We start from the raw sequence: 72,089 nt of genomic DNA on the forward strand, positions 1-72,089 counted from the left end.
CAATATGCCGCACTAAGTTTTCATTGCCCTGCCAATCCTGCCAACGCTGTGCGGCACACACTGGCACAGGATTGACAATGATGGCAAGAGCATTGGCTACAGCAGCAGCAGCAGTCCCAGTACCAGCAACAAGAGCAGCAATGTGCACAATTCAATATTGGCATGCTCTGCGGATTTGAAGGCATGCTTCGCAATTTTCCTGCAATACTATTTTATAGGTGTGTGACTATTACCTCATGTACTACAATTGGTACATGACTTGATAATGGCCGGCTGACATGGTACAATAACCTTTTTTTGGTTCCTTACAATCTGTATCACAATTTGTGGGTTCAGCAACGTGCACAATGACACCAGTGTGGACAACACAGCTACTACAACTGAGCAGACAGCAACATCTACACATGACGCAAAGCCGCAACTGGCCAAGGATCAAGCAGCAAAGCTTTTGACTTCTTGTAGAAGAGAGCAGGATTCTGTGAAGACAAAATCAGTGTGCTAGCAAAGTACCTGGCATCGTAGGAATTCATCGGTTTCCGTGGCAACAGGCAAGTTGAAGCATTGCCGATCGTTGAACTGCGGCGTGTTGGAGTTGTTCACCGTCTTAGTGCTGTGTTCCGGCATAGTCCACAGCTTGTAGACAACGTATGCAGATGGCTGTTGACCTGATTACAAAATGCATGGTGTATGTACAGGACTTAGTGGAGATATGCACACACATGTATACGTGGTGGCAGTAAACCCTGTCAGATAGTGACACATCGTAGGGTTATTCTGCAGCGGACCTGAAACCCAGCGAGAATATTACAAAACCACACAAGTAACTCTAGCAATTCGTGAATTCTAGTCGTAAATGCACGCACAATGCTATCATAATTATTCGGAGACCATAGTTCCCTTTCACCGGTACATACTACGAGAGCACTGGTACTACAGTATTACCTGCGGGGGCGTCGGACACTGTACTGTCACTACGGCATTGACCGTACCACTTTTTGCCCCAGGTACCCCGTGAATCAATAAAATACTTGTACACTGATCCGGACTTTTACATTTTCAACCTTTTCGGCTCGGCCATCCCTGCCCCACGAGTAAAGTGTACTTCAGATGGTTGACCGTATCACACTAAAATACCTTCCGACACCCCTGACCTGTGTTGAGGGTAGTTCATATTGGACTGCGAACGGTGTACCGTGAAGCTAGGAGCAACCGAAACCACCGGGACACTCATGAGTCATGACGGCGTCAGGTGTGAACACCGGGACACTCATGAGTCATGACGGCGTTAGATGTGAACACCGAGAATGGGAACGCAACCCATACAGTACTGTAAGTCGACAAATTTTCGGCCCATTCAATTTTCGGCCTCCCAGGGCTAAAACCCATTTCGGCCTCCCAGGGCTAAAGCCCATTTCGGCCCATTCGAATTTCGGCCTCCCAGAGCTAAAACCCATTTCGGCCCATTCGAATTTCGGCCTCCCAGGTAGGCCTCAGCGGCTAATGCTAGCATTAAAAGTAGCATTAAAGGCCTTTTTTGGAAACTAGCATTGCTCTAGCATTGCAAGCAGGTTTTATGGGGTAAAAAGCATTAAAAGGGGCCTGGGGGCTAAAAACCTTTCCAAGGCATACGCTGCAATGACCCATATGGTAATGTTTGCACCAATTATGGAGTCTGGGCCTCTTCTGGCACACAGCAAGTGCACAACAGGATTCAAGGGTACATATGCCATACAGTAACAAAATGGGTACTCTTGGTCCGGCCACAGTCAAAATACCGTTTACCGCTAGCGTTATCGTCTCAATGCTAAGGCCACTTAAGGGTGCCTATTTGGAAGCGCCAAACCTACGCTACACACATGCCGTGATCCACGCGACTTGGCATTCTTGCGTCACAAGGCACGTGATTTCACCGTGCATCTTGCAATAAGATTCAAAAACTGCGCTCAGGCCTTCAGTCACTTTTGCCTCAACAGTCGCACAAAAAATTATTGGTGGCGCAAGGAGAAGCTTGTCGTTTGGAGTGACAAGTGATCACCGCTGCTTTTCCTTGTCAGAGTCAACACTACACTTTGTTCTGCGGCCTTGGGAGTAGTGTTGGAGTAGAAATTGCTGAGGAGACGTCGCGGAGTGGCGAGCTTTCCTGCGCAGGTATGACTTTGGCCGTATTTCAGCATGGTCGAGTGGAAAAATTCAAAAAAGTTTATTTCAAGAAAACCCCAAAGGGTGCACCCTTAGCAAGCCTCAACACTGACAGACCGCCTGGAAGTGGAGCTCATGCTCCAGTACAACCGTGGTCGGCTCGGCCATGAGCTGTGAGTTCCCAAGCCGTAATGGGACACGAAGATAGTTGCCAGACATTGTCCACCGTGTATCGACTACTAGTATCGCATTTCTATCTTTAATTTACCATGGTGCCCTGTTTCATCTGATCGTGTCTACAATGAAATTAGACACAAGACCATCCGAAAAAGTATTTCTGTACACCATTTTCTTTCCTTTTTATTGGTGCTGAAACTAGCATTAATGCTGCAAACGAGCACTCAACCTAGCATTAGCAACCAAAATAACTAGCATTGCCAAAAGCATTTTTGCCCAAAAAAACTAGCATTAGCCGCTGAGGCCTACTCCCAGGGCTAAAACCCATTTCGGCCCATTCGAATTTCGGCCTCCCAGGGCTAAAACCCATTTCGGCCCATTCGAATTTCGGCCTCCCAGGGCTAAAACCCATTTCGGCCCATTCGAATTTCGGCCTCCCAGGGCTAAAACCCATTTCGGCCGCATCAAATTTTCGGCCTGTACTGCTGCCGCCTGTATACACTGTCACACTGAACTTTGCAAAACAAAATATTGACCGCATCAAATTTTCGGCCAAACATGACCAGGCCGAAGATAGCCGAAAATAAATAAATACGTGCCGAATATTTGTTTACTTACAGTATTATGCACATCACATTAAAAATCTTCAATTTCACGTTCTGACTGAGAACAGTGCAAGTCACCATACATCATAGTCTGCAGCATTGGACTGCACACAATCCACTTACCAGCTTTCCCCGAGAGAAGACCGGAACAAGACACAACAACGACCTCCAGCTGATTGTCGACCAGCAGCTGCAGTGATGACGGCTCAATGGGTATATCCTCTAGAGCGCCATCTGAAGGCAACACGTCACCACCGACATCAGCTGGTTGCTCAGCTGCCTGATTGGCCAAAACATATCCCAGTGCCTTCATACGCTCCTGCAGCACGGATATCGAATACAGTGAAACCTGTAACTAAAGACCACCGTGACTAGCGACCAGCCTGTGACTAAAGACCACCGTGACTAGCGACCAGCCTGTAACTAAAGACCACCGTGACTAGCGACTATCCTGTAACTAAAGACCACCGTGACTAGCGACCAGCCTGTAACTAAAGACCACCGTGACTAGCGACTATCCTGTAACTAAAGACCACCGTGACTAGCGACCAGCCTGTAACTAAAGACCACCGTGACTAGCGACCAGCCTGTAACTAAAGACCACCGTGACTAGCGACTATCCTGTAACTAAAGACCACCGTGACTAGCGACCAGCCTGTAACTAAAGACCACCGTGACTAGCGACCAGCCTGTAACTAAAGACCACCGTGACTAGCGACCAGCCTGTAACTAAAGACCACCGTGACTAGCGACCAGCCTGTAACTAAAGACCACCGTGACTAGCGACCAGCCTGGTACTAAAGACCACCGTGACTAGCGACCAGCCTGGTACTAAAGACCACCGTGACTAGCGACCAGCCTGCAACTAAAGACCACCGTGACTAACGACTATCCTGTAACTAAAGACCACCGTGACTAGCGACCAGCCTGTAACTAAAGACCACCGTGACTAGCGACCAGCCTGTAACTAAAGACCACCGTGACTAGCGACCAGCCTGTAACTAAAGACCACCGTGACTAGCGACCAGCCTGTAACTGAAGACCACCGTGACTAGCGACCAGCCTGCTATTACAGTAAACCTGTAACTAAAGACCACCGTGACTAGCGACCAGCATGGTACTACAGACCACTTTGCCAGGCGCGGACGGTCTCACATTCCATATACGGTAGTGCGGTGCAAACCTCTGACTAAGGACCACCTGCCACTAAAGACCGCTTTCTCCGGCCCCAAGGGGTGGTCGTTAGTTACAGGTTTTACTGTAGATCAATAAGAAGATAGAGGCTAGACCAGGCCTGGCGGAACTGGCCCGGTTAATCAGGCCCTGGCCGAACCAGCTTTTGACCACCAACACGTGAGATTGTCTCGTGCACCCACCATATCATGCACACTGTGTGAAGGGCTATAGGGTGGCCAGCACCCACTATATCATGCACACTGTGTGAAGGGCTATGTTATGCACACTCTGTGAAGGGCTATGTTATGCACACTCTGTGAAGGGCTATGTTATGGCCAGACCATTTAAAACTGCTTGCGCCAGTGCCGTGGACTGGTGCACACACACAATGATGGTGCACACACACAATGATGGTGCACACACACAATGATGGTGCACACACACAATGATGGTGCACACACACAATGATGGTGCACACACACAATGATGGTGCACACACACAATGATGGTGCACACACACAATGATGGTGCACACACACAATGATGGTGCACACACACAATGATGGTGCACACACACAATGATGGTGCACACACACAATGATGGTGCACACACACAATGATGGTGCACACACAATGACTTTTCAAGAGTACTTTAGCCTAGAAAGAGCATGACATCCCTGATCCTGTGGTGACCTCTATACAAACCCTGATCCAGTGGCGACGTATTTACAATCCCTGATCTAGTGGTGACCTCTATACAATCCCTGATCTAGCGGTGACCTCTATACAATCCCTGATCTAGTGGTGACCTCTTTACAATCCCTGATCTAGTGGTGACCTCTATACAATCCCTGATCTAGCGGTGACCTCTATACAATCCCTGATCCAGTGGTGACCTCTATACAATCCCTGATCCAGTGGTGACCTCTATACAATCCCTGATCCAGTGGTGACCTCTTTACAATCCCTGATCTAGTGGTGACCTCTATACAATCCCTGATCTAGCGGTGACCTCTATACAATCCCTGATCTGGTGGTGACCTCTTTACAATCCCTGATCTAGTGGTGACCTCTTTACGATCCCTGATCTAGCGGTGACCTCTATACAATCCCTGATCCAGTGGTGACCTCTATACAATCCCTGATCCAGTGGTGACCTCTATACAATCCCTGATCTAGTGGTGACCTCTTTACAATCCCTGATCTAGTGGTGACCTCTTTACAATCACCTGGATCTGTCCAGAATTTCACATAACCAGGGTGTAAGAAGGTAGTCGAGGGTCACTGGGTGCAATCAGCTATCTGTGGTAAGCCTTCGAGGCCCTCCCTATAAAATTCTTGGAATTTACAATACAACCAAAATCATCAGAAGGCAAGCCAAGGAAAAAATTATAACATCGAAAAATGTCGATCGCATAACTTGTGCCCACATTTTTTCCATGTTAAAATCATCATTATTCATTACATCATCCATGAGAGTGCTGAGGCAAAAAGTGGTACCATATTGACTGTAGCGTGTCCCCCTAGCAGGTGATGCCATCCAGAATGCCCCCGCCCCCTCCCATACCACACTATGACTCACTCTGTACAGTCACAATGCCCCCCCCCCATACCACACAATAACTCACTCTGTACAGTTGCAATGCTTGATCCACAGGACTGTGTAGCCGCGTCCATAGCTTCACTGTTGCCATGGGCAACCCGGTGTAAGGTTCATCGCCTGTATGCATATAATTTTATGCGTGCGTGTGCGTGTGTGCGTGCGTGCATGCGTGTGCATGCGTGCGTGGGTGGGTGCGCATGCGTGTGTGTGTGTGTGTGTGTGTGTGTGTGTGTGTGTGTGTGTGTGTGTGTGTGTGTGTGTGTGTGTGTGTGTGTGTGTGTGTGTGTGTGTGTGTGTGTGTGTAACACAAATACAGGTTACATACAGGACTCTTTTACGGGCAAATTAACACAATGGTTTAAAATGCAATAAATCATACACCGGAGAAGAAATCAGAAAAATGCCTTTTGCAAAATAAAGGTTTTCAAACCCAAATGAAAAATAACTTCAAATCAATTTACACAAGTACAGGTTACATACATAGTCACCAGTAGACAGTGGATTTCCATTTTCCAATGCACGTTTTGCTGAACTAAAGCCTGGCACTTCAGATCACATGACCATGAGTCACCTACCGGTGTAGGCCAGCTTGGGACATTCACTGGCAAGTGGTATTATACGGGTACAATCATGTGCTAAAACAATAAAGCAATTCCACCCGGCTCCACCACATATGCCCTCTGGCCGACCTTATCCCATCAGCATCAGGCACTTTGAAGTGTAGTAGTCAACACCTGCTATCAGAACTTCACTTATCCAAGCATTTCAATTCTCCAAACTGGCCTCAAGGACCGTGAGTTGTATGGGCATCGAAGCTGAAAACATCTCACTCCTGCTCGCCTTTTCCTCACTTGCCCGCGGTGAAACTGTGCATGCAATCCAGTGCAGGTTTAACACTGCCACATACCAGTACTTGCTCAACTGTGGGAGATTGAGTACAGTCGTGGCCATCTGTAACCTTCAGATGCCTCGGCCTGTTGGGCTTCAAACGACTACAGAGCAACTGAAATTCAGTTTCCTCAGGGTCTGTAGACGCCACTGTAGACTATTCATCTCTCACCTGAGCGGCAGTCATACACCTCTACCCAAAACGGTCTCGATCATTTGGGGTAGGGGTGTATGATTGTATGAGAGATCAAACTTAGTTACCCGGTATCTAAATTATCCATAAATCCAAAAAGGGCTAGTCACCGGGAAGCCATGTTTTCACAGCCCCTGCTCGTCATGATGTTTTTTTCGGATAACCAAACACAAAACGGTCTCAAATGCAGTACATATTGCTGCGGTCCTTACCAATGGTTATGGATTGTAACCCTCCAACCAGGTCCATGTACATGTAGACAATGGCATGCCGGGGAATGACATGCTGGAGAATGGCATGCTGGGGAATGACATGCTGGAGAATGGCATGCTGGGGAATGACATGCTGGAGAATGACATGTTGGGGAATGACATGTTGGGGAATGACATGCTGGGGAATGACATGTTGGGGAAAGACATGCTGGAGAATGACATGCTGGAGAATGACATGCTGTGGAAGGACATCCTGGGGAAGGGCACTGATGTTGGAGAACGACATGCCACATTATGACATGTTGGAGAATGGCATGCCAGTTCTGGACATTTTTCTCCCTCCCATTCTTGTTGTACGTAGCTCTGCCCTTGGACATCAAGCACTCTATTGGACAGTCTGGATCTTTCTATTTCACTCTATACGCACTGTTCAAAAAATGTCATAATTATGCTCTTAAAGTTAGCGCCCGACCCTATACACATTGAATTGAAAGAGAATACGGGTACACACGCATACAACCAGCCAAAACCCACCAATCAGCGTGACGGTACCATGGAGACGATCTTGTTTAGTCTCCGAAAGCAGGTCTCTGAGATGGAAATGGCCGGCCGCAATGGTAGACCATGATGCACCTGATGCTCCGTGAAAGCATACCCTGCATGGGACCTGGAAGAGCATAGAGAGATAGAGACATGACCGTCTACACATCGAAAACAATTCATCACTTTCAGTGGAAACGGACGACATGGTCAGCAAGCAGGCCCGGCGGAACCGGTCCGGTTGGTCAGGCCATGGCCGGATCAATTTTTTGGCCATCAACATGTGTGTTACTGGTGAGGAGGTGATGTGTACCCACTATATCATACACAAACTGTATGAAAGTCATGTGTATACCCTCCATATCATACACAAACTGTATGAAAGTCATGTGACTACCCTCCATATCATGCCCAAACTGTATGAAAGTCATGTGACTACCCTCCATATCATACACAAACTGTATGAAAGTCATGTGACTACCCTCCATATCATACACAAACTGTATGAAAGGCTAGAGTACCAGGGTATGGCCGGACCAATCAACACTGCTTCCGCCGGTCCTGGCAATACCCATAGTTCAAAGATGGGAGGGAGGCATTCTCACAGGAATAAGAAAACAGCTGAGATTTGACCTTCGGTGCCTAGCTGTATGCTCAATGTGGTAGCCATGGCAACTGAACGTACCGTTCTGAGAGAATGTATAAGGAAGTCATCCATTGTGACGGTGTAACACGTCGTGAAGTTGAAATCCATCAACCTGCCCCGCAGTGTTGAGAAGAACACACACAACATACCCTATCACTAATGCCAGTCCGGCACTTCCATACTACACCCATTAGCCTGCTCCCCTCCCCGCCCCCCGAAAATCACGGTTCGCTCGAGACTCAGCTAGACTGACCCTGCCCAATGGTGAGAAAATACACAAAACATACTATCATGCCAGCTCACATCCCGGCATGCAGTGACATGCACATGTACCTGCCCAGTGCTCATGACTAGAAGAATGTACACAGCACACAGCATACTTTCATCCCGGTTACCCGCTCCCATCATGCTAACAGATGTTCTCCGCCCTAATGCAAGTTGATAGTACAGGCTATCTAGTGACATGCTGCCAGCCTGCAATCCTTGGCTGGGCACAAGTTGGTATGTTCCAGACTATAAGCCACACGTTCAGTGTCTCGCAATTCACCCACGAAAAGTCAGTGCAGTTTATTAGCCACTGCGACGGTCGACTGAACTGTGAAATACATGGCAGATGTCTGCATTTCGTAGCAAAATAATCTGTGTACGACTGACACTCTGGCATATACGGTACTGCAAGACCAGGTGTTCTAACGATTCTTTCAATATCGTTAACTCGTTAGAATTAAATGTCCGTTAACATTACTGGTCTTACATTAATCTACACCCTTCTACTCCCTCTTGCTCGTGTGCCTGATGGATCTGTATACCTCGTTGCTTTATAGACTTTATCTTGCCAACACAGGCTTAACCCGACTGAGCACATGACTGGTTCATCTACATGTTTTAGTTTCCATGAGAACCGTGCCAAGCTTACCCACTCGTTGCCATGGTGCTGGTAACCGTGAGTTCAAAATCCAAGAAGTCCAGGGAGAGGAAGGATAGTGGTGGAATGGAGCTGCCAAACGCTTCACGTCCGTCTTCACTTAACTCAAACTGTGTTTACCATGCACACATGCACACATGTACACCACGCATACAACACACGCACGCGCATACGTACACACATATATGCACACATCCACATCCACATACATACACACACGCACACACACACACGCACACGCACACGCGCGCGCGCGCGCGCGCGCGCACACACACGCACACACACACACACACACACACACACACACACACACACGCGCGCGCGTTTATTCATAAATATGCCAGTAAAATCCTCCTGATGAGATGGCAACGAAAACGTTCAAGGATACATAACCTTGATAATGGTGTGTGTGCGTGTGTTGAATGCACTCTGACTCGCTTTAATTATTGCGCTGAAGTTATAGTATGATAATCATACTATAACTTCAGCGCAATAACAGATATCATCCATTGCAGGTAGAATGTGGTCACTGCAACCATTTTCGGACCAATGTACGATCCCTGATTTAGGCTGTACCAATCAACCTGAAATGCCTATGGACCATCAGACTCAATTCCTGCCCGCACCAAAAGCACATACGCTCACCTCTCCGAGGTGAATCTGCAGGCGATTTTGCCCCGGCTGCAAAGCCAGCGTTTCAGCAACATCCTGCAACCACCGGCAACAGTACAGGAATAACAGCAGTAGCTCAGTCACCATGGCAACCACCAGGTTAAAGGGGAAGTTAAGGCAAAAATTAAAATTTCACCAGTTGTAGTCTTCGGGGTGCTGAGTCGAATGGTCTTGGTCCGAGGAAGCTGAGACGCTCCCTTCCTACTTGAATCCCAATCAAACTCGCGCACTTCCACCGAAACCGGGTGACTGCGCCCTACTAGATGGGGATTTGTATGCAAAATGCCACTAAAAGCGCCATTTCGTTCTTATAAAAGCACGGATGACCGCGATTGGCCCATATGTTGTAGTCTTTTGGACGCTGAGTCAACTGGTTTTGGTCCGAAAAGGCTGCGATGCAGCGTTCCTCCTTTATTCCCAATCGAACATGGTTGAACAAGCGGTCACGTGCTCCTGGGTGCCCAAATCACGTGGTCACCACGCCAGCAGGCGAGAACTTTCACACCAAGGTTCAACTCGAGTTCAACTCGAGTGACAGGACTGCACCCAAAAAAGGTCAAACAGGCTAGTAAGTTGTACCCTGCAGGCACGGTGACCAGGTGACTGGCGTACGCAGGAGCACGTGACCGCTTGTTCAACCATGTTCGATTGGGAATAAAGGAGGAACGCTGCATCGCAGCCTTTTCGGACCAAAACCAATCGACTCAGCGTCCAAAAGACTACAACATATGGGCCAATCGCGGTCATCCAGCTTTTATAAGAACGAAATGGCGCTTTTAGTGACATTTTGCATACAAATCCCCATCTAGTAGGGCGCAGTCACCCAGTTTCGGTGGAAATGCGCGAGTTCGATTGGGATTCAAGTAGGAAGGGAGCGTCTCAGCTTCCTCGGACCACGACCATTCGACTCAGCACCCCGAAGACTACAACTGGTGAAATTTTAATTTTTGCCTTAACTTCCCCTTTAACACATTTGAGTGACAGAGATCAGAATATGGCAGCCATGATGTCATGATGATGTCACTACTATGATATCTAACACTATCACTAGATGATGTCCATGATAGAAAGATAACAGTGCTGTCCAGTGGTATGTGGACAGACTTGCTCAAGAGCTACGCACGCCGTGATCCGGCACGGTGGACATGCAAACACAGTTACTAGTAGGTTGTTATCCAGCTACAGGCCAGAGGACGTCAACTGACGACTGTTTGGGTGTCGTTGCCGTGGGACACGGAATGTAGGTCCGTCACAAGTAGTATTTCACAGTCCCGCATCACTATACTGTGCGTATAGATGATGGGTATAGCACGCAGGAATGCCGCTTACTACACGCATATCAGTGTCCATCAACTCAAACACTCAACACAGCATCTTCACTGCATAGGTCACTAAATGTGGTGAACCGGCAATTCTTGTGACATGCCCCAGACCACGCCACCACTCCCCTTATTCATGGCTCACACATGACGGGTTTACGTGGATCTAGCAAAAAAAAGTTTTTTAATGTGCAGCAAAGGGACTGTGTGGAGGGTTTGAGATGAGGGACCCTGACGTGTGAATGGCTGCAATGGAGTCTGCGCGTACTGTTGGGAAACCTTTACTGCACACATGTCGCAAGTATCTTCACCGGACCGTTTCCAACTTACGTCTTCAGCTGGATGTGCCGAGACCTTAAGCTGCTTAGTTCCATACGCCATATCGTGGAGCTGCTGCTCAAGACGTTTTATCCGCGTTCGTAGTCTGGCCACGGAGTCCTTGTGTTCCTTTGTGTTCTCTTCACTCTCTGCCTCGACGTCGGCCAAGCGCTTTTCAATGAGGTCCCGTTCGGCTTCGACGTCGGAGGTGATCTTCAGCTGCAGTCGGAGAAGATGGCGATTCTTTTCCAGCTCTTGTCTCGTCTGTGTGTAGACTGTCTCCAAGCGATGAAGATCACTCTCCGCACGTTCTATGCAGTGACGGCACAGAACAGGACAGAAGCCAGCGTTACAGCTAACTATTCAGGGGCGTCGGAAGGTATTTTAGTGTGGTACGGTCAGCCATCTGAAGTACAATTTACTCCTGGGGGAGGGATGGCTAAGCCAAAAATTTTGGAAATTTAGAGCCCAAATCAGTGCATTATATTGATTCACAGGGTACTTGGGGCAAATAGTGGTACGGTCAACACCGTAGTGACCGTACCGTGTGCGACGCCTCTGCTATTGCACAGGTGGGAGAGGGGGGGAGGGGGGGGGGGGAGGGGGGGGGAGGGATGTGCTTCAATCGCTATACAGCAAGAGGATTGACTGTTGGAGGAAGGAACAGATGGTTTCAACTAATGAATACATGGATGGATGAATGACACGGCAGATATTGAGTCAGCTCTAATACATACACTCTGTGTGTCGATTACTATGTCAAGAACAGTATCCACGGCAAGTGCAGGGGAAATGATCGGTAAGGGATTGGTCATAAGTCTTTTTTTCACTACAACCAATGGCATTGCTATACTATAGTGATGATTGACCCTGGTCTATCCCATTCTCGAAACCTGCAAGTCCAAAGACAAATTAAACTCCACAGTAAACCTAGAAAACTAGATCTGACAAATTACTTTGATAGAAGTGCACATGATGCCAGACCCGACTTTTACACCATTCACTGGTTTAAAAGTGATTTGATTTGATTTCGAACGAAGGATCCTAGGAACAATTGCAGATGCAGCATATCGAACACATGATCAAAGCTACACATACTTGCGATACCATCGTGATTTTGTTTTCTTGACCTCACATGCATGTTTCAGGGGCACAGGGGGATTCCCCCCATAACTTACTCTTTGCAGCAGCCAGAGCACCGACCTCGTCAGAAACATGCAGGGCACTCATATTCCTGCCATCGCTCAGTTTACTTTCCTATCGCATCAACACAGGTGATAAACACGCACACATATCAACATACACGCACGTACGCACACACGCACACACGCACGCACGTATCAACATAGCCAGAGCAACACAGGTGATCAGCAGAGGCAGATCAATTTGGGCAGACTACCCATATTCACCAACACAGGCAGAGCCACACATATTCACCAACATAGGCAGAGCCACACATATTCACCAACACAGGCAGAGCCACACATATTCCCAACCCGAGAGCACATCAAAGAGAGCAGCAGCAGCATACTAGTTATGGAGAGAACAATACCATGGCAGAGAGCATATCACCCAAAGAGTTGCGGCTGACCATGCAGCACATACCTAGTACAATGGCACAATGTCGGGCATGTTGGGAATATGCTGGGGAAACACCGTAGTGGGAATACTCATGAGAATGTTAACATCACTCAGCAGCCTGAACAGCAAGCAGCATGTAAACCAGTACATGTACTTGTGCTATGAGTACACATGTACATGTAGTACCTTGATAAAGGCCAGCGCTTCCTCCAACTCGGTGAAGTTCACAGAACTTTGCTGCAAGACGGCAAGAGTGGGAAAAAACACAGGGTGGAAGAGGAGGTCACATTGGACTATGCAACACAGGGCGGGGCCATACACCTGCCCTTTGATGGCCAGCAGAACTTAGCGACGTGGTCAGGCGGCTCAAGCGGTTGGAATGCATGCAAGTTCGAAAATGGCTCATTCCGAGCCGTGTCACAGGAAGCGTTCCACCCACTACCATCCAGTGTCACGGCAACATAACACATATACAACGGAACGCCTTACAATGTCACCAACGAAGATTGATATATGAATTTTACACCAGCTTAGTTAGCACGACACCAGCTTGGTTAGCACGACACCAGCTTGGTTAGCACGACACCAGCTTGACTGAAAATGCATCAGCAACACAACATCTTCACAATAGAAAAATTACATCGGGCCAAAACAAACACAGCATGATGGTGACAGAACGCCCGATATTCCAAGAAATGACTCAAAAAATAGGGCTTGAAGGCAATGACGTCAGAAGTCGTCAGAAGTCAAAATCTAACGACAATTATCGACTTTCGGATCCACTCTGCCCACAGCGAAGTATGGGATGTGGTGGGTGGACTCCTCTCATCACACGAACGTGTAGTTTTCTGTACCAAGCATGGGTCGTGACCGAGAGGGCCCAGTCTAGTCACTATTGGTGGATGTGTCAATATGCTGTGAAGGAAAGTCACCCAAACGTGTATGGATCCATGCAAATACAGTGCTGGCAACTGAAATCCGACCCCCTGAGCGGTGGGTTCACATTCTTTGCACACCGCTCAGGGGGTCGGATTTCAGTTGCCAGCACTGTATCATAATGTTGCGTGTTAACACGAGAAAGGAACAAACCGGTGTTCTTCTCACTACCCAAGCAAAGCAAATATGAAGTAGCAATACGGCCAGCGCGAAGTATGGTGTATGCGTTACGGGCTCAAGCTCCGATGTGTGCTGCAGCCGCATATGGCTGGTTGGCTGGCGAGTTCAGGTGAGTTCCGGCGTACGCATGTTACATGCCACCACAGCATGCATGTACGTGTTACTTGACATGCATCAATGAATAGCGTGGGATCTGCGGGCTCTTTGGAAGCTGCTGGAGCGCGTGTGAAGTGGTGGCTTGTGCAATGTGTTAACCTACATTACCGCAAGCTCTAATGTGCTATTAAAGCCGGGCATATTCCTGTAGAAGCCGATGTCAGGGCTAGGCTTCTATTCACATCAGGCTTCTATTCATGCCAGGTGTTTCTATGCATGTCAGCACTAAAACCAGGCTTATGTGCCGGTAGTGTATCTTGATAATCAGGCTGGTATTCAAAACAGGCTTCTATATGAGATAGGCTTTAATACAAGACACTACGGAACTGGGTCCACAGGTTAGCGGTGCCATGGCTGTGACTACGGAACTGGGTCCACAGGTTAGCGGTGCCATGGCTATGACTACGGAACTGGGTCCAAAGGTTAGCGGTGCCATGGCTATGACTACGGAACTGGGTCCACAGGTTAGCGGTGCCATGGCTATGACTACGGAACTGGGTCCACAGGTTAGCGTTGCCATGGCTATGACTACGGAACTGGGTCCACAGGTTAGCGTTGCCATGGCTGTGACGTAGCACTTTAAAGCCCTGAATAGATTGAGCATATCATGAAGTCTGAAGAAAACGTTGAACGAGCTCTGCTGGGATGATGACTCCACCATAGCTCAGTGGTTAGAGCATCGCAAGCTACAAGCGAGGGTCCCTGGTTCGAGTCCTGGTGGTGACAGTCAATTTTTTCTTCAGACTTTTCCCGTTCGTGTCTTTCCCTTAAACTAGTCAAGAGCATATCATGAATACTAGTACTTGGCTCAGCACTGTGTTATCCACTCCAACCAGGCCATTGGATCAGTAGTAACTCGTACACATACCGTGGAGAAGAATTCCATCTTTTCACTCAATTTCTCGTGCTCTTCTTTCAGCGTGAAGTACTTGAGGTTTGTGGCACGCATTTCCTTATCCGCAGCCGATAGCTGTTCTGTCAGGATGCACACACACACAAACACACACATGTACACACACACACACACACACACACACACATGTACACACACAAACACAAACACACACATGCGCACACATACAAACAATTACCAGTTACACCGCGGAAAACAATAGCTTGGGGAGAGGAATGAACCAGCATTACCAATAAGAATACCAAGGTGCATGGCAGACAATGGCCACAACAGACACGGACTACTCTGACAAAATCGTACAAAACGGATCTTCAAAGCTAGATCATTATTTAGACCAAGCAAACAGCACACAGCACACAGCACACAGCAAACAGCACACAGCACACACCAAACGAAGAGCAAACTACTAGAGTACTGTTGGCATGACAACAGTCAACAGAGTAACCAACACTCTTCACCATAGATATAGTATCACGCAGGCAGTAAGGCTTCACTGAGTATACGACATGCATGGGTACTGGCAACAGGGTTAACAAGTGGACAACGTCACCAGTAGTACACCAGTAGTACCTTTTGCTGTGGCAAGCTGCTCAAGAAGATCACTCTTCTCTTGTAGCAGCTGCTTCTTGCCGGACTCCAGAAGATCCATTCGATCCTGTCCACATGCACAGCACACGCACGCCCGCATCCACACACACACACACACACACACACACACACACACACACACACATACAAACACACACACACACACACGCATGCATGTAACCTCGAGCGTTTTAAGTCTGCCGATTCCCTATTCTCTTCAGACTGAATTCTATAAGGAGAACATGACCTTGCCAGCATAGCTTAGACAGCTGTCCCGGGGCACTATTTAAGATGGAGAGTTTGTTCTGTGTACCGTTAGACGCTGCATCTGCCGCTAGAGCTTACCGGGTGTTAGCGGCCGTCGTGAGCTCCGTTCGGGAACGAACACGATAATTTACTTTTTTTACTTACAAATCCAGGCATTGTTTAGTTGTGTCATGCGTAGTGCAGAGGTCCGCACTGGAATATAGTGTGCCTAGCAGTAGAAGTATATCGATATTATGCGCCTAGCAGGACTAGGAAGTTACATATATGAAGTGGTTAGCAGTAGCAGCACATACACAACCACTGACCTGCAGAAGCTGTAGCTGAGCCTTGTGCTGTCTTTCTTGTTTCATATCAAACGACCTGAGAAAACGACAATGTGTGTTCGTGTGTGTTTGTATATGTGTGTGTGTGTGTGTGTGTGTGTGTGTGTGTGTGTGTGTGTGTGTGTGTGTGTGTGTGTGTGTGTGTGTGTGTGTGCGTGTGTGTGTGTGGGGGGGGGGGGGTGGGTGTACATGTGTGTGTAAGAGAGACATACAGACAGACAGACAAAGTGCGGGACGGATGAACAAACAAAACAGATCCTGTCGGCTTTGCTAATGTGAGACTCAAGCAACTGTTATCTTGCTTCCCCGGCTCAGGCAGCTGTCTATCAATCAGACAGTGTCATCATCATACACATACACACACTGTCAGTCGTTAACAAACCTAAACAAATAAACCTGGTTGTACAAAACTTACGATGAAAGCAGTGTGTCATTGGTTTCTTGTAAAAGCTTCTTTTCTGCGCGGAGGTCATCCACCATTTCCTGCAGCTGCAAACAACAAAGATAACGGTACTTCTGTATCTCGTTATCGTTATCTTTTCCTCTAGCCCTCTCGCTTAGGATGAGCTTTCTTTTTTATGGCAGCTTAAGCGAAGGCTAAATACCTGCTTTATGCAGGTTGATGCCAACGCGAACAAGCAAAAGAATAAATAATAATAATAATAATGCAATGAATATAACTAAATGCGCACTCATATCACAACCATGGGGACGAATCATGTATTCCAGAACGTTTTCTTGTCACAATTATCAATGGAATTCGTGACTAAAGAGAATGATGAAACTACAATAGGATTTATACACTTGCAGTGGAACAGCGAGGATACAAGCATAGTAAGAAAAATATAGCACAAACCTTGGAACAATTTGCACAGGTAATAAATTATAGGTGAGGTGAGAAATGATAGGAAATTCAGCAAGTGCAGTGTGACAATGGACATGCATGTGCAAGTGTGTGTGAGTGCGAATTTACTGGCCCTGAATAGCGTAAGTGCGGTGACATTTTCTTTGAAGTTGACATTTTCTTTGCAGTTGAAAGTTCTAGAAGCAGTCTACATTCGCATTCGTGATCCAAATCTTTGTAAACAAAAAGAAAATGTCACCGCACTTACGCTATTCCAGTAAATTCGCACTCACACACACTTGCACATGCATGTCCATTGTCACACTGCACTTGCTGAATTTCCTATCATTTCTCACCTCACCTATAATTTATTACCTGTGCAAATTGTTCCAAGGTTTGTGCTATATTTTTCTTACTATGCTTGTATCCTCGCTGTTCCACTGCAAGTGTATAAATCCTATTGTAGTTTCATCATTCTCTTTAGTCACGAATTCCATTGATAATTGTGACAAGAAAACGTTCTGGAATACATGATTCGTCCCCATGGTTGTGATATGAGTGCGCATTTAGTTATATTCATTGCATTATTAAGATTATTGTCTCCACGTCGCCTTTTTAATAATAATAAACTTGTGATATGCCAGTACTGCTGCTGATATCTGATACTATGCACATCACTACATTACTAGTACTTTGCAGACATGGTGCCATGGTGACATGGTGCCATGGTGACATGGTGCCCTTCAGCAATCACAATATACATGTACTGTCATAGAAAAAGGCCTGCACACAGAAATCGCTCTCCTTTGCAACATATTATAAGAGCCCATTTCCCCGATTTGACATTAGAATGATTTTTAATGATGCTGGTTGAGTACACGTGAAACTTGAGTAAAATGATAATAATTATTAATATCCGTGTAGACGAGGACTCCTGGAGTCAATCTGCACCAATGGATCATCTTACTGGTAAGTAGCTTTGAGAACTGACCGAATGCAATGGACCCTTGAACATTACCTCTGTGATAGCAGCATTTGTCAACTTCTGGCCAGCTAACGCTGAGCGTAATTCTTGACATTTGCCTTCCTCCTGGAAGTACACAAATCGACATACGGACATTCGGCATACAATGTACACAAGGCACAACAAGTGTGTGTGTGTGTGTGTGTGTGTGTGTGTGTGTGTGTGTGTGTGGGCGCGCGCGCGCGCGTGCGTGCGTGCGTGTTTGTGTTTTGCTTTCTCAGGCAGTCACACTGCCATGCATCCATCCCCAACCGTGACACAAGCCTGCTTACTTGCAGTCGTCCCAGTTCACCGTTACCAAGTACAACAACAATACATGTACAGCCATGGTCCAGTCCAGTCCTCACTAGTACTTACACACCATTCTGTTGCTACTCCGAGTTTCATGACCATCTTAGTGAATCTTCAGGCACCATACCTGACTCAGTATATACCATGACTCAGTCGTAACTTAGAGACATGCATGACTAGTGTTGCCAACTATTCCTTGGCTAACAACATGTCTGAGGATGCCAGTACGTATGATGACAATACGTAGGATGACAATACGTAGGATGACAATGCGAAGGATAACGATACATAGGATGACAATGCGTAGGATGACAATATGCAGGATGACAATGTGTATGAGGACAATGCGTAGGATGATAATGTGCAGGATGACAATGTGCAGGATGACAATGTGCATGTGCATATCACTACTAACCACCTGGCAACGTTCTTGCAAGTCTGACAGTTCAGATAGGACGCTGGAGTGGTTCACTTTCAGCTTTTCCACTTGCTAAAACGGAGACAGAATGAGCACACCAATCACGCTCACATACAAGAGAGGTTATTTCTTTATTAAGCTGCACGCTATTTTTGATGTGACGTGAAACTTCTGCTCGCGCTATTTGGCTCGCGCGTTTGGAAAACAACGCACGCGACCTGCAGCTCAAGTCAAAATTTGAGTTTTAAGCCAAATTTGACGTGAAATTGCGCGTCACCTCCACAATAACGTGCAGCTTAATAACCTCTCTGTTAACTCTCCTAACAAGTAAACTCAGCAGCACCATACTCCATAGCTGAGCTGAATTGTACAAAAGTCAACAGCTGCAGGGTGCTGGTCCAGCGCGTGCACCAGACTCAGTATCAAAGTCAAGGAAATAGCATTTTAATGGATCATGAAAAGCTGTAGTGGCACAGGAAGCATCCAGCAATGGTCACTGAGCAATATTGTGAAAGGTATACGATCAAACCATACTAGGTTTTGTGCTTGTCCTGGAGAAAGCCCGTTCACTGCAGATTATCACGAATTCTTTACCTGTTCGGCTGTCAAGTATTTCGTCTGCAATGCCTCAAGCTGCGCACACTTCTCTCTGACTTCCCGCTGCAGCTTTATAAGGGACACGTCATCCGAGATGTTCTTCCTGCGGCGCATGTAATGTAAACAGCATGGAACAGAGTGATGACAAGGCAAGCATGGCCAGCAATCGAGGACATCTGAGAGTTGTAATTTTTGTACTCCTCCGAGGTGTGATTTTTGGCGTGCTGGGCCCAGGGAGCCCTACACATACGTGTATGTGTAGGGCTCCCTGGCTGGGCCAAGCACAAGGAAGCCATCTGCAAAAAAACTGCAGAAAATGGTTGTTGTTTGATCCTTTGGTGTAATCTTTGTTTCTAGTCGAAGCTAGTTGCTGTTTGGAGCAGAAACGCTGAAATTGACTATTTTCTGCATGTACTCATACATGTACTCATGTACTCAGGCATGCAGTCTCACTCGTATTTTAGCTCTTTTTCTGGAATGGATGCTGCTCTGCGCCCCTTGGTGAACATTTCCTGCGCTCGTGGAGCAGCTGAAAAGGACCACTGGTATGTCTGGTTCCTGGTTTGAAAGTGGAGAGTCGACTTTTGGGCCTTGAAAAAGGAGTAGAGAGCGATAGAGGTACGTCTGTTGCTTATTTTTGAGAGCTCCTCGTACATTTTTGATCGTGATAGAAATTCTCAGACCAAAGTCAGACCAAAGTCAGCGCGATGATGGTCGTACAGTTTTCTTGTGGATTTTTTAGTTGTTTCATCTCGTATCTATGTCAGTATCGTGATGGTGAAGTGGAGAGGGTGATTTTCTTCCTCTAGGCTTCGTTCGGCCGACTTTGCTTCGTCCTCGTTGAAAAGTGATCCTGAAAAAAAGGTCGATTCGAAAAATTATGTTGATTTTCAATGTACGTGATGACATGCGATTGCTGGCTATGAGGACTTTCCCCAACAAGCTTAAGCAGCAGAATCAAAGTCCCAGGAAGGGTGAGGGACTGTCCCCAACATTGCAACAGCATAGATAATAGTAACAGCGATGGAGAGAGACTGTCCTCAGCAAGCTTAACAGCAAGGGCAAGGGACTGTCCCCAACCATCTTATAATCGACATGAAGTGCCAGCGATGGTGAGGTACTGTCCCCAACAGCTTTGGTAGTATGAATCGTAGTGACAGCAAGGGCAAGGGACTGTCCCCCACAGCTTTAGCAGCATCAAGTACCAGCGATGGTGAGGAACTATCCCCAACAGCTTAGGCACTATGAATCAGAGTGATTGAGATGGTGAGGGACTGTCCCTAGACTGCATCACAATGTGATGAATCGTGCTGGCATGCAACAGAGATTTCTCACCGTCCACCGCCCGCATCCAGCTAGGAGATATTTCAAGAAACGAAGCCATGATAGCATTTCCAAAGGAAATACAATTGGAGTGAGGTCACGCCAGAGATTATGTTAACAACAGAGGAATAAGATGTTGATGACTCACTCATGACTCGCCAACGACTCGTCGACAACTCACCGACAACTCACTGACGATTCACTCATGACACACCAACGACTCGTGGCTACCCACCTACTAATCCAAAAGTATAAGTGTGACATTAATCGAATGTTGTGGAAACGGTGTTGTAGTGGTACACATAGGGAATCAGCTGTGGTCTTCTTGAGTATGCACTGCAGCATAAGTACAATACTGTTGGTCACCAAATAACTGGGGGGTTAGTCTCTTAGCCTAGACCGTTCCTATTCTCATGTACTACAGTCTATGCACAGTTGAGTCACCGTGTATACACTGGCGTGCTGTGCTTGGTGAAATTCTAGCCTGGTCGTTTTTTTGGCACTCCGTTCTTCGTCGTCCAACAGCCCTGCACTATGGTGACCAGCCAGTATGCAGTGTACCATGCATGTCCGTCCAACACTAAACTGTCATCGTGAACAAGCTGATAGTGTGGCTTACCTCTGTGTGTGGACAAGAGACTGCCGTAATTTCTCCATGTCTTCGCTATACTTGGCATGCTGTAATTTCATCTGCGCATTCGAGTACATACACACATACACACATACACACACACATTCACGTAGTAGAGGTTATCCAGGCAAACCTCAGACAAGGGTCAGACATGCATTATGTCATACATACTTGGGGAATGGCTATGTCTTTCTGGATCTAAGCCGCCAATTTTTCGTTCAGCATATTGACTTTGGTCCTTTCTCTTTTGTATATTGACTTAAAAAAATTTACTGCGTACACCATTGCTTTTCTCAAAGTGCGAAGACTCCACTGTAGCTATCCACTATATCCATACATCTTCACAACACTCTCCAAACGGTCTCTGGGCTACACCAATCACTAAAAGAAAAATATCTAATCATTCATATTCACCATTGCTTTGTGTGTGAACATGGATACTCTGTACTTTAGAGTGGTTTGAATGCTACTCGCCTTTTCGACCGTGGTCTCTTGCTCAGCCGCCCTTAGCTGTTTCTGCTGCTCAAGCTCTTCCTCCAGCTCAAGGATGACTTCCTGTAGCTCAGTGGTACGTTGTCGCTCCTCTTCCAGCAAGCTATGCCCATACCTGCTCCACAGCACACATGTACCGCATACATGTACATTGTACCCAATGCTGTAGACCGCGAGCAAGCTGTTTCGGTCATAAAGGCCTCGTCAGTACAGCTACGAGCTAAGTAGGCCGAGCTACCAGCAATGGTGCAAAGGAGGCACCCCAGACATTGAGATGGCTCGTCGCTACATGTACAGTGTATATAGCGACACAACGGGGGTATGGCAGATAGTGTTAGAGTACACATTGTTAGCAAGCAAGTAAGTAAAGTAAAGATAGCACATACACGTTACCACCGTAGGCTATACACTTGTGTTGAGAAACACAACCAGCTCGGAGACGTTTCGCTCGTGCCAGGCACCACCATTCCTGATTATACCCGGGTGGCAGATGCAGTGTAATAAACGGCGAGAGAGAGAGAGAGAGAGAGAGAGAGAGAGAGAGAGAGAGAGAGAGAGAGAGAGAGAGAGAGAGAGAGAGAGAGAGAGAGAGAGAGAGAGAGAGAGAGAGAGAGAGAGAGAGAGAGAGAGAGAGAGAGAGAGAGAGAGAGAGAGAGAGAGAGAGAGAGAGAGAGAGAGAGAGAGAGAGAGAGAGAGAGAGAGAGAGAGAGAGAGAGAGAGAGAGAGAGAGAGAGAGAGAGAGAGAGAGAGAGAGAGAGAGAGAGAGAGAGAGAGAGAGAGAGAGAGAGAGAGAGAAAGAGAGAGAGAGAGAGAGAGAGAGAGAGAGAGAGAGAGAGAGAGAAAGAGAGAGAGAGAGAGAGAGAGAGAGAGAGAGAGAGAGAGAGAGAGAGAGAGAGAGAGAGAGAGAGAGAGAGAGAGAGAGGTGGCAGGTAGCGTGTACTGTGCTAACACATGCAGCGATGCATGCGTGAACCATTTTACATGCAATGAACTGCGCCAACACCCACGGTCAACTGGGTACTCAATACTCGGAGTGAGAGTAACATAGATCCAGCTAACAAGGTTCGTGACTTATCGAGCATAGGTCGGGAGACTTACCACCTTGTTGTTAGCAAGGCCGTTTTAATTTATTTGTTAGCAATTGTTTCCGGAGACAGCAGCTTGAAGAAAACAAAAAGGAGGGCTAATCTCGCTGCATGCATTTGCTGCTATTTGTCAGCATATTAAACCTGGGTACAGGTCAGTACCTTGGCTGAGGGTATTATTTCTCCTTTATTCACTTCTTTCGAAGGCGATAAGCCAGACCCACCGGGAAATATTTCCATGGGTGGGACAGCAAAAAGAAAGTGAAAAAACAAAAACAAAATAAATAAATAAATAAAACCTAAAAACCAAAGGGACAAGAACTAGTTGAAGGAAGAGGAAGAAAGGAAAGAAACTCAATCCGAACTCCAACATCAAAACAATAATAAAGAATTTGCAGCGACAGGCAAAATACATCAACCAATGAAGGGAGTAGTAACAAAGGAAATATCAGTCTTTATCAGTCGTTATTCAAGTCTCTTAGCTATTGAACATGCAAACGCAGCAGAGGTGCATCTACATGTTAAGGATAGTTCTCAGTATTTTAATCGAACCTTGTATAGCCTCCTGTTGCACAATAGCCAGGTCTCCTCCCTGCACAGTCCGAAGGCATTGAGGAGTCTCCCCCACCAAGCCTTATTATTATTATTATTATTATTGCCCTATCAAAAAGGCCTCGTCAGTACAGCTACGAGCTAAGTAGGCCGAGCTACCAGCAATGGCGCTATTTTTATTATCAAATTTTTGATAGGGCAATCCCCACAGGCCTAAGGTACAGTACTGTGTAGGTACAAACTGTTGCTATATTCGTTAGGGGCACGAAATAACTAAACTTTGTACCAAACTAGAGTTTTTCTGAACATTCGGGGTGATAAGACCTCGAGAATAAAGATAATAAGTAACAAGCCTGCCGATGGAGTGATCTAACGAAAGATTTCGTGAACGAAAATTTGTACTAAGTCTTATACAGTAGTCTGCAAGCATGTCACTAACCTGGGTACCATGGCTGGTGGAGGCGAGTGTTGAACTCCAGCTGATGATACTGCTACTTTGCCTGCCCTGGGTGAAGAATACAGCACAGTAATAAGTTGCGAGTTTGTTTTGTTTGTTTGTTTGCTTGCTTGTTTCTATTTTCGCTTCACCAGATACACGGGCACTTCTGCCAGCCCGTCTAACCTTGATTGTGGCTAGAGTGTTGATGAAAGATGAAGAATAAGTAAAAGAAAGCTCACTATGCATTGTATGGGAGAAATGAGTTGACCATGCAGTGATGATATTATTGTGGTTGAAGAAATGGGTTAATGATACATGACGAACAATCACATGCTGATGTGGGAGTGGGTCACTAGAGAAGACTGGGTAGCTAAGGAAGAGTGGGTAGCTAAGGAAGAATGGCTCGCTAGGGAAGAGTGGGTAGCTAGGGAAGAAGGGGTAACTAGGGAAGAGTGGGTAGCAAGGGAAGAGTGGGTAGCTAGGGAAGAGTGGGTAACTAGGGAAGAGTGGGTAGCTAGGGAAGAGTTGGTCGCTAAGGAAAAATGGCTCGCTAGAGAAGAGTGGGTAGCTAGGGAAGAGTTGGTAGCTAGGGAAAAATGGCTTGCTAGGGAAGAGTGGGTAGCTAGGGAAGAGTGGGTAACTAGTAAGAAGACCTTGAGTCTGTGGGGATTGCCCTATCAAAATATGAATAAATAATAATAATAATAACTAGGGAAGAGTGGGTAGCTAGGGAAGAGTGGGTCGCTAGGGAAGAGTGGGTAGCTAGGGAAGAGTGGGTAGCTAAGGAAGAGTGGGTCGCTAGGGAAGAGTGGGTAGCTAGGGAAGAGTGGGTAGCTAGGGAAGAGTGGGTCGCTAGGGAAGAGTGGGTAGCTAGGGAAGAGTGGGTAGCTAGTGAAGAGTGGGTAACTAGGGAAGAGTGGGTCGCTAGGGAAGAGTGGGTCGCTAGGGGTTGGGGTAAGTTACTTGAATCCGTTCGAAAAATAGCACCGGGTAACTTGTGACCCCGGCTGTGAGTCACGTCGATTACTTTTTCAAGGGGTACACACTGATTTGGCAGGCTGCAGCTAGTGTAGGTACGAGTGAACAGAGTGCGCAGTATAATCATGTAAGAGTTGTGCCAGGTACGGGTGTGCCAGGCTGGTTCGAAAACGACAGTTTGAAAACGGTGTGCCCAGTAGATTGAACCATCAACATTACATGGTGATGGTCAGAAAGCTGTGTAATACCCACCTGTCATGTGACTCAGCCCTGTGTCTGCCATGCTGAGGACGGGAAATCCCCTACAGTAGACACACATACAATCATGTACATGCAGTACTGTGGACGGTCTCATCATGATTACTACAAATACAACACACCATCAGTCGAAACAAGAGTTCCCATTTCTAAGAGCAGTCCGACGTCATCAGCTCATGTATACATGTAGCAAGATGTAAAGTTGGTCGGAGCAACCATACGGGCTTTGCAAAATATTTTCTAGCGGATTCCGTTATGGGCCCTAAGTATAACGTTACAGCAGCGTGAGTCGGCAGACTTGCTAATGGGAGCTAAGTGTATACCATGAGTTGGCAGTTTCACTTGTGCTAGTGCCTTGCTAACACGGTTACTGACAGATACACATACACACATACACATACACATACACATACACGCCGTACATACCGTGTCAATGCGGGCCGCCACATTACGATACGGTCCCGTCTTCTGCTTGGAGTCTGCCAACTCCTGACGGCAGACCTGCAGCTAAACAGCACAGATAGCAGAAGAGAAACACGGGGATTTCACAATGTGACGATGGACCCGCTACATTGATCCAGCAGGGCGGGACATTGACGTATCATTCAAACATTCAAACACTGGATAGAAAGCTTGGAGAATGAGTGTAATTGTTTCACGGTGAGCATAAATAAGGACGGTGAGCATCAGGGATCGTCGCAAAAAAAATTGTCGGCCCTGAAACGAACATGGTTCATTTGGGGGGGGGGGGGAGGGGGTGTGAGCTAAAATCTCAAGTCGACTGACCCTGTTCATACATATGTACATGCATGTGATCTTCGTCGTCCAGCATAGCAAGCTGCGTTCGTTTCGGAGGGCGGGGAGGGGTCCGAGTACAAAATGAACCATGTTCCAGGGACGACTAAAAACGTTTGCGACGACCCTAACCGAGGATTAGACTTGTGACTAGCATATTCAGTTATTCACCTTTCTGGAAACCGAGACATTCTTCTGTTTTAGTTCCTGGACCTGGCGTCTCAAGTCCTCCACCAGTTCTCGACTATCCACGTCAATACCAGACACTAGCACACCAAACAGAAACCAAAGAACAAATAGATAGACTTCTCGGATGGAGGGCCAAGGATTAATTTATAGCAAAGAAAAGGACCAAGGAAGTACAAGTCACGCTGTAATGTCCACTAATACCACCGGTTACTTGACGATCACCTCATGAGATAACATTACACGACACTGACCGACAGTACTGGCGTTCTACAACTAACTTGTTACCTGCAGTTCCTTGGTCCTTTCCTTTCCTGCGAATAACAATACTTTAGCTAAACGACCCAGTGGAAAAAGGACCCGCAGACTTAAACATGACTAACACCAGGAGTACATAACCCCCAAGAGTGTGCAACTGCCTGCACAACCTCTATGCTGCGCTGCGACAGCAGAACTTCACATCACGTGACATGGTTCAAAAGGTTATGCTGGCTAACAGTGCAAAGTGACCACAAGAGAGTTGTACCCAAAGCTGGGTTGCGTACAACCCTGTATCAATCATGCACAGGGTGCAAATAATGTGTACGGGTTCATCACGTGATGTGAAGTTCTGCCGCCACAGACCCCATAGCTGGAGTTGCACACTCTTGGGGGTTATGTACTCTTGCTAATACAAGCAGCATGTCAGTTGTATTCACTACTACACACCGTGTCTGTGCATGACTGCATGGTCACATGCAGACTTCAAAATCTGAAGAAATATCGATGAAGCGGCGCATCGGGAGGAGTGCAAATCCTCAGGATGCCACCTGTACAGAGAGAACATGGTTGTGTGGACCACTGGTTACCTTTCTTCTCCTTCTTGAAGTCATCTGTCAGGCGAATCAACTTTGTTGCCATGCTGCACGGGTGGTAGAGTCATGAAACCCAGAATCAGAACAACAGCTACAGTAAACCTGTGACTAAAGACCACCCCTTGGGGCAGAAAAAGCGGTCTTTAGTGGCAGGTGGTCCTCAGTTAGAGGTTTGCACCGCACAACCATAATACGGATGTGAGACCGCCCGTACCTGGCGAAGTGGTCTGCAGTACCAGGCTGGTCGCTAGTCATGGTGGTCTGCAGTACCAGGCTGGTCGCTAGTCACGGTGGTCTGTAGTACCAGGCTGGTCGCTAGTCACGGTGGTCTTTAGTTACAGGTTTTACTGTAGGTCAGGGTGTCAATCCGACAGTGTGCGGCTAACAATAGATTACGCTAACATTGCTCTATTCCACGTGCATGTACACGTGCATGTGTGTGTGTGTGTGTGTGTGTGTGTGTGTGTGTGTGTGTGTGTGTGTGTGTATGTGTATACGAGTGTGCAAAACTTTGATCTCTCACTGAATACCTACTCCGACAATATTGCAATACTATAATGGAATGTAAAGTAGCGGCATTAGACACACATGATTGGAGCAAGAAAACGGTCAACGTTTACTCCGGAGATACAAGAATCTTCCCTGAGGAGAGAGAGAGAGAGAGAGAGAGAGAGAGAGAGAGAGAGAGAGAGAGGGTGGGTGGGGGGGGGGGGGGGGGAGAGGGGGAGGGGCATGCCAACAGGCACATACCATGGACATACCGGCAGGAAAGTAGACAAGACACGTCGCAGGCTGACATGCAGACACACATGTTACAGGCAGACATGTCAGTTGCAGGTGCTTACCGCTTCATCTTTTCTTCCTGTGTCTTGTTGAGCTTTTTTGTTTCCTGCACGCATCACAGAGCCCGCATCACACGCATCAATCGATTACCTTCTGGACAATGACATCATTTGCAAAACGTGTTGCAGAACGTCTATATCTAAAGTACTCCACTGTCTTGGCTGACATCGCTATCTACCCCCATGTACTGACATCGCCATGTACCTCCCCGTACTTTTTTGCTGGTGTTTGCACTATGATGGTTTGTGCCCATCTTGTGAAAAACAAAAAATACAAAAAACAATTGAAAATTATGTACCTGGTGTGTTTCCTTCAAACGTAGATACTTGTCCTCCAGCTCCTCCCTACTCAGCAATGTCACATGTCCACGGCCCAGCACCACTGCACCGCCTGCTGCTGGTGCACCCACAGCAGCTGCAGCAGCAGTACGATCGCCTTCAGTCAACACACAGAAAAATTCACAAATAAAGTCAACACCACAAGCATTGCAATACTGTAAAAGCAGCCGTATTCTAGCAAAAAATGCCCAGGCCAAAAATAGGCAAAAATACAAATCAGACAAATATTTGTTGCCTTACAGTATAGCTTGGATTGTAAAAGCAAAACACATAGCAACAACACATAGCAACAACACATAGCAACAACACATAGCAAAAAAACAAACTTGAAGACTTCACACTGACAGTGTAAAGACGAATGATAACAACTAGCCTGCCGAACTGTACTTCATGGCTTGGTAAGCCACAACAGTTAGCTGGTACCACTTCACACAATGTTAATGCACCCAGTCCAAGTGCGACTAGCAGCACTGACACGCATCATAGATTTACACCACTAGTAATGCTATCCTGTATGATGCCCCCCTGGTAATGCTATCATGTATGATGCCCCCCCCCTGGTAATGCTATCATGTATGATGGATCTCCCCCCCCACTGGTAATGCTATCATGTATGATGGATCCCCCCGTTTTGGTGATCTAGCTACAGCTCAGGTGGCAGAGGAATTCTAGAAAGCCTTAATTTGAAAGGCACTAGACCATGCACTGTATCGTGTAGTGTATGTGAAAGGAAACCTTGTAACCTACTTCTACATTACACCAAGAGTACATAACCCCCCAGAGTGTGCAACTCCACTATGGGTGCTGTCCCGACAGAATTTCAAGTTGACGTCATTTTGATGATGCAATGCGCACTGTACACGGATTATCAGACGAATCCGGAACCTGTGGTTGACCGAAGCCGATCGATCCTGTACAAATTATTGCAAAGAATAACGTGTGATGCGTTGACACCCGTACACATGTTGTAAATCACTGGTGCAAGGACCATTGCGTCATAAATAATGACGTCAACTTGAAATTCTGTCGGGACAGCAGGGTATGTGGGAGTTGCACACTCTGGGGGGTTATGTACTCTTGATTACACCTGAAACCAGGTACTGGCTGGTCCCTGATACCGAAATCCTAGTACACCAAGGCTCAGTAAAATCACATGTTCTACAGCATTCCAGTTGCGTGCACTCTTGGGATGGCTGATCTTGGCGGCGGCAGCAGTGGATACGTGTGCCACCACCTATTCTGGTTAACAGAACACCCCAGAGTCACATGACCACCCATTGCAAACGATTACTCAGTCTGTACACCTACTGTCTTCACGGGTTTGAGGGAAAGATGCAAATGGGACCTAATTTCTTTTTCTTCTTTTTGTCTTTGTTTGAAGTTGCGCTTTATTCTTGGAAAGAATTTGTTGACCCGTTATGAATTTACCTGTGACAAACACGTTATTAACCCTGCATAACACTAGAGAGGTTTAGTCCCACGTAATCCGTATGTACTTTACGTGTGTGTACCACGTGATACTCAGTGACCCATGTATAGCTGTTTTCCGATTCACGACATACCGTGTATGGAGGCTCACCCACGTTACGCCAGAATGTGAGTGGAAGTCAGAATGGAACGCATTGTGCAAGCTGCGAGGGTGATCCGAGCTGAAAAAGTTTTGGAAGGGCGAAAGAGAAACATTCGATAAGCTTCGAAGCTTCGTCTTTGCTAAGTTCGGGCCTTTCGTTTCATGCTTTGTTTGTTCTATGTAACTAAACACAACATTGTATGAACGTATTACCCACGTTCCCGTATCCGTTACGTGTAACTAAACCTCCCTATTGACTCGCAGCGTGTTTACCTTGATTGCAGTCCATTGTCACTGCTCAGACCCTCCACTGAGACGCTGTGCGTGCAGCTAGGTGAATTCCGTGCTAGAGGTTATGCAGTGGGACTGGATGCCTGTATTGTGCTGTTCCATGTACACACGCACGCGCACACAGCTGTCTCCTCCTAGCTGGAACTGCAGAACTGCTCACATTCTGCTCCGCACGGTACACTGGATCAGCGCTGCCGCCAGGCTGACACCTCGATCAAACTCGTCCAGCAGCAAAGCACGAGCAAAACAGTTGCAATTGTTTACAATTTTCAAACTACTGGCAAATTAATTGGCGCCGGGAAGTACTAGCGAGCTAGCTAAATATGCAAGACTCATGACGAAAAGACGCGTGAATGTGCAGGTCAAACTAGCAGCGTGCATAGAAGAAGAAACATTATAGTTTGGCTTGCTCTGCAGCATGCAACAAACGCCCATGTAAAAGCATTTCGCCTTTGAAAGGACATGTTCATCATGTAGCGCCCGAGCGACCCTAGGATTTACATTTTCAAACCTGTTCTGGCTTTTGTTTTGTGTCATTGCCAAACGCTCTATTAATTTACGTCGCCATAGTTACGACCGTCCTCTACAAGGCGAAGGACTAAAGGGACCGTCACTTAATTTTTGCCGACTACCCGCCAAAAAAATCTTTTCGTTTCACGTGCCAGACACGTCCGCGAGCGCGTACGACTCGCGCTCGCCCGGCCGCGCTACCTTTCACGTCAAGCAATCTGTTCACGCCACATGGCTGGATTGGATAGCGCGTACATGCAGACATGATTGAAGACTTGCAAAATCAATTTTTTTACAAGTCAAGGCGCTAGGCCTAGGCAGTACTAATGGCTAATGCCAAAGGCTAATGCCCAGGCAGCTGACTTTATTTTCGGAGAAACACTACTCATTGTAGTAAAAAGTAACAATGAATAGCGACATCATCTAGGAAGGATCGCTACCCTAACGCAAAGGAAAGGCCTTGTGCGGCTGCTCTACGAAGTGTTGAAGAAAGACTCATCAAAATTAGTTGGTGGACGAATAACTCGCTGGCGCCGGAAAACTTGGCCCCCAACGATGGTGTTTGGTGAATCATCAAGCATAATGTCTTGTAGCAGTGTTCACCGAGGAAGGAGAACGCTCTAGCCGCTGCTGTTGTCCGTTTCATCCACGTTGGGCGTTAGCTGCACCGCGCCTATTGCGTTTTAGTATTCCATGGACACACATTAGCATTCAGAGCGATTGTGGAGCCACAATTTACTTCACACAGCGTTGTATTGTCCACGAGCGCAAACTTCATTATCAGCAGTAACTGTTACTCTTCATCCTACATGTAGACTTGGAGTATACACGGCCTTGTCACGACAGCGACAGCTCTACAGAGTGTTCAAGTGAGAAACATTAATTTCTATTGTTGGTGGACGAATAAATGGCTGGTTCCAAAAAAACGCGGCCTGCACCGATGGTATTTGGTGGATCATCAAACAGGGTGACCAGCAGTGTTCACCGAGGAAAGAGAATGCACTCGCCACCACTCCGATTCATCCAAGTGGGCGTTAGCTGCGCCGCGCCTATTGTGTTTTAGTATTCCATGGACGCACACTAGCGTTCTCAGCGATTGTGGAGCCACAACATATCTTCATGCGGCGTTGCACTGTCCAAGAGCAGAAACGTCAGCAGTGACCCATCATCATACATGTAGATTTGGAGTATACACACCATGCGCCAATGGGCCTTGGCACAACAGCGGCAGCTCTACGGAGTGTTCAAGTGAGAAACATTTGTTTCGACTTTGGTGGACGAACAAATCGTCGGTGCCGAAAAACGTGGCCTGCGCCGATGGTGTTTGAACCATCGAGGGCTCCGGAAGCAGCAGCTGAGCCAGATCAGCCAGTCTTGCCAACTCTCAGTTGCCGGACTCCGTGCTGCAGCGAGCAGCACTGGCACCAGCTGGAAATATTTTTCCGCCGATACCCGTTACTTCCAGTTCTGTCAAGGGCATAACTGGAATCCATTGCCAGGTGATGACTTTTTACTTTGTGTTATTTTGCTGCCGAGTTGTTCAGAACTTTTCAGCCCCGATCTGTCCATGTCGGCCATCCGCAAACTTCATGTGGAAGTTGGCTTTACCTACACGTCGGGCCCAATGACTCTCCTCGCAAGGTTCCTGTCGGGCATCAACAGGTCATCATCGACACAGCGTCATCGCCTGCTGATAACCACTCAACTTCTCAGGGAGATTAGCCGGCATGTTGCCTTTCCACGGATGTGGCACCCTCATGACAAGGCCATGCTAAGGGCAAACTGACTGCTTTATTTTAGCTTTACATTACCGCAGTCAGTCCAGCACAATACGCCAATCGTATTTCACTATTACTCGCTTGTCATAATTGGGGATATGGGCTGCTCCGCCCTATATCCCTGATATGCCAACTAGACGAAAAGTGTGTTCTGAGCCTGTATCGCGTATAATAGGCTCATCGTAAAACAAATAATAAGTCTTAAAAATCAGGGTTCACGTGACACTCGGGTTCCAGCCAAGTTTTCCGCATCCGCAGGAACGCTACCCCCCCCCCCCCCCCCCCCCCCCCCCTCTTGAATCATAGCATAGTGGACTCTGCAATGAACAGATTTATATGAAACTCCCTGCAGATTTACTACGGTCATCTCTGGTGACTGGTCTTGGGGCACCGTGGAAGCTGTGACTGGTTGCCAAGTTTTGTTTTGTGACTGATCATGGGGCATTTGTGACTACTTCGAAGCACAGCTCTGATTGATCACAAAGTCTTACTGTTGTGAATATTTATATCGATTGAGAAGTCAAGCAGCCACGGGGCGCTGGCCTTGCAGCTGTGAGTATGCATACGGTACATATTCACATGACTCTATCGTATGCTGGACACTGCTGGTCCATTGTTGCAGTGTGTAAGTGAACTGCAGAACCTATTCCGTGATGAAATGCCAGCACACCTGCCCCACCATTGCTCCGGCACTGATCAACAGCTACCGCAGCCCGACTCGGCTGTTTGTGGATGGTGAATGTCTCCTGTCTTGTGAAGGCACCACGCAGGGAGATCCACTAGCCATGGCTATGTATGCCCTGGCAACCGTTCCTCTCATCCAGGAAGTGTCTCAGAGCGGAGCACTCCAGTCGTGGTATGCAGACGACTCCACTGCCGCTTCCACCATTCGAAAGCTGCATCACTGGTGGTTACTGCTTAAGCAACGAGGCCCAGCATATGGGTACTTCCCCAATGATGCCAAGTCGGTTCTTGTTGTGAAGCCGGAGCATCTTCAGGAAGCAGAATCCCTGTTTGCTGACACGGCAGTCCAGATTCGCACGGATGGCTGGCGGCATCTCGGTGCGGTACTTGGGTCTCCCGAATTCTGCAAGCAATATGTCACAGAGAAGGTAGAGACATGGGCGCTAGAGGTTGGACGACTGGCTGACTTCGCCACCACTCAGCCACAAGCGGCATACGCTGCTTTTATTCATGGCCTCCGCCACAAGTGGTCGTTTGTGGCCCGGACGGTCCCAGGCATCAGCGGACTGCTAGACCCGCTGGAGCACTCCATCCGACAGCGGTTCATCCCTGCTCTAACCAGTCGCCCCGCACCTGGTGACGAAGAGCGCGCCATACTGTCCCTCCCGTGTCGAGAAGGTGGTCTTGGTCTCATTGACCCGAGGTCTTTGACGGACCAATACAATATGTCTGTCGTTGTCACCAACATCCTCGTGAGCCGGATACTGGACCAAGATACCAACATGGACGAAGTGCCCACCACCATCCATGCTGCCAAGCTAACTGCAGCAGCAGCAACCAGGAGAGCCGCTCGAGACCAAGCCAGTCAGCTCTTGGCCACATGTGATGCGCCCACCCAGCGAACCCTGGGGATGGCGGCCGAGAAAGGAGCGTCCAACTGGCTCACTTGCCGGCCCCTGAAGCAGTTCGGATTTGTCCTCCACAAAGGCGCCTTCAGAGACGCACTCTGTCTGCGGTTCGGCTGGGTCCCTCCCCGCCTGCCATCCACTTGTGTGTGTGGCAAGGCATTTAACACCAGCCATGCTCTTTCGTGCCCAACTGGTGGATACCCGGCTCTCCGCCATAACACGATCCGCGACCTGACAGCCGACCTACTGCGTGAAGTGGCAACGGATGTGAAGATAGAACCTCCTCTGCAGCCCCTGGAGGGTGAAAGGCTCCGGTATCGCTCTGCCATCTTGGAAGATGGTGCTCGTCTTGATGTGGCGGCATCTGGTGTCTGGGGAAGTCGTTTTGAGCGCACGTTCTGTGATGTTCGGGGTTTTAACCCTCATGCGCGCTCGAACACTTCCTCAACTCCCGCGTCCACCTATGCCAAGCCCGAACAGCAGAAGAGAAGGGCCTACGAAGAACGCGTCAGGGAGGTGGAGCATGCTTCCTTTCTCCCACTGGTATTCAGTGCATCTGGTGGGTGCGGCAAGGTAGCCCACGCTTTCCTGAAGCGTCTTGGCCATATGGTTTCGGAGAAGCGGCATGAACCCTACTCCTCCGTCATGTCCTGGATCCGCTCTCTTGTCTCCTTTGCTTTGGTTCGATCCTGCAACATGAGCCTCCGTGGTCACCGTGCTTCTCCCTACCGCAGTCGTTTGGATGCTGCCACTCCTGTTGTGCTGGCAGTCAACGACTGTCAGTTGCGTGACTGAGACTCTTGCGGAGTAGCCGTGTCTAGCCACACTTTTTATTATCCGATGATCTTGTTTTGTTTGCTATGACTCCGTGATTTTCTGTTGGTTACTGCGAGTCTTTCGGAAAGTAAAAAAAAAAAAAAAAAAAAAAAAATTCCGTGATGAAACACCTACTCTTGAAAGACTGAATGTTTGAGCTAATAGTCTTTTACTTCACTCTCATGCTGCTCATATAATTATACCATACGCCAGAAGACCCTAAGTTAGTTCTAAGATTTTGTGACCATGTGGTACTTTCACTCTACAGCCAAGTCAACCTCTTCGTCAACACACAGGGTTTTCCTCAGACACAAGCGAATGGTTTACTCCACTCTGGAGAAGAACACAGTTTGCTCTCTCGAACACCAACCGCAGATAACTACGGAATGCAGGAAGTGCAACAACTGCTAGAATATTGAACTGTCGTCCACACAAAACAAATAAAGACAACTGAAAACCAAAACACATGCAACTGCCAACATGCATGTAACAGCGACTGCAAGCCAGAACTACAGACTCCGCGCAGGGAGGAACAGGGGAAACAGAGGTAACGCTTTCGACTCCGAGAGCTTCGATTAGCAGCGGACAAAACAATCCATCAACCTTGCGTGTCACCTTGCGCTACCGCAAACGAACACCTATGGATGCACAGTGCAGCACAGACTCAGTGCATGCACGGTGTAATAACTGTAGTACATGTAAACCGACAACAGTCACCTTGCACCCTATGCAGTAAGTTACATAGGCGGTGCCAACAAAAGAGCAGGGTTCATGTATCGTGCACACTCCAATGGCACAGCAGAAAATGTTCTCACCAATAGCCACTGCTAGCTGTTTTGTCATCTTGCTGTGCCAAATGATGCTGTATAGACGCGCCAAGCAGAAATGGACTGCTTATGAGCGTGAACAGGCTGGATGGGGTGACTGATGGACTGTCGGAGTTGGCGAACCACAGAAATCGTGTCGCATCTCTGTATGCTGGGTTGGCACTGATTTGTAAAATGGCCTTCTCAGTATCGCAGGTCATGACGATTGGTGGCAGGCAAAATCGTAGAACAATGATGAATTGCCTAATGGCTAGGTCGTTGTTAGTAAGATTGCCTGAATCCTGGATGTCAACACAGTCTAGGTCCCACAGATCTGGGATGGTGCAGGAGTCGGAAGTTGCATCAGTTTGAGAAACGATAGCTGGCATGGCTGCTCATCGGCGTAGCTGAGTGCTTGGAGTGACGTGTTCGGCCAGTCACCACAAAACCGACTGTGGTAGGCAGAAACTGTAGTCCTGGCGGAAGTCCTCTGGTGCTCCCCGTCAAGACTCCCAGAGGAAATCTGCACCGATCAAGACGACTGACTATCTTACGGTCAATGGTGATACTGGTTGATGCTGCACTAGCTGCTGTTGCGCTAGATGCTGGTACCTCGTCAGCCACAGGCTGGTCAGCTACCATGTTGGTACTGCTGTAAGATTTCTGTTGAGATTCAGGGCAGATCGTGACATGATGGTGACTCTGATTGGTGACCCATGCGAGAACACACATTACACTTGCGGGTGGCCTTGCACTGAGTTGACCGGTGCCCTGTGCGCAAACACACAAAGCAACGCTTCTGTTCAATCAGTTATTCTTTCCGCTGTGCTACTGTTGTGTATTTCGCGCAGCTCTTGTCCAGGTGAGATCCGCCGCAGAATGCACACCCTCTCATACTGCTGGCATTCCAGTTAACATCAGACCGCTTCCTTCTGGTGAACTTGCATGCGCCTGTCACCAGTGCACCTGCAGAATAGTGAGTGACATCTTCTGCTGTAGTACCGCCTGTGTTTGTGCGGCGCAGAAAGGCGTCTTGCATGATAACATAACGCTTCAGTGCTGTTCTGAAGTCATTCAGTTTCCATTGTGTCCCTGCATCTGAAAAGCCTCGCGATTCGTCCAGTTGAATCAGCGTTCGGCATGATCCGTATCTTGGTCACAGCACCGTGTGACGATCTGGTGACATCAGACGGATATAATACACAAGAGACAATTGTGATATTTCTACGTTGTGTTTACTTCAGATACATAATCTAAATAAAAGGGGGGTTGTCAACCGACAACCGCTCTATTTAGTTGCTTTTCACTCTTTAGATGAAAATTCTTTTATTAATTATGACGAAAAATTATGCGGTTGTCAGTTGACAACCACCCTTTAATTTACACTGCAGTTGCGTGATGTCCACCACTTTCTATACATAATCTAAGAGTACTAAAACAGCCACTGACTTCCAACTACCAAGGGAAAGCAAGCCCAAGCGCAGGAGAACCGTGCGCGCGCGGGTACGTGACATATAATATCGTAGTAGAGCTGGCAGGCAAGGCATGATCAGGGGTTCAGGCCCTGCCTGTAAACGCTCTGATTGGCTCAAACCCTGGCAACAATCACGTGACATGTCTGAAAGTACAAGTAGTTGCGATTTATGCTGAAGTTCAAACTGACGGAACACGTGCAGCGCTACACCATGAACCGTGTGGAAACAAAAATAAGTAGAGGAGACACGGGATAACAGACATGAACTCAGGGTCAAACTGATAACTGTGAAACGTGAATGCATGCAGTATATGGAGACAAAACAAAGTCACAGAATTCAGTACGTAACAAGTACTACACACTAACCTCGTACATGAGAATGCCACGACACCATTTGAATTAGCTCTTACACCCCGCTTATGTTTCAGTCAGTAAGAGTACACATGCGTACTTACGTTGACTCTATTTTATCTGACTTGTCCAACACCATCGTTGTGAGCCTTCGGCACTTGGGAATACACAGGACAGATAAGATAGCAGCAAGAGCATCTCCCCGCTCTGTGAACACAGCTCAGACGCCATGCTTCATGATTGTGTGCCCATGGAATACAAGGACACAATAGACTTGGTGCAGCTAACGAAATGGATGAACGGTCGACGGCCTGAGTGTTCTCCTTCCTCAATCAACACTGACAGTCACCACATACCATGCTTGATGTTTCAAGCACCATCGGCGCAGGCCACGTTTTTCGGCACCGACGATTTGTTCGTCCACCAAAAGTACCGACGATTTGTTCGTCCACCAAAAGTCGAAACAAATGTTTATCACTTGAACACTCCGTAGAGCTGCCGCTGTTGTGCCAAGGCCCATTGGTGCATGGTGTGTATACTCCAAATCTACATGTATGATGATGGGTCACTGCTGACGTTTCTGCTCTTGGACAGTGCAACGCCGCAAGTGGATGGCAGGCGGGGAGGGACCCAGCCGAACCGCAGACAGAGTGCGTCTCTGAAGGCGCCTTTGTGGAGGACAAATCCGAACTGCTTCAGGGGCCGGCAAGTGAGCCAGTTGGACGCTCCTTTCTCGGCCGCCATCCCCAGGGTTCGCTGGGTGGGCGCATCACATGTGGCCAAGAGCTGACTGGCTTGGTCTCGAGCGGCTCTCCTGGTTGCTGCTGCTGCAGTTAGCTTGGCAGCATGGATGGTGGTGGGCACTTCGTCCATGTTGGTATCTTGGTCCAGTATCCGGCTCACGAGGATGTTGGTGACAACGACAGACATATTGTATTGGTCCGTCAAAGACCTCGGGTCAATGAGACCAAGACCACCTTCTCGACACGGGAGGGACAGTATGGCGCGCTCTTCGTCACCAGGTGCGGGGCGACTGGTTAGAGCAGGGATGAACCGCTGTCGGATGGAGTGCTCCAGCGGGTCTAGCAGTCCGCTGATGCCTGGGACCGTCCGGGCCACAAACGACCACTTGTGGCGGAGGCCATGAATAAAAGCAGCGTATGCCGCTTGTGGCTGAGTGGTGGCGAAGTCAGCCAGTCGTCCAACCTCTAGCGCCCATGTCTCTACCTTCTCTGTGACATATTGCTTGCAGAATTCGGGAGACCCAAGTACCGCACCGAGATGCCGCCAGCCATCCGTGCGAATCTGGACTGCCGTGTCAGCAAACAGGGATTCTGCTTCCTGAAGATGCTCCGGCTTCACAACAAGAACCGACTTGGCATCATTGGGGAAGTACCCATATGCTGGGCCTCGTTGCTTAAGCAGTAACCACCAGTGATGCAGCTTTCGAATGGTGGAAGCGGCAGTGGAGTCGTCTGCATACCACGACTGGAGTGCTCCGCTCTGAGACACTTCCTGGATGAGAGGAACGGTTGCCAGGGCATACATAGCCATGGCTAGTGGATCTCCCTGCGTGGTGCCTTCACAAGACAGGAGACATTCACCATCCACAAACAGCCGAGTCGGGCTGCGGTAGCTGTTGATCAGTGCCGGAGCAATGGTGGGGCAGGTGTGCTGGCATTTCATCACGGAATAGGTTCTGCAGTTCACTTACACACTGCAACAATGGACCAGCAGTGTCCAGCATACGATAGAGTCATGTGAATATGTACCGTATGCATACTCACAGCTGCAAGGCCAGCGCCCCGTGGCTGCTTGACTTCTCAATCGATATAAATATTCACAACAGTAAGACTTTGTGATCAATCAGAGCTGTGCTTCGAAGTAGTCACAAATGCCCCATGATCAGTCACAAAACAAAACTTGGCAACCAGTCACAGCTTCCACGGTGCCCCAAGACCAGTCACCAGAGATGACCGTAGTAAATCTGCAGGGAGTTTCATATAAATCTGTTCATTGCAGAGTCCACTATGCTATGATTCAAGAGGGGGGGGGGGGGGGGGGGGGGGTAGCGTTCCTGCGGATGCGGAAAACTTGGCTGGAACCCGAGTGTCACGTGAACCCTGATTTTTAAGACTTATTATTTGTTTTACGATGAGCCTATTATACGCGATACAGGCTCAGAACACACTTTTCGTCTAGTTGGCATATCAGGGATATAGGGCGGAGCAGCCCATATCCCCAATTATGACAAGCGAGTAATAGTGAAATACGATTGGCGTATTGTGCTGGACTGACTGCGGTAATGTAAAGCTAAAATAAAGCAGTCAGTTTGCCCTTAGCATGGCCTTGTCATGAGGGTGCCACATCCGTGGAAAGGCAACATGCCGGCTAATCTCCCTGAGAAGTTGAGTGGTTATCAGCAGGCGATGACGCTGTGTCGATGATGACCTGTTGATGCCCGACAGGAACCTTGCGAGGAGAGTCATTGGGCCCGACGTGTAGGTAAAGCCAACTTCCACATGAAGTTTGCGGATGGCCGACATGGACAGATCGGGGCTGAAAAGTTCTGAACAACTCGGCAGCAAAATAACACAAAGTAAAAAGTCATCACCTGGCAATGGATTCCAGTTATGCCCTTGACAGAACTGGAAGTAACGGGTATCGGCGGAAAAATATTTCCAGCTGGTGCCAGTGCTGCTCGCTGCAGCACGGAGTCCGGCAACTGAGAGTTGGCAAGACTGGCTGATCTGGCTCAGCTGCTGCTTCCGGAGCCCTCGATGGTTCAAACACCATCGGCGCAGGCCACGTTTTTCGGCACCGACGATTTGTTCGTCCACCAAAGTCGAAACAAATGTTTCTCACTTGAACACTCCGTAGAGCTGCCGCTGTTGTGCCAAGGCCCATTGGCGCATGGTGTGTATACTCCAAATCTACATGTATGATGATGGGTCACTGCTGACGTTTCTGCTCTTGGACAGTGCAACGCCGCATGAAGATATGTTGTGGCTCCACAATCGCTGAGAACGCTAGTGTGCGTCCATGGAATACTAAAACACAATAGGCGCGGCGCAGCTAACGCCCACTTGGATGAATCGGAGTGGTGGCGAGTGCATTCTCTTTCCTCGGTGAACACTGCTGGTCACCCTGTTTGATGATCCACCAAATACCATCGGTGCAGGCCGCGTTTTTTTGGAACCAGCCATTTATTCGTCCACCAACAATAGAAATTAATGTTTCTCACTTGAACACTCTGTAGAGCTGTCGCTGTCGTGACAAGGCCGTGTATACTCCAAGTCTACATGTAGGATGAAGAGTAACAGTTACTGCTGATAATGAAGTTTGCGCTCGTGGACAATACAACGCTGTGTGAAGTAAATTGTGGCTCCACAATCGCTCTGAATGCTAATGTGTGTCCATGGAATACTAAAACGCAATAGGCGCGGTGCAGCTAACGCCCAACGTGGATGAAACGGACAACAGCAGCGGCTAGAGCGTTCTCCTTCCTCGGTGAACACTGCTACAAGACATTATGCTTGATGATTCACCAAACACCATCGTTGGGGGCCAAGTTTTCCGGCGCCAGCGAGTTGTTCGTCCACCAACTATTAAACTTTGATGAGTCTTTCTTCAACACTTCGTAGAGCAGCCGCGCAAGGCCTTTCCTTCGCGTTAGGGTAGCGATCCTTCCTAGATGATATCGCTATTCATTGTTACTTTTTACTACAATGAGTAGTATTTCTCCGAAAATAAAGTCAGCTGCCTGGGCATTAGCCTTTTAGGCATTACTGCCTAGGCCTAGCGCCTGGACTTGTATTTTGTAAACATAATAATTATTGATTTTGCAAGTCTTCAATCATGTTTGCATGTACGCGCTATCCAGCCATGTGGCGTGAACAGATCGCCTGACGTGAAAGGTAGCGCAGGCGCGCGCGATCGCGAGTCGTACGCGCTCGCGGACGTGCCTGACACGTGAAACGAAAAGATTTTTTTGGCGGGTAGTCGGCAAAAATTAAGTGACGGTCCCTTTAGTCCTTCGCGTGTCATTGCCAAACGCTCTATTAATTTACGTCGCCATAGTTACGACCGTCCTCTACAAGTGTAGCTCTCTCCGCGCGGCATGGCTGGGCATGGGCGCATATCCGCAATGCCATTGCACACGCACAGCGTGTGCGACCCGTGCCCAGTCTGTCCATGGTTGCCAAACGCTCTATTAATTTACGTCGCCATAGTTACGACCGTCCTCTACAAGTGTAGCTCTCTCCGCGCGGCATGGCTGGGCATGGGCGCATATCCGCAATGCCATTGCACACGCACAGCGTGTGCGACCCGTGCCCAGTCTGTCCATGGTTTGGTGTTATGTACCATGCCATGGTCTAGAAAGTGATGACGTCAAAACGGCCAGGGAGTAGTAAGTTGACATCAGATTTCTATTTTTGGATCCACTAAGGTGTGACTTTGCTATTGCCTATTAAAGTATGTGGGTGCATAGCAACCCACTCATGTCGCATGCAGGTGTGACTTTTATTTCACCACCAGTTGTAACCCCGCCCCCAGTAGCCAAATCAGTCAGTTTCACTGGCTACATCACCATGCTGTGGGTAAGACCGCTTGAAATGTGCTTGGATCCATACAAAAACTGGATCCAAGTGGATCCATTTTTTGAATTTTTGAAATTGTTGCTATGCTGTGACGTAGCACTTTCAAGCCCTATGTCCGGTCCATGGTGTAGATCTACATCAAGACTAGTATGGTCATGTACTACATTTTGTAGAGTCTGGTACAAAATCATTGTATTTTTCTGGTATGTTTCATGCATGCTTGGGTATGTGGATAAAGAAATGGCAAGGAAGTGCCTGCCATAGATACTTACTTGGCATGAGATTTAAGATAAGGTAACTGGTTTCAAGCGTACTCTTGCTGGTTTGCATGTCTGGCTTTTCGAGCAGAATGTGCCAAGGGCTACTCCCCATGCAAATACCATTACTCAGAGCACATGTATAATTCTGTAGGGTTCACAAGACCTGCCTTCATCAACCACACACTCTGCACACAGCCTCCTGCGTAAAATAACACCGCTAGCCCCCACATTCTCACACAGCTTTTTACACCACCCTTTCCTTGGCATATATACGGGCATGGTCGGCACCTGATCTTCGTGTTGTCTGATGATTGCGAGAGCATGAAACTTGAAGTAGCAGCAAACAAGCCTTGATCGTCCTTGTTGTTCTGTTCTGTAGGGTTCACTAAGTTAAGTTTTCGACATCACAATAAAGAATGTTTCACCCAGCGCAAGCGCCGAGTGTGACAAGCGGTTGTCAGTTGACAAACCCCCTTTTCAGTATAATGACATGTACGTAGGGAAGGTAAAATAGCTGCCCGCATAGCACCCGGGGTGGGTGGGGTGGTGTGTGGCGGGGGGGGGGGGGGGGGGGGGGTAACATGACTCCCCGTATACTCTTGGTAACAACCAGGGGAGGTGTAAATGGCACCCTATGGTGCATGAGTAATCACGGAATTCCGCCGTGACAGCAACCCATCCGCGCTGCACACTCTGGATTTCATGTACTCTTGCTAGTACAATGTTACTGTTAGTGTTAGCTTGTTAGCAGTGTATTGAAGTCATGCTGAAATCATAACGTCAGGAACTAGAAAATGCGGAAATCAAATCACCCAGCAATGCAGAAAAACAGGCCAGCAGCAATCACCAATCGGCTTGCAGTAACAAAATTGAACATAACACAAACTATATTACAAACAATACTACAGCTGTACATACAGGTGCCAACGCCAGTCATATCAGTCTGCCTCCTAGGACAGACACAGCGTGCTGCTTCAGTGATCATCTCAATGCAGTGTCTCAAACAGCTGAAACCGACGCCCAGCCTCAACGCAGATCAACGTCTATCGGTCAAAAATTGAAATGAACCATTTCCATTGCAACGGCAGCACCGTGGCCATCTTGCCAGTCGCTATAGCAACAGCATGACAGATACAGTCTTACCATAGCTGGTGATAGATACAGCGATGTCGGCTAGGGAGGGTGCTTCCAAGTGTGCTCACACACACCTGCCACAGACAGCTCAATTCTGTACAGTCATCCACACAGAGAGATACATTCACTGGAAGTAGCTGCAACCGCATTTCCTATGGCAGTATGGGGTCGGCGGAAGCAGCGTGAAGAGTAGATCAATACTGTTGTTCGGTGATCGTAACGTGCAAGGAAGACAGGAATCCCGATCACAGGCAGAGGGCAATGGCATCACACGCACCAGCGACACATACATGTAGCTAAGGATCACGAGCACGCACACTCGGACGGGGGGATTAGTCGTTTCCAACCAGACCACGCAGGCGACTTCTTTTGCTTACCTGCATGGAGCATTGGGCAGAACACCAACAGAGAAAAACGAGTACAACTGATCACATGAGTACAAGTGGGGCAGAGGGTACTAGGTAGGAGATAGGAAATATAATGCAGACAACAAATGCCGGAGAGAAAATCCTAGTCATTACACCAGCAGCTGTTCCAAGACCAGAGGATCAGAGAGTACGTACACACTTCATAACCATATTTGACCCATTTCCCCGCTGCCCCTGCATGCAATAATTAGTACCATACACATTTGTAGCCCGTTTTCCCTCCTTCTGCCCCTGCACATAAAAACCACCGTACATTTGATCTAATTACATCCCTTTATAGTGTACATAGTCGGGCTATACACATAATATGCGCCCCCAGCTAAATGGGCGCGCTCATGCATTGCACCGTACATTTATTGTAGTATTTCTGTAGTATTGCACACAATATAACCAACCTTTCCATAATCTAGCCAGTAGTCGAATCCTTGCCCTAATGCTAGTCAGTCGAATCCTTGCCCTAATGCTAGTCAGTCGAATCCTTGCCCTAATGCTGGTGTCTCAATAATCTGTCCTCGTCTCGTGAAATATACGACTCTCAACTAACTGGTATCTCTGGTGGACGTGTGTGAACAATAACACCTTTGGTAACATTGGCGCCCAACTTTGGCTCTAAATACCCACTCCCTCCGCTCTACCGACTACCTAACGACTCTCTAATGAATATTCCCGGTGCCTTTCAATTCCCCGCGTGAGTAACTTCGATAAGCTTGTGTATCGTATTAGTCATAAGTGCTTCTGCCTACCGTTGTGTTCTTGTTCGTTTTCCTTTTGTGTTAATTGGTGTCCTTTTGTGGTGTTTCGGGTGCATCAGACTTATCAGCCTTACTGTCTAGTGTAGCATACTTCGTACGAACCTGTTCGGTCTTCCATATTTGATCTTGAAAAAAAAACTATTCAATATGTCAAATCAATCTTCTTGGATAATGCCCCGTCCATTCTCAGGCAAAGAGAACGAGGATTTCGAAGCATTCTTATTAGATTTCGATAATGCTTGTGATGCCAATGGTTGGGATGATACTACCGTTCTGGCTCGGCCTGTCCGTCCAGCCCCCATAAGAACCCGAGGGGAAGCATCTGGTTCACACTATACGGTTAGGGCGCGTTCAGACTACCGTGAACCCCGTCAAACCGTGAATGCCGATAAACCGTGAAGGACATTCACACTACCGATAACAAACTAACGTTACCGTGAAGTTTTCAGCTCTCACCGCGGCTCTGACAAGGGATTTTCCCTTTTTTCCCAGCGCGCATGCAGCCTGAGTACTTTTTTACTGCCGGTAAAAGTTTACTGCCGCAGCAGCCGCGGCAGTAAAATTTTCCCACCGGTAATGTGCCAGTAACGTCACGTGATCAAATCACCTTGGCGACTTTCCCAATCGGTCACTTTTTATCGGTAGTCTGAACGCGCCCTTACCCCATCTCCTGTTACGTCTACCCCGGCCCCACCTAAAGAGACAACATCTTATACTCGGTACTCTGAAGCTTGTTCGGACGGTCCATACGCACCTGACGATATTCCAACACCAAAGATTCATTATGCTGATGATACGAAGTCCAAGTCTAGTGCCAGTATTAGTAAGCCAGATGCCTCCCTCCCCACTAAAGACTATCAGTATCCGGGTCCCCTTGGCCGTGGTTCAGATGTTGGGACTCCCGTTGCTCATAACCCCTTTCTTACTGCGCTGGAGGCGAAGGATGAAGATGCTGCACGCAAACTTCACTGTAAACTTGTATTGTTAAAGAGGTCACTTCGTGACAGTGCTGCACGTTTTCTATTAAGTTTAACAGTGGTAGAATGTGGGCAGTATGACACCCTTCGAAAAATCCTTACTGAGCGATACATGCCAGCCGAAGCCCAGTACGTCCGTAGAACCCAGCTACGTACGAAATGCCGCCAACATGGGGAATCGTTGTCGACTTTAGCCGATGACATTCGTCTGTTGACAGCCAGGGCTTATCCCAGAGCAGGAGTACTAGAGAGGGATGATTATTCCATGGAATCCTTCATTCAGGCTTTAGGCGAGTCATTGCGTGCAAGGGTTAGGGATAGCCAACCTGAAACCATGCAAGATGCACTGCGTAGGGCTCTGTATTTGGAAGCACATTCATTTGCTGATGCCTCTGCCAGACATGAGCGAAATGATCCGTACAGTGCAGCTGTGTCTTCTGTACGAGATGAGCGTCCCCCTGGGTCTGGTTCTAAGGGTAATAGTAGTAACTCCCGTGCACAGCAGTACACTAATGAACCTGATACGCTCACCCGTCTCTGTTTGGCAGTAGAGAAACTCGAGACTCGCCTGTCTGCCCCTGTTAGTACTTTTAATGGTGATCCCCATAAAGGCCGTAAACCCCAGTACAATCCTTCCCATAATGAACCTACCTCTAATTCTGCCCGCTCTTATGGCACAGGCCCGTGCCGTGGCTCAGTCCAGGGCCCACCTTCTTTTGAGTCTGGTTACCAGACCTCCCATCATGATAATTATGCTAGGCGTTATGACCTTCCCCGTGGCTCAGTCCAGGGCCCACCTTCCTTTGAGTCTGGTTATCAGCCCCCCTATCACGATAATTATGCTAGGCGTTATGACCCTCCCCGTGGCTCAGTCCAGGGCCCACCTTCTTTTGAGTCGGGTTATCACGATCACCCTATGCCACATGGTTCTCCCCGTAATTTTGATCATGATGCATCCTATGCTGCTCGTCCTGATCAAGGGATGGCTTATGGTCCCCCTCCACCCCGTACTAAACAAGGTTCCGGGTATGGTCCTCCTCGTCATGGTCCCCGTCCACATAACAGTCGAGTTGAGTTTAGGGACAACAGGAATGGTTCTCGTCCTCCTGGCCCATCTTCCCACCCCACCCGCTTTCATAATAGCCATTTAAACTAGTTACTGAGGCAGATTCTTCAAAGTTCGTCCATAACTGTGATTATTCTACTCCATTCGAAGTTCCTGCCGATGACTCCGCTACACATAAGTATTCTACTTCAAAATAGTAATGAAAGCTTGTCAGTTTTCCCATCTGATAAGGATTCTAATTGTTCCAATAATTTTAAAAGTAAGGCTGATGGTTTGTTGCAGTCCGCTGTGCCCTTGAGTGATGCTGATTTTCATTCTGGGTATGACGAGGACTCACCTGTTGGTTATGAAGTGCTTGTGGATGAATCTCCGCGGGAAGCCCTTTATTCTAAGTATTTAGAGTGTTGTGATGATGACTTTGAGGCACATGCACCCCTTTTGCACTGATTGCTGTGGGAAATGTTGGTGCTGTAGGCAGACTTTTCCATGGTACTAGACCGCCTGAGAATAATTATCACCCCCGTGCCCCCTTGTGTGACAATATCCATTCTGACCATACTGTCAAGTGTTTGGAGCTGGTTTTTCATGGCACTAGACCACCAGAGTACAACCCTTGACTGTGTATCCGGCCTCTTTAGACTCATTAATTTGTTCGTCTGAAGTTGTATCCTCTCTAACACAAGCTTTGTGTTTAGTAACTCTTGTTGTTACTATACTGCAGACGCTTCCCCATTGACCGTTTTATGCCTATTCGTTCGGAGAAACGCACAGGAAGACATGTTTGAATGCTTGAGATGGAATGTGCCTTTTCTCCCCTCCTACCTCAACTTTCCCTGTGTGGTAATCTTTGTTCTTCATACACGTTTGCTGTGTCGAGAGGTTTTGAATCCTCGACGCCCTTTCCCCCTTTCCATCCGTGTCGAGATGCTTTGAATCCTCCACGCCCATTCCCCCTTCCCATCTGTGTCGAGTTGTTTTGAATCCTCCACGCCCGTTCCCATTTGTGTCGAGATGTTTTGAATCCTCGACGCCCCTTCCTCCTTTCCATCCGTGTCGAGTTGTTTTGAATCCTCCACGCCCTTTCCCTCTTTCCATCTGTGTCGAGATGTTTTGAATCCTCGACGCCCCTCCCACCCCTTCCATTTGTGCCGAGATGTTTGTCGACGTTGACATTCCCTCCACTGTCTGGCTTTTCTTCATGCCGTAGCAGTCTTTATGGCGAGTGGTGAAAATCCCTCTTTCCACCTCTAAATATTTTCACGCCAACTGACCCTATCAATTGCAACTGTCACGGTTTATATATATATTTTTTCATTCATTCAGACTTTGCGATTTCCCAACTTCCAAAGTTCCCTCTATTTACCCTTCCAACAATCATTTCATTAAGCCCCTTTGCTTGTCATCTCCAGCTGAGTGTTCGTCCTCGCTGTGGAGTTTAGCCCCTTCCCAAGTGAGAGGAATCATCACTTCCCTAGCTTCTTTCCCTCACCTTTGGCCCATTTGTTTCCACGCCTCCAGCTGAGTGTTCGTCCTCCCTGTTGAGCTTCCCCCAACAGCTTTGCATTCTTGTTGTGTGCTTGTGGTTGTGTTTGATTTTGTGTTCGTTCTGAGTTGAGCTTACCTCAGGATGTTGCATCCCCAGTTCTACTTCCGTTGCAACCCCGACTAGCAGCAGGAACTTCCCCAACGGAGTTACTATACTTCCAGAACCACAACATGCGCGACTCCTGATCTTCTCTGCTTGCACCTACTCTTCTTTTGGTTCCCTCTTTCTTCTCTCTACATCTCCTTCTATCATTCACTTGCCTTACACGTGTTCTGTTTGTACATGTGGGTGTCTGCGGAATGGGCGTATGTCAGACTCGTATGTGCGTAGTGGTGTACATGTACGTATATGTGTGCTTGTTACAATTCATGATTAATTCTTAGTATTATGAAGACTTTGAGGCATTTCTCCTTGATTTCGACACGGCATGCGATGCCAATGGGTGGATCAATTGTACTCCCTTGGCTAGACCAATTCGGCCATCCCCGGTTACCCGAGGGGAGACCACTGCAGATGGGCTACCAGAATTATTTTCAACCCCTGATTCCGCTCGGCATGGTACAAACCCCTTTCTGAACACCATGTGCTCGGTGCCGGAAATACCAACCCTGCTTCTCCAGTCAGAAGGGCTGCAAGGTGACTAGTAGCACTACCGTGTCAGAACGGCAATTGGCACAGGTTCCAGTGAATCAAGCAATTGAACAGACACTGAACCGTGATAGCAAGACCATTGGTGGTATTGTCGGGTTCAACCGCAATCCTGGTGCTGTCAATCATTGATGGACACTAACAATCCATGAACGTTCGGCAACCGTAAGAGCATGCCACGACTTGGCCAGAATGGATGAGGGTGTTGCGTTCGGAGATGTTTGCACGCCACCCAGATGAAGCAGCGGCCAACATCTCCCGAGAAGAAAAAGCCATGGGAAAGATTGTGGAGCGGCCACTGGATTGGGAAAGTCTGTTTGATTGAAAGGAGCCGGTGAGCCTATCCACAAGAACTGTGTGTGTGTGCGCCAGCTGCTCTAACAGAGTTGTTGCAGGCCCAGATTGAAGGCGAAGTAGCCTTCCAGCTGCTCAAACAGAGTTGTTGCAGGCCCAGATTGAAGGCGAAGTAGCTTTCCAGCTGTTAGTCAAAGAGCGTCTTCAGTCTCGCAACACCAGTTTCTTTGATCGAATTCCAGCGAGGAAGCTGCATTCATTCACGTACAGTAAGAAGAAGGCAAAGTCAACTTCCGAATTTGAAGCCGTGAAAGCTGACCGCCCGCTATTCACACAGTTCCAAATAATGGCTAAAACCGCACATTCGATGTGCGAACGTTAGTTCAGTAGGAGCTCTGGCAAGTTGCATGGTCAATAGCAACTGCCAACGGAGGCATAGTGTCCACGCAGAAGTCAAAGCTGCTACATGCACTCGGGATGGACACTCCCTACTCTGATTGTGCCCCCCCCCCTTACTCTGATTATGCCCCCCCCCCCCCCTACTCTGATTGTGCCACCCCCCTCCCCCCCCCCTCCCCACTCTGATGACGTACCGCCCTACTCATTTTTTTCGATTTTCGTGTTTTTCAGTTCACACAATGGAAATGCGGCCACAAATTGATCATTCCGGGTGCTCGCTGTGCCCGTACGTAGCACTCTGTGTGACAAGGCAATAGTGGACACATGGACAAAAAGGGTGAACTGTTTGTTTCCATGCTCCCCCCCCCCCCCGTCCCCCATCCAACCCCTACACCTTTTTCCTGGTTAGAACCCTGTGTAGACACATACAAAAGTACACACAACTTTGCTAATAACGACTTCGGATATAACGACAATTCGCGAATAGCGACAGAATTTCCATGCCAGAGCAAAGTCCCATCCAACTGTAATACACAATGAGACTTCGGGTATAGCGACACTTCGCGAATAAGGACACTTTTCTGATGCCCCGCCGAGTGTCGTCATAAGCGAAGTTGACTGTACATGCCGTCTGGATTTCAAAGGTGCACGACTTGTCAGGAGTGCGTGACTTTACAAAAAGCGTGTGACTGATGACGCGAGTATAAACCCGTATGCGAACACCAAACTTACCATAGAATGTTTACAGTAGAACAATCTCAAGCGGAACTGCTCGCACTCGTATGCACCCTCCTCTTTCAGCAGCAGGCACTCGCGTGGCGTTAGACCACGCTGTACCAAAGCACCCGCACACGAGCACACACATATACACATACATACACACACACACACACACACACACACACACACACACACACACACACACACACACATACATACACATACACACATACACACACACGCACATACACACACACACACACATACGAGCACACGTACACACGCGCATGCACACAGCGCACACACATACCCACACAGAAACACAAAGAGAGTCCAAACAGACAAACAAAGAAAGCCAGTTTTTTACCAACCTGGACAAACCGTGTGCTGGTGTCGTGACCTCACACATCAAATGTACAGAATCGTATTTCCGGTGTGAACGCCGCACCAGTGTCTGTGCCACGTCCCCTCCTCCTAGAGGCAAGTGTCGCATTTCACGTTTAATCTGTTCGCATTACCTCAAGTAAAATAAATAGTCAGTTCAGAGTAGAGCCTACACGCTCTCTTCCATTGACACTGCAATAGTTCAACTCATTTCACAATAATTATTGTGAAATGAGTTGAATTATTCCAGTGTCAATGGAAGAAAGCGTGTAGCCTCTACTCTGAACTGTTCATGAAACTGCAGGAAGCCTCCCCACTTTTACTTAAAATAAATAGTGATGGCAAATTCTGTGTACGCATGCACGAGCTGTTTGGGAATGTACTTCCTACTTCTTGTTCGAAACGCTAATTCCTTTGTGATTAAATCAGTCTCTCTGTGCAATGGCTCAGTCACTTTCTGCCAATAATATAATTCTAGTCTAAATCTGTCCCTTTGGAAAATCACGATTCCGTGGCCGCGACAAATTCCGCGATTTTCGTAGGTTTCCGCGAATCTAGCATTTTCCGTGGAAAACGCGCAATTTCTTCATTTTGCCTCAATTGTCAGTGAATCCGTGAGCCCATGCCATGGCCCACACTGTACAGACTTTCATGCATGGTGTGTTCTGTGCGCTTAGCTATGTGTACTTGGTGGACGCGAAGCGCGTGGCTGTGAACGTTTGTCCCCAGGGCCGAATTTTGACAGCGCACTGTTCTTCGTGCTTCGAAATTCCTTGCTAGATCCTCCGTTCACGTTTTTGTGGTCCAAAACTATCGTTGCAAGATACTGCATTTTCCGCAAATTTACTACTCTATTTCGTACTACAGTCAACTTCGCTAATAACGACTGCGGATATAACGACAATTCGCGAATAACGACAGAATTACCGTGCCCTGAGCAAAGTCCCATCTAACTGTAATACATAATGCGACTTCGGGTATAAGGACACTTCGCGAATAAGGACACTTTTCTGATGCCCCGCCGAGTGTCGTTATTCGCAAAGTTGACTGTATTTTACTACTGTAAGACCAGAAATGTTAACGAACATTTAATTCTAACAATTTAACGAAATAAAAAAATCGTAAACATTTGAAGTCGTTATGTACAAAACGATGTGTACCTGTACTGTCATTTCCCGGTTTTGAGACGGAATTCGTTAGAATTTCACCTCGCTAACCCACAAAAATCCGGAGATCGTTAACTTTAATTGACGTTAAAATATCTGGTCTTACAGTACCAGTATTATCTTTAATATAAGCTTGGTCGTTTATTTTTACAATGTACCTCCGCCCCGTGCTACTAATGGAGACGTTCCTTTATTGGAGACTGTTCCATTATTATTTCAACCTCATTTCAGAGGCATGTTGCCATGCCAAATTCATGTCAGACACACACATTTCAGGGGTTTTTCGCCGGTACTGCATTTTAGAGATAATACGGTACATGCATTTTACCAGGTACCAAGAGTCCACAACCCCCAGAGTGTGCAACGCCACATAAATGTCTGTCACGACTCGTTTTCAACATTACGTCATTTTCATGTAGCTGCGTATGCAGGCCGCGACATTCGCTACATGAAAATGTGCATGAAAATGACGTAATGTTGAAAGCGAGTCGTGACAAGACCCTATCGCGCGTTGCACACTCTGGGGGTTATGTACTCTTGCAGGTAACCATAGACAGTGTGCTTATAATGGAGACTGAGCACTTTATTTTTTGAATGCCGCCCAAGGTGTTCTACTATTGGAGACGTGCTATTATTGGAGACTGTGCTTATATTAGAGATAAGGCCAAAACAAATAATGACCTTGTTTCCGGTCGCCCGACCGGGCCACTTTTTCCCAAATTCTGAAACTTTTTTTTGGTCCCAAATGTATGCAAACGGTGGCAATGCCATGTGTGCCAGTGCATTAAAAGAGTCATAACTCAGTCAAATCTCAACCGAATTCCACAATCGAAACACCTACAAGGTAGCAGAGATTCTCAGCTGTCGGCTCGAAACCCTCCGGGGTCGATACGAGCTAGAATAACGGAGCTGGAAGGACTCGAACTGTTTGCTTGATTTCTCAGGATGTACGAAAACAGGAATACACCAAATGCTGTACAAGAACAGTGAGTCAGTCAACTTTGACATTGATCCTTGCCATGATAATATAATGTACAATGTACATGTGTAGGTGCTCTTGTCCATCAATGCCACAACGATTGAGGAACCAAAAAAAGTATCCATAAAAAGTTTCATTCCGGCCGACCGAGTCTCCTTTTTGAGGGGTTGCCGACCGGAAACAAGCCTATTTTTTGTTTTGGCCTAATACGGTATTTCTATATCTGGCCCACATTATTCATTCTTTTCGCCCGCAATTTCTTGCGCAAATTTCTGATTTTTACCCCTGCGGTTTTCCAGGGGGGGGGGGGGGGGGGGCAGTCTAAAGCGGGATTCACAGAAGCTTTTTTGCGATGCGACACGCGATGCGACGCGATCTGCGACGGACGCGTGCGATGCGAACTCGCGAAATACCGTTCACAGAAGAAGTCAGTGATGCGACAACGCCTTGCTGACTTGGCGCGAAGTTCAATGCAGGTGGGTACGTCACCATGGTATTCGCGCGGTTTGGTACGTGTACAAATTCACAGGCAACTCTTGAACCTTTGTACAACTTTGCTGTAGAAAAGGCCAAAATCGTACGCCAAATCGCTTGTCGCATCGCAAAAGTTGAGCCAAGCTCAACTTCTGCGATGGCCCAGTTGCGGCAGTTGCATGGGGTGCGAGGTGGCTGCGATTTGGGGATTTCCCGGTTTCGCGGCTGCCGCATCGCAAAAAAAGCTTCTGTGAATCCCGCTTAATACGTCTGCCTGGTAATGACTTGGCATAGATGATACACTGCTCAAGTACAGTACTCTTCCACACCATCCTGCTTCTGCCGAGTCCAGCTAAGGGCTCGGTCACACATGCACTGGGATTCGCTTCGGCGGAGTCCAGCTAAGGGCTCGGTCACACATGCACTGGGATTCGCTTCGGCGACGACGTTCGGCGGCAGCGCGCCTGGTGTTGCTCCAGCGAAACCACGTGTGCATGGTCACACATACAAACAGGGCACAACTCCTACTTTGGCGGAAAATGAGAGTAAAGTGGACTGTGGTGCATACGGTACGGATAATAGACGAGGTCAATGACTATCTTGCACGTATTTTTGCTGCATGGACATCATCGCATACAAATTTCTCGTAGCAAGTCCATATACAGCAGACCGTGGTGTTTTCCGCTGAAGCGAATCCGCAGAAGCGACAGTCTCGCTTCGAACATTTTGGAGGAAGCGGATTGGAGTTTCCGCTGAAGCGGAAGATCCGCTTTTCGCCGTTGCCATGCCATTTTTCGCTGCTGCGACCTCGCTTCAGCGTATACGCTACTTTCAAGTGCATGTGTGACCGGGCCCTAAGTACACAGTGCTACACACAATGACTACACGTGACTACAACGCCATTGTAGTCACGTCGCATGAAGTATGCCTTGATTGTCTTATCCACATAATCCAGACAAGAGTACAGAAACCCTGTATAAGTTCTATCAAGAGTACAGAAACCCTGTATAAGTTCTATCAAGAGTACAGAAACCCTGTATGAGTTCTATCAAGAGTACAGAAACCCTGTATGAGTTTTATGAACTTCTATGTATTCTTGTTCTTTTCAAACGTTTCTAAAATTCTCAGAACTTGACGTAACAATAATTACCAGTATTAGCTTAATACTCTACGTTGTGTGCACGTATTCGACTTCAAGCACCAGTGAACGTGCAAATATACCCACCAGAACTTGCTCTGCACCTTCCAAAGTTCCACAAATATGCAATGTTCAATGTGAAAATTTCGAAACTGTCCACGCACCTCTTTCACACAATTGCTCGCTCGAAGACATTGTAGTAATCTGGCCCTTGGTGCTGCACACGCTTTCGTCGAGTCGTAAAACTCCCCAGATTTTGCTTTCAGCTCGGCTTCGGTCTCCGCTCGCAGCTGACCAGCTTCAGAATGATCCATGATGTCGACTATCGTCTCCACCATGTACCATTGCAAGAGTACTTACTACCCACACTTTCGGAAATACAATGTACTCAGTACACAATCATTAAAGGGGCAAAAACTAAAATTTCACCAGTTGTAGTCTTCGGGGTGCTGAGTCCAATGGTCTTGGTCCGAGAAAGCTGAGACGCTCCCTTCCTACTTCTTTTTTTTTTTTTTCTACTATGTATAATGTAGTATTCTTTCTTTTCGATTTTGAATAATATCAAGAGTTCATAACTTCAATTCCTACATCGTAATCCGGCACTTGAATTCGGGTGTATAAAACAATTTTACAAATATCCACGCAAAACGAAAGCAGAACGCGTTAACGGTAGCCAAAAATAATAATTTAGTGCGAAAATAAGAAAAATAAATAATAACACCCGAAAGCGCTAAATACAAAATCAAGAAAAAGGGAAATTATAAACCATGTAGCGCTAATGTGCACCAAATAATAAGTTAAAATAATTAATGATAATAAAGCCGAGTGAAAAACACAAGAAATCATAACAAAAGAAACAAACTAATAATACGAAAAAAGAGTAATACTAGTGAGGTTTTGCATTCCGAAATTCGGCAAAAAGATTCGGCACGCGAGAGCGAGGTCGAAAATGCACACGAAGATTCGGCGTGTTTGTTCGGAAAAAGCCCACTTTGCCGAAAATATTTTTCGGATGCATTTTCTTGTAGAAGAGCGCTAGCGCTTGATTTATTCAAGGTGGTGTCTTATCGGCATCGCTTGGCAGGCGTCTTTGGCATCGTCAGCTACCTCTGATTGCTGCTCTCCACTGCCTGTCTACTCTCTTTCGCCTGGAGTGTCCTCACCGTCATCTGTGTGGCTGAAAAGACTATGGCGGCACGCATAAAATTTGACTTGGCCATGGAGTTGGTTTTTCTGAGGCGACTGAGGAGGCAGGTTTGGCCCTCGACTCTTTGGGCGATCAAAGTTCGTTGGAATCAGCAAGAAAAGGAGCACGGGACAGGACGTTGCTGATGCTGGGGCTCACGGAATGAAAACACATCATTTTCGACTTGCAAAACAAACGTCGGTGCGAAAATTCGACATTTTGATGTTCGACAAATGACCGAAGAACGCTGTACCGAAATTCGGAATGCAAAACCTCACTACTAGAGAGGTTCTGCACAACGAAAATTCGAACGAAGTTTCGCGACAGGCCTTGCGAAAATGTGTACGAATTTTCGCACGAACTTTGTGTTCTGCACATTTTCGTAGTTTGCACGCGCCAAGTGCACGTACGACATGACCCAATCTCACGAAACTTCCTACGAAAGTTCATTTCGCGTTCCCTGCAAGTTTCGCGTCCAAAGTTGCGAAAGTTCGTGCGAAGTTTCTCACTTCGTGACGTAGAGCGAAAGTTCGTACACATTTTCGTTTTGCAGAACCTCTCTACTACTAATGGGAGAACTCTCATCCTACTTGAATCCCAATCGAACTCGCGCACTTCCACCGAAAATGGGTGACTGCGCCCTACGAGATGGGGATTTGTATGCAAAATGTCACTAAAAGCGCCATTTCGTTCTTATAAAAGCACGGATGACCGCGATTGGCCCATATGTTGTAGTCTTTTGGACGCTGAATCGACTGGTTTTGGTCCGAAAAGGCTGCGATGCAGCGTTCCTCCTTTATTCCCAATCGAACATGGTTGAAGAAGCGGTCACGTGCTCCTGGGTGCCAAAATCACCTGGTCACCACGCCAGCAGGCGACAACTTTCACACCAAGCCCAAGGGCAAGGTTCAACTCGAGTGACAGGACTGCACCCAAAAAAGGTCAAAACAGGCTGTAAGTTGTACCCTGCAGGCACGGTGACCAGGTGACTGGTGTACGCAGGAGCACGTGACCGCTTCTTCAACCATGTTCGATTGGGAATTAGGGGCGAACGCTGCATCGCAGCCTTTTCGGACCAAAACCAGTCGACTCAGCGTCCAAAAGACTACAACATATGGGCCAATCGCGGTCATCAGTGCTTTTATAAGAACGAAATGGCGCTTTTAGTGACATTTTGCATACAAATCCCCATCTAGTAGGGCGCAGTCACCCAGTTTCGGTGGAAGTGCGCGAGTTCGATTGGGATTCAAGTAGGAAGGGAGCGTCTCAGCTTTCTCGGACCAAGACCATTCGACTCAGCACCCCGAATACTACAACTGGTGAAATTTTAATTTTTGCCTTAACTTCCCCTTTAATTTTTCTGTATACATCATCGATCATCCAAGTCCAACGATTACGTAACATTTGATCATACCATAATCAGGGAGTCAGGGAGTTGTGCATCTCGTGTCGCCTCCCGGTATTTTACGACTCCCTGACCATAATATTATTAGGCCACACTTTGTTTTTTCTATGTTTCTCGTCATCGCCCGCGTAGGTTTTCAGAAATTTCGGAAGAAAAAAAAAGTTCATACTACGTACACAATGATTATGTTGTGCGCCATCTATGGATCTGCCACATCGATCGATTTTGCTGCGCGATCTGTCGATCGACAGATCGCGCAACGATCGATCGATCGCGCAAAATCGATCGATCGCGCAACAAAAAAAAGAAACCAAATCGATCGATTGTGAGCTGGGCGCGGAGTAGGTATTTTACTACTCCCTTGTGAACGGCATCATCGTAATCAGTACTCGCACTGGTATGGTACGAGTACTTGGCGACTGGCCGCACACCACTCAGTAAACAGTAGATGACGATTCTTTGAAGAAGTAATGGTCTTTGGTGCGATTGGTGGCTCGGAACAGGCAGACATTATTGAACGATATAATCGCACAGGTCACATTGTAGAGTGCAGACCACCTAGTGCTTTGAAGATTCACTGCGATATTCCCATAATGTTATAATACATGTATGAAAATCAGCATCATTTTCTGTATGTTAAATGCCACAAATTGTTAGGCTTCACCGTAATATCAAGAGTACATAACCCCTCTTGGTAATATCCATGTTCAGTGTTCCGTTCACATCGGTTCATGCTGATCACCCGAAAGTGTCGTCTAAACAGGATATAGGGGTGTGCGGATAATGCTCGAAAAGGTGGGAGATTCTGCTCGAAAAGCTGTGAAATTGGCAGAACCATACAAACCTTATGGCGGGCAATTCCTCGAATTCTGCTCCATTTCTTTATCCACATACCAAACATGCATGAAACTTACCAGAAAAAGTACTGAATTCTGCCCGCATATGCCTAACAGGATATGTCCGCGCCGCGGGGATTATTTTTCAAATAATCTCCTCAATGTCATGTACATAATTGTCGCCGGTCGCAGCGGCTTCACAAAACGTAGACTTTCCCAGCCCCCCCCCAAAGTACACACAAAATACAATTGAAGCATATGCAATGAAACGTATGCATTGGGAAATTGGATTGCAGTAAAACCCGTGTTTGCCGGACCCTGTACCAAGCGGAATCCTGTATTTACCGGACAAAATTTCATGCACCAAAGTGCTGTGGATCGAAAGTGCATTCCTGGATCAAGCGGGGTCCTGTCACATCAGGACAGTTTCCGCTGCACCAAGGGCGTCTTGTCAGGGCAGGCTTTACTATAGTGAAGTTTATAGTGAATTGTACTCCAAGTAACTCGTGAGTCCACACACAATGGTCATGCAGTACAAAGCCGAAAAGTCCCTTTCAAGATAGAGTGACAGACAGGAGTCGTCACTAGAAGGGCTGATCAACCAACACAGAATACTACAGTGGTGCTCAATGAAGTCCAATGAAGCGAGTGAATGCCGTGTGGAACGTTGTGCAGCTGTGAACACTGGGCTGTCAACTGGCACAGGGCGCACACTTGACTCACACAATATTAACATTGAGCATCAACGTAGCATAATAATAGCAGTGAAAAAGAGTAGAGTCAAATACGCGATGAGCGATAGTGTAGAGTCTAATACTAAAGGCAGAAATAGAGTAATGCCATCAAGTGCGAGATAACATGTTAGGAGCATTAACGTGTGATTGTGAAGCTTACTTTAAAGCGGGATGTTGAGTCTACAGTGCACCATGGGCACAGCGAGATCATGTTATGTGTGAATGGTATACCGTAAAGTACCGCGAGAGCGCCCCGTCTCGCGAGAGCGCCCCACCTTGATTTTACAGCCAGGGTCCAGGGAAAGGAAAATCGTACGGCAGAATGCAACGAAGTGTGTATGGTGTACTAACGTCAGAGGAAGGTTTTTGTGTGGAGCTCGTGTCCGCTCGAAGGTACGGATTGTCTGCACAACGTGCAATATGTGTACGAAGTTCGTGTCGTATGACCTACAGACGGGAGACCACCTACACAATACGACCACGAAAGGACGAGATAGTGGGGCACTCTGGCGGTACTTTACGGTACTAGTAATCAAATGGATGCAAAACATATAGATGTCGTGATACACCATGCCTGATTCGTGGCTGGTAGCCGTGAGCTCAGTGCTTGGGGCTAGTGGGATTCCTCTAGCTTTCAGAATCCTGCATGAAAAAAGGTAAAAGAAAGTGAAGGTACAATAATAGTAAGGTGATGTAAGCCTCTTGGTTTCGCGAACGAATTTCATCATTAAATTCATGGCATGGGAACGACGCTACAGAAGTATACAAAAGCTGAGCCATCCTCTAAAGAAAGTCCACTTTAGTGAATCTCATCTTGTCAGCAGCACCATGCTGTTTGTATGGGAGAATTGCCTTCGTACAGTGCTGCCCAATGAAATCCTGAAATCAAGTCGCGTCGCTCAAGTACCGGGCGTTGCGCAGCCCTAGACCTGCGAACACTGGGCTGCGAAATGGTGCAAGGCGCAAACTTGAGTGACACGACTGGATTTCATTGAGCAGGACTGTACATTCAAGGCACATGCACTTCCTATTACAGTGTAATGTTCTTATTTTACAGGAACATTCCCAACTGGGCCTAATGTCTTCTGAGGCTGCGTTTACACGACAACGCACGGCCATTTTCCGTTTTCAGTCCCGCATTTCTTTTTTCATTTTCGTGCATTTACACGATCAAAGCTGATCCGAGGTGGTCTCGGTTTGTATCGTTTTCTCGCGTCTACACGGGAGCAAAGGATCCGCAAAAGTTCGTCATGTGTCGAGTGTTGTCGTGGAAGCACCAATCACACTCAAGGAATAATCGAAAACAGGGCACACACCAGCACTCGTCACATGACGAAAATTGTAAAAAAAGAGTTTTATTGTCGGATCCGTGTGAACGGCCGAAAACGGAACAAACGTGACGGAAACGAGGCCAGCAGACCGTTTCGACTGTTTACACACCCAAATTTATACGGCAGAACATTTCCGTTTTCAAATTCTTCCACCTTGGCCAGCGTTTTGGTTCTCTTCCGCTTTGGTGTACAACTATTACGTTTTGCTCCGCGTACCGTGTAAATGAACCATGCATCCGAAAGGATTTAGTTGCGCTTTCACCCCCAGCGTAGTCGTGTATACGCAGCCTTAGATGGTGCCCAATGTATTCATTGAGTTCCTGCAACTTCATTTGAAATGAACTGGAAAAGTGCGAAGGGATTCGAGGAGGACATTAAAGCAGTCAGCTCCAAGAAATGAAATTGATTCGTGAATTCAATTATAATGATGTTCACACCTACATGTACATGTATGCAATAACTAGGTATCACACTTCATCTTACAGGCGAGACCTCACTATATATTCTCTGGGGTACGGCAAGTGTTATGCTTTAGAGAGGTCCATGTTATAGCGAGTTGGGCACATAATGTAAACCATACATGTCAAAGTTAGGGCTGCGGTTAACCAAAAGGTTATAGGCTAGAACCAAGAGTAGATAAACAAGAGTGTGCAACTCCGGGATGGGTTGGCCCGTGGCGGAATTTTTTGTTGACGTAATCTTTTCTATGACGCATGCGCTGCGGGTCTTTTGGAAAGTTTGCATCGTGCACTTGGCCGGGCTTTACATTACAAGGTCGGTGCCCAGTACGTGCTCTCACACTGTTCTGCGTCAAAATGCGCGTTTTTCTGAAAAAAGGTGACGTCTACAAAAAATGCTGCCACAGGCAGGGGTATGTGCAGATTGTGCAGAAGAGATCCAGAGTTGCACACTCTTGTTTATCTACTCTTGCTACAACCTATAAGAGATAAACTGTACATGTAGCCTGTATTCATGTACCATTGCTGTACATGACTGTAAATCCATGTATCCATGGTACCATGACCTCACGCACTGCCAAAACAATCACTACAATATGTATAATACTCATAAAAGGACACATTTCAGGCTCATTACAAACGTCTTGAAAGTTTTTGTCTTCACAAGTATACTTTATGAGTATTATGAGTATTATCGCATTTTTGTCTCAGACGAAACTGTTTACAATATGTATAGTGGATGCATATTATATTTTGCTCAGTTTTCCAGAGCAGGTTCAACAAAGAGTGAATAACAACTAAATAGAGCGGTTGCCAGTTGACAAACCCCCTTTATATTTACAATGCAGTTGCGTGAATGTCCACTACTTTCTGAACGAAAGGTTCAACATATTTTAATATTTTGTATGCTCCATTGGGCTTCGGATTGCACCATCACCTTGTCATTTTATCAACTCAACCTCATCATGAGCATATGCAAGCATCACTAATATGGGGAGCAACCCCAGAGATGAGGGAGATACACGCCGTACATCCATTGTGCACAGTACTGACAGGGTACGCACATGCTTTCACGTATATTATGTACAGCGGACATTGAAAGAAAATAACCGATTAACCCATATGCATATGGTTAACTGTTCGTGTATTCTTAACGGTTACATAACCGGTTAACCTATCTAACCATTTCACCCTAGTCAAAATGGCGCTGTTTGCTTACAGACTACAACTGTATTGCCATCGATCCACACTGATCAATCCAGGAAATGTGCGCATGTTGTACATTTTTAGTGTATGTTTATAGTAGTGTGTCTACTGCATGTGTTTCAGGACTGTAACAGTCACACTACAACAAAAGTCCGACACTCCAGAACAACCCCACACAAAATCCTGTGGTCGACCAGCCAACAAACACAGCTCTGGGTTGAATGACGAATTAGTGAAAAACTATAAAGAGAAAAGAGAGGTGAAAGAGAAAACCACCAACACATCTCCAGAACGACAGAGCCTCACTCTCTCCCTCCCTCCCTCCCTCTCTCTCTCTCTCTCTCTCTGTCTGTGTGTCTGTCTTTGTCTTTGTCTCTCTCTCTCTGTCTCTCCCTCTCACGGCAACTAAAAAAACAACCATATCTCAAACCACACCTCACTCATTTTACGCTGTAGGATGAAGATGAAGGGGAGGTTGGCGATGAGAAGAAGAACACGGCAGGGTTTAAGCATTTGTTGTTCAGTGACCCGTGTCGTTTGGCGTATAATGATTCTCGGTTTACAATTGTAGTATTGTTTGTTTTGCAAAGAATTTCAATCAGTTAAAAGTCATAGATGCTGTTTACATTCACAAGCGTAAGCCAGACCGATGCATTCAGAAAGAACATGTCACGGCATCCACATTCTTTCCTTAGCACCGTAACTGTATTTTGCACATATGTTTGTTTTATTCACCCTCTCTCTTTCTCTTTTCTTACAGTTACACTTGTGTTTTATCACACTATAGAATGACTGCGCATGTATTTTATAGATTGCGATCATTATCACTGTCGGGAAGGAAAACACCAATTTTACAGGGCCCTAAAAGTCTGAACGATACCTATGAAATGCACTGTCAAAGCAAACACAAAATATGAATATGCAAGCTCATGCCTGAGGGGAAGATGAGAAGTTGAAACGTGGAGATTTTTCGGACAGGACGAGAATCCGAAGAACCTGGGTGATTCCCTTACTTCCACAATGGGCTAGTGGCTGCATCACAAAAATTATACCTTGCAGTGGGTGCAGAGACAGATCAATAAACACTAACCTGAGCATGAGAGCTGCTCGTATTCATTGCGATCGTCAGGAAAATGGCAGGACGAACGGACCAGAAGAATGTTGGCTATGACAAACAACTGCATATCCAGACGACACACGGCTTGACTATTTGCTTATGACGTTCAGCTTCGAGGTCCAGCACGATGGAATTTTCGGAAGGAACTGATTTTTGAATTATTTGGGGAAGAAGATTGCACTCAGAAAAGGTACCGTAACTGGTTTCTTCCATTTGAAAAGCTGTTCACCAAAGTCCTAAACATACACTGTACGACGTTTCGGAGCTGCTCCAAATCGATCGATTTGTTTTGAATGGTTTCGCCACCGCTTTCCGATCGATCGATCCTTGCGCGATCTGTCGATCGACAGATCGCGCAAGAAAATCGATCGATTTTCCAAATCGACAGAACGCGCACAACAATTATACAATCATGCTGGGCATGGGGCCCCCACTACCGGTACCAGTGACTACACTTAGTAACCAGGGTAACCGGTACGTGATAAACGAGTGGTCGTCTGGTCACCCCATGGCCCACGTCACGCGTGCACGTACGCGGCCGGCAACGTAGATCTACGTACCTCGCGGCCCGGGCCCGACGTAGATCTGGGACTCTTGCCATGCGCAGTACTATGGCACTATGGGCACACGTACACGTCACAAAGAATAGATGCATATCGATGATCGACGAACGACGATGGTTTTCTTTGTGACGTGTGCCCATAGGGCCATACTAGTAAGTAGTATACAGTCGTCCCTCTCTAATCCGGCACTTTATAATCCAGCACCCTCGATAAACCAGCACAATTTTCAGTAGCCAAAATGTCCTCTTCATGCACATTGCAGCAGTAAATCAGATTTGTTAATCCAGCACCCTCCCTAATCCAGCAGATTTTCGTGGCACAAATGGTGCCGGATTATAGAGGGACCACTGTACTGCAGTAGTCCAGTCCAGGCAGGAGTCCATAAAACCCACTACTACACTAGTCACTATGTCACATGTGTACTCTTGATACTGTACTGTCGGCGATAGGAAAAGGCCCCACGTAACGCGACATCCGGTACGTGTGCCTGTACGGGGGGGGGGGGATTATGCTGTGTCCGGTTACTGTAAAAGCCATAATAATATTTGAAACTCGGATGTTGAGCCATAAATAAATGTAGAAGAAAAATGGACATATGGATACGAGTTAAGAGTAACTCTCCATCACTATTATACAGTCAGAAAGTGCAATAACTACGCACAAAACTGACAGAGTACTGAAACATTCGACGTTCTGACACCTAGCTTCAACACATCTCCGTAGCGCTAACCGACAGCCTTCCAACTTGGAAGGTTCAAGGTTCGGCTTGTACAATTCGTTTTCGCAAAGCTTCCCTTTCTTTACTTATCTTTGATATTTATGACCCACCCAAGTTGGGTGGTGTGCTGCTTTGCTGCTTCGAATTGTAGTTAGAGTCCCGCTTTGTCAAATATCGTACTGGTCTCGTCATCGTCCAGTAACAATCGGCATTCTTTGTTCCGTTGGGACTGTAGCTTTTGCTCGTTTTCGTTGCGCTTGCCTTCCCCTCTTTGGTCTTTCCATAACCTTGAACCTTCCAAGTTGGAAGGCTGTCGGTTAGCGCTACGGAGATGTGTTGAAGCTAGGTGTCAGAACGTCGAATGTCTCAGTACTCTGTCAGTTTTGTGCCTAGTTGTTGCACTTTCTGACTGTATATACATGTAGTATCATGTTACAGTGATGGAGAGTTACTCTTAACTCGTATCCATAATATGTCCATTTTTCTTCTACACATAATAATATTATATAACGAAGTGCTAACTCTAACGAGTAAGCGAGGAGAAATCTGTCGTGAAAATAGAAGTCGTTATACAGAAATCGACACATACATGTAATTAGGGTACCCTGTAAGAAGGCCTGCCCTTAGGCCTGTGGGGATTGCCCTATCAAAAATTTGAATTTGATAATAATAATAATAATAATAATCAACTGTCCTATTGAGCGTTGAGAATAAGTGAGAATCGTAACCTTTGGACCTTTGGTACACGTAAACTATACTAGTCAATTTTGACTTGTCAGTTTGAGCACTCTGGCAAGGTACAGTACGTTCGGGCCTGATTGGAAATTTTCATTTTCATTGCTATCAGGTTCGGCCTCATTTCCTCTGTGCTGCGCTGATGAGTTCTCAAAGAACGAAACAGCATGCTGTCCGCAGATTGAGTACTAGTCAAGTTTGGTGGGGCAGCTTTCCTATCGCCGGCCGGTGGCACTAGTACTAGTACTAGTAGTACGTGTACAGTATTTTAGTAGATCTACACGTGTAGTGGGGTTTTATAGACTCCATGATCCAGTCTACGTCTCCTACACGTAGATCCTGCCATGCGCCAGGACTACTTTTGATTGTATTTGTAGTGCATGCAGTATGCAGCGGTATGGGCACACGTCACAAAGAAAACCATCGATCATCGATGCAACTAAGTATTATTATTAGTTAAGGTTACTTGCAAGGATGGATACTAGTACATGTACATTATATACAGAAGCCTTGCTTGGTAGTTAACATGTTTTTCGATTTTGACAGCATGTTACACGTAGAGTAACGAGGGTCCGAACCTGGGTTTTCCCAATACGGTTCAAATGGTCGCAAGACCGGGACTCTGCCAACCGGTTTATGGTTGTAGTCAGGAGCACTACGCGTCCTCGCCTTGTAACATGCTGTCAAAATCGAAATACATGTACATTGTATTACTATTACTAGTATTAGCAAGAGTACATAACCCCCGGCCGGGGGTTATGTACTCTTGCCTCTTGGTACTAGTACTAGTAGTAGTAGTATGCCATGCCGGATCCCGCGGATCGCGGATGGTATTCTTTGTGACGTGTGCCCATACGCGCCTAGCCTATGTAGTATGACTGTACCATGATGACGTACAGCTAGCTGCTAGAGTGCTAGTACTTACTAGTACTTAGTAGTAGCTTTTTTTCACATAATGATGACGTCACATGTGATCAGAGAGCAAGAGAAGCATAGCATAGACCGCGGGGCAAGGCTCAACGGGACACCATACGGTCCATAGCCTAGGCCTAGCCTCCACGACAGCAGTACAGCCAGGGAGGCACAGCCATCGGGATCGAGGCTGCCAAACCATGCTGCATGCAAACTCGGCGATACGAGCCCCACGCAGCTAGACACACGACAGTGACGACACTCGAACGCAGGATGCAGGGCGAAAGACAGCCTGCATGCATGCAGCGGAGGTGGGCACAGAATACGCCTCCCTCCCACTAGCGACTGGAGAAGTGCGGCTCACCATGTACCAGTACAGTCAGTGCAGCTCATCGAGCTCAGCGGCGCGGCACCCTTGCCTAGCTTGGTCCCTTGCCACATCCTCCGGTGGAAGAGAACACAAGCTGCTAGCTGCAAGATCTACACACCGGTACGGTACGTGTAAACGCGTGGTCGTCTGGTCATGACGTCACCCCACTAGCAGGGTACGTACTACGTACGTGTGCATGCTGCATGTGGCCCCGATGATGTGGGTATAAAATGCGTTTCTGGTTTTCATTTGAAATAATTAGCTTACTTTCTTGTGGAGCACTCAGACTGAATAATTATACTCTTCTATTGACTCTGAATTTGAGCCTTGTTGCGAGCATATAGCACCTGGCCGTCTTCATTAGACTAGTGAATTCAAGAGAGAGAGAGCTAGGTAGCTGTTGCAAAGAGCTCTATCGCAAGTTTGTGCTTTTGCAAAGAAGCAGTACGCGTCTGCAGTCAAGATGAAAGACCCTCCTTCTAGCAAGAATGAGCGAGAATTCATTCTCAAAGCCATTGAAGAGAGAAAGGTAAATCTATCGTTACAGCAGGGTTTATGCTTGTGCGTAACATGTGTCATAATAATTTTTATAGTTTCGATTAGGCCTTTCGTACCATTACTTTTCAAGTCGAATACAATGGTGATTTTAACAAGGCAGCAAGCAAGACCTTATAACCAGCACTTTGGCGGTCAGAGCATTGACAAAATAGCCCTAGAAAGCGCTAGTGCCAGTAGTGGCGCAAACTACCTATTTTTGGCGGTCAGAGCATTGACCAAATAGCACTTTGAAACACCTGATATCGTCACCGGCCTGCCTAAGTGCAGTCTGCAAACATGGCAACCATTCTCACTTCACAATTCAAGCGCGTGCGCGCAAAAATCTCACCTTGCTGTGCTGGAGGCAGAGTACATTGCCAAGCTGAAGCCTGAACTGTGCGTGCAAAAGAAGTATGTGCGAAAGTTGTCGCTGTTTTTCACATTGTAGTACCGTGGTCCCCACTGTTGTTTGATATTACTAGTAATATTCATTGTTTCACTAGCGCTATCTTTTAAAGTGCCATTTTGTCAATGCTCTGACCGCCAAATTGCCGGTTATAAGGATGGTGAGCCAAGGAAAACTGTTCAAAATCTGGTTTACTGTACAAGCAGAAAATTTCGTCGGTCAATAATGTCGTCCAACTCCAAAGAGAGGAGCTTGTCCGGTTGAAAATTTCGTCTGGATCACAAGAGTGTATTGAAAAGCTGGACAAATCGACATTAGTCCGGCATTTAATTTAGTCCAAAAGCTCCTTGGACGAAAAAGACGAAGTTAAATTCCAGACGAATATTTCTGCTTATACAGTAGTTGGGGGACTCGTGCCCACATTTTTCCATGTTACAATTTATGGTTGATAAATATGGTGGTATAGACACACCTGGCAATATGGCGGTAAACACACGCCTGCCCACACACGCTCTCTAGGCTGCAAAGTTCTGGCACAGAGCTGTCCTTCTCACCACCACCACCACCATCAGTTCGCGCCTGGCGCCTAGTCGATGCATGGTTGGCGGTATCCGACATAGCAGGCTTGTACATCAAGTAGCGCATGGCACATAGAAGATGACACAGCAACAGCATAGCTCGATTGCGACATACGTTTCGTCCCCGCTGGACTCATCAGGCAATCTTCTTCTTGGATGTCTTCATACGGAGCTTGACTCCGGATAATAAAGTTGAAGACACCACTGCAGCTGTACTTATGGTTGATAAATATGGTGGTAAAGACACACCTGGCAATATGGCGGTAAACGCACGCTTGCCCACACACGCTCTCTAGGCTGCAAAGTTCTGGCACAGAGCTCTCCTTCTTACCACCACCACCATCAGTTCGCGCCTGGCGCCTGGTTGTGCATGGTTGGCTGCAGTGGTGTCTTCAACTTTAGCATACCAGCCTGCTATGCCGGATACTGCCAACCATGCATCGACCAAGCGCCAGGCGCAACCTGATGGTGGTGGTGGTGGTGAGAAGGAGAGCTCTGTGCCAGAACTTTGCAGCCTAGAGAGCGTGTGTGGGCAGGCGTGTGTTTACCGCCATATTGCCAGGTGTGTCTTTACCACCATATTTATCAACCATAAGTACAGCTGCAGTGGTGTCTTCAACTTCATTCTCTTTGAATCAGGTGACAACATTTGACAAGTATTATTAATTTTGTTCTCATGGCGGCACTTGATGAAGATGAAATGGAGGTATGGGATATATGACATTGTTATCCAATGAACTTTTCCATCCCGTTGTTGTCTCTGTGACGGTGCATGCGAATAATGCTGTTCGTGTGATTTTTTAACTTGTTCCCTTGTGATCAGCGATTGGATGGGCGTGGTATCTATGACTACCGGAAAATCAGCATCAATCTCGGACACGAGCGTGGCCATGCCGAGGTTGCTATTGGAAACACAAGGTACGCACATCTTCTCGGTGTTTTCTTTTGTGTGTGTAACGTGTGATGGCACGGTGCAGCATCACTCTGTCGTGAGTTGTGTGTTCGGGCAGTGCTGAGGAGTGTGTTATGGCGGCTATTGGCACTGCAAGACCGGGCATTGGCTGCAGTCCCTCTCTTGCTGGGTGTCTTGCTGCAGAGGCTGTGCTTCATGTCTTCAAGGAAAACATGGAGGCGTATCCAATTTGGAAAGCAGTGTCCGCAACGACGCAATGCACACAGTCAAGTAAAGACAGTTTCTTGACCGAACGTTTTCGTTTCCTTCTCATTCTGTCTTTAGTAACGATATTCTGTCACTGTATCATCGCTGTCGTTATAGGGTGCTTTGTCAAGTAAGCGCAGAGGTGGTCAAACCGTCCGGAAATCGGCCAACAGAAGGCGTTCTGTATTTCAACGTTGAGTTATCTCCCATGGCGTCCGCATCGTTTGAAGCAGGGAGGTAAGAAGCGCTCTACATGAAGTCTGCATGTGTTCATAGACAACACACTCAGTGTATGGATACTGGCAAGAGTAGTTAGAGTACAGAAACCAGAGTGTGCAACTCAGGATGGTTCCTGTGGGAGCGTATTCCATGCAGTACGTAAAAAACCCAAAAAAACGTCATTTCTGACGGTATGGTAAGTCACGTGTACGGTGAAAAGTTGCGTAACCAGTCGTCGTGGTGGTGCAGTTCACTGAGTTTGTCCTGATTTTGGCTTTTTCGCTACGGATAGCCTGTTGAATTTACTTGCCAGCGGATGTATGCAGCGCACGCAGTCACACAAAACCACCGAACTCCTAAAACAAGACGTCTAAAATCAGGCAAACTTTACTGATTTCCGGGCTGTGAAACACAAAAATTTGAGCTGTACGCAAGTCGCGACTTGGCTGACCTGATCAGGGTGGCGTAGTGCACGAACTGCGCTGTTTCAGATCTAGTATGCACCTGATATGCACAGTTGCACACTCTGGTTTATGTCCTCGTGATATTGGTACTAGTAGTTCTTGTGTGTGTGTGTGTGTGTGTGTGTGTTTGTGTTTGTGTGTGTGTTTGTGTGTGTGTGTGTGTGTGTGTGTGTGTGTGTGTGTGTGTGTGTGTGTGTGTGTGTGTGTGTGAGTGCGTGTGTGTGTGTGAGTGCGTGTGTGTGTGTCTACTGCCACAGCATTATAGAGCTCTTGCTTGATAGGCCTCTTGGTTTCTCATCACTCTGCGTGCAATTTTTCCATGTTCTATCTGTACTTGAAGGAGTAACTTCCAGCACACACAGCCGCGCTAAGTCCTTTGCTAAAACTTTTTTTTATAATTTATAAATTCACGGTTCGTGTTAGACTCGGCTGGAGGCCGCTCCAGCCGAGTTTTCCGCATCCGTAGGAACACCACCACCCTGTATGGGTCTAGTGGTCCTTGGCTACACCTTGGCTACAGGAAAGAAAGAAAAATAAGGACGTTTAGCAATGCGAAAGTTCGAAAGAAAATTCGAGTCTGGGAATGAGTACAGAAAAAAAAGCTCGAAACTTCGAAAACGTGGACGCGAAGTTGCAGTGATTTGCGAAAGTAACTTTCTCTTTTCTCGGTACGCATTTGACTACAGGGAGTAGTAATTTTACAGCCCCTGCTTGAGACTGAGCTGCATATACCGTACGGTACTATAAGAATCAAATAACTTCAAAAAAAAAAGTCATTTCGCATTGCTAAACCTCACAAGTTTTCTTTTTCGAAACAGATTTTCGCGAAATATCACCACGACAAAAAGTTCGAATTTTCGCATTGCTAAACGTCCGTATTACCTCTCCAAATCTGGCTGTGTACGCTGGAAATTACGATCATGACGAGGGTACAGAGGGGTTACGCCATTCTCATCAATTTATTCTGCATGTTCTCTTGTTGCTGCTGCTGTTCCTGTCCCTGTCTTCAATGGCTTCTGTTCCTGTGTCGTGTCTTTCAACGGCTTTTTTTAGGAGTTCTCCACAGTCCGTGCAACTCTCTCGGTATCTGGAGCACGCGGTGAAGGATAGCGGCGCCGTGGATGTCGAGACATTGTGTATTCTCGCTGACGAGAAGGTACATTTTTATTTTATTTTTTTTATTTCACCGTCCAATGGCAGTACATGTGAAGAGGTAGTCGAATGCAAAACCCGCTAAATCCGCTTCATCACTTCCGAAAATTGCCCAAAAAGGATTTACTTTATGTGCAGTTGTATCTGAATCCAAATTTGGGTCCCAGTTTTGAAATGGTTCTAGTCAGATTTTGAATGAGACAAATTGACTGGTGGTGCCCCTAGACATTTTGAGAAAATCTGGTTTTCGACATAGACCTTTTGAGTGCACTGAACTGAAAATCTGTGTATGTTGTTGTTGTTGTTGTTGCTATTGTTGTTAGGTGTGGTCAATCCGTGTAGATGTACACGTGTTAGATCATTGTGGAGGTCTAGCGACGGCATGTTCAGTGGCAGCCATTGTAGCGTTATCACATTTTAGGTAAGTAACCTGTTGCTGCTGCTGCTGCTGCTGTTGCTGCTGTTGTTGCTGTTGCTGCTGCTGCTGCTAAAAGGTGTTTTATTGAACGCACAAACCAGTGATGCTGCTGCCACCACTACCGCCGCCGATGTTGCTGTTGATGTTTCTTCTGGAAGTAAAATTGAGGGGCTGTTTGAAAGCAATTTGCATTATGCACACACACACACACACACGAACACACACACACACACACACACACGTGTTTAGAATTGATGGAGTAGTTCCCTGTAATTGAAAACTCTGGACGGTGCAATCCTATCTCTACTGCTAGTATGAGATTATTTCTGTTGAGTACGGCCCTTTCGCCAGCAATAAGACAGTTCATTCTTGCTCTTTCAATGGCACTAATAAAGACAGTTCATTCTTGCCGGTGCGTGTGTGTGTACGTGCATGTGTGCGTTTGTTTGCATGTGTGTGTGTGTGTGCATGCGTGTGTGTGTGTGTGCATGCATGTGTGTGTGTGCATGTGTGTGTTTGTTTGTGTATGTGTGTGTTTGTGTGTGTATGTGCATACACAATGCTCTACAGACATCCCCATGCAACCCTTGTCGGCGAGGAAGTGACAATAGTAAGTGTACTGGCATGGCATGGCCATCTTTTCCCCATTTCTTTCTACATGTGTATGGGTCACGCAGGAGGAGCTGTGTTGCAACTCCGAGTTTCACCTAGTCCCGATCATCAGGCAACTGAGTACATCACCTACTTGATTATGTGTGCACGCGTTACTTGTAGCCGAACCTCTCTAGCATCATTGCATGCTTGTCTCCGAGGAGACTCTGAATGGCTCTCGTATCGGTATTTGCGATGTCTTTGTTGCTACCCGGGAACCGGCTTATTAGTACTCCGCCGATTTCCACGCAAATCAGTGTAGTGCTCGGAGGGTGTTGACTGATAGCAACCTGCGTAAAACCTCTATAGGCAGGAAGGTACAGGAACAACTTGAAATGAGTCGCAGGCTACACCACTGTAGCAGCACTTACCGTACCGTGCCATCACTGGATATGGTTAGCAGTTTACTGTTCACGCTAAATTCAACTGTACTCGCACCCAACACCCAAAATACCGTCGGTGTGGTATCGTTTCG

General features: G+C 47.1%; 4 protein-coding genes and 1 long non-coding RNA gene across 7 annotated transcripts in view; 1 reads left to right on the forward strand and 4 right to left on the reverse strand.

Annotated features, from left to right (window-relative positions):
- Nucleotides 1-510: 510 nt before the first annotated feature.
- LOC135809362 (protein fantom-like) lies at nt 511-31,613 on the reverse strand (the record flags this gene model as incomplete). Of its 2 annotated transcripts, XM_065322701.1 has the most annotated exon segments (27): nt 511-665; nt 3,045-3,240; nt 5,726-5,817; nt 7,528-7,660; nt 8,219-8,291; nt 9,096-9,214; nt 9,750-9,812; nt 11,426-11,724; nt 12,592-12,670; nt 13,181-13,231; nt 15,135-15,241; nt 15,750-15,834; nt 16,340-16,394; nt 16,773-16,846; nt 18,220-18,291; nt 18,932-19,006; nt 19,529-19,634; nt 21,474-21,544; nt 21,960-22,092; nt 24,054-24,119; nt 25,284-25,333; nt 25,716-25,796; nt 26,256-26,350; nt 27,119-27,171; nt 27,970-28,013; nt 28,266-28,402; nt 30,149-31,613. In XM_065322701.1, coding segments are annotated over 27 exon segments (2,580 nt in total), but the record flags the coding sequence as incomplete, so codon positions are not given.
- A 3,568-nt stretch (nt 31,614-35,181) lies between these two features.
- On the reverse strand, nt 35,182-40,672 carry LOC135809376 (uncharacterized). Its single transcript, XM_065322720.1, has 2 exons — nt 37,598-40,672; nt 35,182-36,844 (listed from the first exon to the last, which is right to left on the reverse strand). Exon 1 carries the CDS (start codon nt 39,177-39,179, stop codon nt 38,040-38,042), a length of 1,140 nt encoding a protein of 379 aa, XP_065178792.1. The 5' UTR covers nt 39,180-40,672; the 3' UTR covers nt 35,182-36,844; nt 37,598-38,039.
- Nucleotides 40,673-43,046: 2,374 nt separating this feature from the next.
- Nucleotides 43,047-54,902, reverse strand: LOC135809387 (cytochrome c oxidase assembly factor 5-like). Its single transcript, XM_065322730.1, has 3 exons — nt 54,624-54,902; nt 50,331-50,429; nt 43,047-43,865 (listed from the first exon to the last, which is right to left on the reverse strand). The coding sequence occupies exons 1-3, from the start codon at nt 54,795-54,797 to the stop codon at nt 43,821-43,823; spliced, it is 318 nt and encodes a 105-aa protein (XP_065178802.1). The 5' UTR covers nt 54,798-54,902; the 3' UTR covers nt 43,047-43,820.
- A 3,676-nt stretch (nt 54,903-58,578) lies between these two features.
- Nucleotides 58,579-63,110, reverse strand: LOC135809398 (uncharacterized). Its single transcript, XR_010552190.1, has 2 exons — nt 62,706-63,110; nt 58,579-59,262 (listed from the first exon to the last, which is right to left on the reverse strand). It is a non-coding gene; the product is annotated as an uncharacterized LOC135809398 (long non-coding RNA).
- Nucleotides 63,111-66,274: 3,164 nt separating this feature from the next.
- LOC135809411 (exosome complex component RRP45-like) overlaps nt 66,275-72,089 on the forward strand; it is a 13,688-nt gene continuing 7,873 nt past the window's right edge. The window contains exons 1-6 of one of the 2 annotated variants that reach the window (XM_065322759.1): nt 66,275-66,559; nt 68,375-68,469; nt 68,828-68,947; nt 70,447-70,549; nt 70,869-70,966; nt 71,534-71,573. In XM_065322759.1, the coding sequence (XP_065178831.1) occupies nt 66,494-66,559; nt 68,375-68,469; nt 68,828-68,947; nt 70,447-70,549; nt 70,869-70,966; nt 71,534-71,573 (522 nt within the window). In that variant the 5' untranslated portion in view covers nt 66,275-66,493. Of the gene's footprint in view, nt 66,560-68,179; nt 68,258-68,374; nt 68,470-68,827; nt 68,948-70,446; nt 70,550-70,868; nt 70,967-71,533; nt 71,574-72,089 lie in introns of those variants that run through there. The other variant, XM_065322767.1, reaches the window with a different exon arrangement.

Source organism: Sycon ciliatum, chromosome 1 (genome assembly GCF_964019385.1).
Source record: "Sycon ciliatum chromosome 1, ocSycCili1.1, whole genome shotgun sequence".
Lineage (NCBI taxonomy): Eukaryota > Metazoa > Porifera > Calcarea > Leucosolenida > Sycettidae > Sycon > Sycon ciliatum.

Bases quoted from the DNA above. Each gene is read 5' to 3' on its own strand.
- LOC135809376 (XM_065322720.1), bottom strand. From the start codon at position 39,179: ATGAAATGCCAGCACACCTGCCCCACCATTGCTCCGGCACTGATCAAC.
- LOC135809387 (XM_065322730.1), bottom strand. From the start codon at position 54,797: ATGGTGGAGACGATAGTCGACATCATGGATCATTCTGAAGCTGGTCAG. The intron at 50,430-54,623 runs GTGCGTGGACAG...GCTTTGGTACAG, and splicing joins CGAGCAATTGTGTGAAAGAG to CGTGGTCTAACGCCACGCGA. The intron at 43,866-50,330 runs GTAAGTTTGGTG...TGCTCCATGCAG, and splicing joins TCTACTGTAAACATTCTATG to GTAAGCAAAAGAAGTCGCCT.